This window comes from Myxine glutinosa, chromosome 5, assembly GCF_964187855.1.
Source record: "Myxine glutinosa chromosome 5, kmMyxGlut1.1, whole genome shotgun sequence".
In the NCBI taxonomy this organism is placed as follows: domain Eukaryota; kingdom Metazoa; phylum Chordata; class Myxini; order Myxiniformes; family Myxinidae; genus Myxine; species Myxine glutinosa.
In genome coordinates this window covers 137,323,896-137,395,749 of record NC_136265.1, presented here as the reverse complement: position 1 = coordinate 137,395,749, position 71,854 = coordinate 137,323,896, and the positions used below count along the sequence as shown (strand labels likewise).

General features: G+C 45.2%; 2 protein-coding genes across 2 annotated transcripts; both read left to right on the top strand.

The window, feature by feature from the left end:
• The first annotated feature begins 13,646 nt into the window (after positions 1-13,646).
• Positions 13,647-43,027, top strand: MGAT1 (alpha-1,3-mannosyl-glycoprotein 2-beta-N-acetylglucosaminyltransferase). Its single transcript, XM_068116094.2, has 6 exons — positions 13,647-13,795; positions 14,166-14,991; positions 15,107-15,190; positions 41,386-41,571; positions 42,098-42,343; positions 42,437-43,027. The coding sequence occupies exons 2-6, from the start codon at positions 14,419-14,421 to the stop codon at positions 42,659-42,661; spliced, it is 1,314 nt and encodes a 437-aa protein (XP_067972195.1). The 5' UTR covers positions 13,647-13,795; positions 14,166-14,418; the 3' UTR covers positions 42,662-43,027.
• A 2,856-nt stretch (positions 43,028-45,883) lies between these two features.
• On the top strand, positions 45,884-57,894 carry LOC137427003 (microtubule nucleation factor SSNA1). Its single transcript, XM_078778775.1, has 4 exons — positions 45,884-46,130; positions 52,514-52,713; positions 55,186-55,806; positions 57,212-57,894. Exons 1-3 carry the CDS (start codon positions 46,079-46,081, stop codon positions 55,297-55,299), a joined length of 366 nt encoding a protein of 121 aa, XP_078634901.1. The 5' UTR covers positions 45,884-46,078; the 3' UTR covers positions 55,300-55,806; positions 57,212-57,894.
• The last annotated feature ends 13,960 nt before the right edge of the window (positions 57,895-71,854 follow it).

Sequence of the window (71,854 nt, the reverse complement as noted above, 5' to 3'; positions counted from 1 at the left end):
TGCAGCATACACCTTTCCCTTCAGCTTCAACGACACTCCCCTCCTCATCAGCACGCCACTCAGTTCCTGAAACTTCTTCCATGCATATCTCACTCCAGCAACCGTTGCCGAGTCTGATCCACCTTCTCCATTCAGCATGTCTCCGAGGTAGCAAAATGTTTTCACACCTTCCAGCTTCACTCTGTCTCCAAGATCCAACTCAACATTTCCTCCATCTGCAGCTCCCTCTGTGCACACCTTACATTTGAATGTAGCTGCCACACTGGTTAATGACCCTCTCAGACCACTACATTTTTGATGAACCCACTCAGCGCACATTGAACATTGAATGGAGTTCACGCCGACACCCTTCCTGCACACAGCACATGGCCACTTCCCAGTTCTTTCCACCTCACCACATGCTTTACCACTTGCCATCACCTTCATCTTTCCGATATTCACCTTCAGACCTTTTGTCTCCATACATTCCTTCCACTTGTTCATCTTTTCCTTCAGTCCATCCATACTTTCCGCATTCAACACCAGATCATCTGCATACAACATCTCCCACGGTGAACCCTCCTTTACATTCTGAGCCAGCACCTCCATCACAGCTACAAATAGTAGTGGACTTAGTACCGACCCCTGATGCACTCCCACCTTCACCTCAAACTGACCACTGTTCCCGTCCTTCGTCCTTACAACTGTGCGCGCTCTTTCGTACATTATCATCACTACTCTGATCAACCATTCCTCCACTCCTAACTTCCTCATTGCCCATGTCAATACTTCGCGTGGAACCCTTTCGAATGCTTTCTCCAGATCAACAAACCCAAGAAACAACTTCTTCCTCTTCTCCATGTACTTCTCCTGCAACTGCCTCACAATAAAGAGCGAAGATGTTTTGACAAGAATGTCATGAAGAAATCAAAGAAAGATGTCATCAATGAAGAACTATGCATATTCCACACTCTCAAAACTACCTAACTACTCATTTGGATAATAATGAGCAAGGGATGTTCATCACCACCAAATTATGTGATGGCTGATTGCCTAAAGACGCATGAGCAAAGTATGTCCAAATAGCTTCTGGCTATAGAAATTGCCTTTAAAATGTCACATAGTTTGATGGTGAAACTAAAGAAGTACCGGTAAGAAGACTGGAATTCTTCTTTTTAAAATTTGCAGAACACGACTTGAAAATCTGGCTGAAGATTTGGTAAGAGTTGATAAAAAAAACAAGATACAAGGCATAGGAGTCCCTTGGGCGTAGGGTTCAGCCTCTTGGACCTCTCGGCCTATCAGCCACGATCTCCATTGGGCTGAATACATCGCACAGCTGGCATGTGAAGCCAGCCGCAGATGAGGCATCCTCGGTCATTATAAGTCTTTCCTTGAAAAAAATCACAACTACTCACCGCCTAAAGTGATTTGTCCATAGCTCAATGGAGTACTGCTCTCACCTATGGGCTGGCATCACACCTGTCTTTCATGGATGGTGAGGAATCTAAAGCTCTCAACATTATTACCAGAACCGAAAGCATCGCGCAAATTAATAATGGAAATAATAATAATAATAATAAAAACTAGAACCACGAGAAGTGCTGTCGGCATCCAAGCAATCCTAATCGTTATCTCAAAATTAAGTCTCAAAACTCTCAAACTCGCAATCTCAAACCCATATCCCAGATCGTTATGACCACTCTTCCAATACTTTGGATTTGTTCTTCACCTCCAATCCGTTGCGTTACAGCGACACAATTGCACCTCCAATTGGTTCTTCGGACCACAATCTTGTGAACATCACTTTACTTGCCACCACTCCTTCTCCTCCGACTAAAAGCCAGCATTGGCATTTCAATAGTGCTGACTGGACTGCTTTACGAAACTTCTTTTCTGATTTTCCCTGGAAAGACTCCTGCCTCTCCTCTGGTGATGCCTCTATCTCTGCTGAACGTGAAACAGAAATTATTGTTGCAGGAATGGAGGTTTATATCCCCTTCCCTTTCAAGTCAATCTTTCCTACCAACTCTTGGTTCAATAATTCCTGCTCTGCGGCCATTCTTGCAAGAGATGTGTCATACCGGACATGGAAAAACTCTTCTTCCTCCGACTCACATCCAGCTTTCATATCTGCCAGAAATCAGTGCAAACATGTGATTCGTGAGGCAAAGCATTCCTTTATCCAAAATAAATGTGACAACCTCTCATCTTCTTCCACTAATAGATCTTTCTGGTCTTTAGCTAAAGTATCTCCAACAACTTCTGTCGCTCTATCTTTCCTTCACATTTCCGTTCCGATGATACTATTGATGTCTGATAAAGCAACTCTTTTTGGTTCTATTTTCTCCTCTACTTTCACACTGGATGACGCTAACATTCCATCTCCCTCTGATGCACCCCTTACCAATCCTATGCCCCTCCCTATAATATATTGTCATGCAGTCAAAAAGTACTCCTCTCTCTGGACACAAGCAAGGCATACGGACATGATGACATTCCTCCTCATGTCTTGAAGGAGTGTGCTTCAGAAATTGCTCCCGTGCTTGCTTGTTTGTTTCGTTTTTGTTTAAAAACCCAAATTCTTCCTGTTTCCTGGAAACATACCTTATATTACTACAGCCTATTTTAAAGAAGGGTGATCATTCAATCCCTTCTAACTACTATCCTATTGCTCTGACTTCTACTATTTTCCAAAGTCTTTGAAAGTCTTCTCAAATCCCATTTCCTCAAACATCTTGAATGTCACAGTCTTCTAATTGACCATCAATATGGCTTTCGCAAGGCAAGATCTACCGGTGATATCTTTTCTTACATTACAAATGTCTGTGCTTCTTCTCTGAGAGACCTTGGTGAATCCTTTGTTGTAGGCCTTGATATCTCAAAAGCCTTTGACAGAGTTTGGCATTGGGGTCTGATATCCAAGCTTCCCTCTTTCATTTTTCCTCATTCACTCTGCTCTCTCATATTGAGCTTTCTCTCCGACCGCTCTATCTCTGTAATTGTTGATGGTTCAACATCTCCCTCCTTCCCTATCAACAGCGGTGTCCCTCAAGGTTCTGTCCTGTCTCCAACACTATTCCTTCTTTTTATCAATGACCTTCTTTCTTCAACAAATAACCAACTGCACTCGTATGCTGATGACTCGACATTACATTCCTCCATGTTTTTCCCATCTACTCCATCTTCTCGCACTCGATCTACATCTCGTTTGATCACAGCCACCTCTTTAAATTTGGATGTGGACAAGATTTCCCAGTGGGGCAAATGTAATCAGGTTAAGTTTTGTGCTCCTAAAACTCAATTTCTTCCCATCTTTCTCTCTAAAACTCCTCTCAACTTTCCAATCTCCTTTGAAAGCCCCACAATTACACCATGTGATACAATAAACCTACTAGGTATTACCCTAACATCAATTTTATCCTGGAATCCCAATTCTGCTCCCAAGAACTTGCTGCTTGTGTACCTCCGCCATTAGCGAGACCACAGAATACTCGACAAGCCACTACATCGCATGATTATTGTGTGGCCATTGGCAACTCAAGGGTAGGCTGGTATGATGTTTGTTTCTTCCCCACCATTGTCAAATTCTGGAACTCTTCACCTTCCCATGTATTTCCAAACACTTATGACATGCCCCTTTCCAAAAAGCAGATTTTTTACTTCCTCAAAAACTCTTAGACTTTCCTCTCTTTCTTCACTTTTCTATCAATGCAGCTCTTTTATTTAAGGCCTGGCATCAATGAGGACATCTGTGACTGGAGCCTTCAACATAAAAAAAAAACTCTGCCACCCACATGGAGTCCCTGTTATGTTATAGAGTTTCACATGTTTAGAAAACAGCAGAGGTCATTGGGAGCTGCCAGAAATGAGGGTGTGGTTGTCTCGGTTGACACGGGATGATAGAGAGACAAGTCAGAGCAGTGCTATGAGCACTTGTTAAAGCAATTAATAAACAGTAGATGTTTATATTGTTACGGTTTTTAGAACCTTCACTTTGTAAAATAATAAGCCTTGTAAATAATTCCCTGTAAATATCCCCATCTTCCAATGATCAAAGGTCGCACCCTAGTTAGTCCATTTTGCAACACGTAGGACACCATAGGACCTTCTTCAGTTATTTCATTAGTATGTGTTTCAGGTAAGGCTCTGTTTCCAATAGTTTGACTCTGCGTTGCATTAATCAAATAACCTAGGCCCCTTTTCAAATCCCCTTCATTTTGCGGCGTAGCCTCCCTCCAAATTGTATTGCGCGCATTTGCCAGCAGCGTTCGCTGCATTGAGCCTTCGCTGCCGCAGCGCTCGCTCCAAACGCCATTAACCATGCGGTCAGAGTGGAGAAAAAGGGGGAGGAGTTGTCGGAGCGAGGCGTGGCCCCATAAACATGTCACGAAGGGAGGAGCCGGTGAACCCTCACGACAAATGAGGGCCGAGGCATGTTCACCGGTAGGCGGACCTAAAAGGCATGCGGCTTGATACGCGAGCGCGTGATAAAAGCGTTCGCGTGGGACTACTTCAAGAGACGCAGAGAAGAGAGCAGAGAGGGAGATGAGACGGAGCAGAGACGAGAGCAGAGAGAGAGGGAGAGACGGTGAGAGAGTCGGTCCGCTACCACGACAATACTAACCGCACTGCCTGCCGGGTTTCGCCGCGAACCAAAGCGTGGACCGGAGTGGAGCGTGAACCTGGAGCCGGACCTCAACGCCTGAACCATCTGCCCGGACCTTCCTCCCCTGCCATCTGCCTGGACCTTCTCCTCCTTCCTGCTATTCCCCTTTCGTGTAAGTCCCTTCTTCCCCCTTCAAACTCTCACCTCCATCTCCCCCAACCTTCTGCCTCGCTCTTCCCCCTCCTCAAATAACACCTCATTGTGGCTCACCCAATCACCATCAAATCTTTTGTCCGCCCCATCCTTCCCTTTCTCCGAGCTATTCTGAAATCTCTGACACACCTTCAACAGCTCTCCCTATCTCTTCCACCTCTTCCACATCTTACCCTACCCCTCCTCCCCCCTGTTCTGTATCTGATGCTCCCCCTTCCTCTTCATTAACGGTATGGACCTCAAACATCCGGGGCCTTCGTTCAAACTTAACTGATCTCTCCATACAGGTTGCTTCTGTCAAACCAGACGTGATCTGCTTAACAGAAACTTTCCTCCTTTATGATGTCTCTGATTCCATAGTATCTCTCCCGGGCTACTCCCTCCTCCGGTATGATAGACCTGAGCCTCGTCCTGGAGGCGGGGTTGCTATCTTTATCAAAAACTCTCTTCCTCACTCGCCCTGCACTGCACTCTCTCCACCTCACCCCCAGGAATACCTCTGGCTACGGCTTCCCCTTCGCTCCCACCTCTTGTTCATATGTGTGTTGTACCGTCCACCAAACAGTGATGACTCCATCTACATCTCGCTGTCTGATGATATGGACCAACTTCTATCTACTCATCCCAACTCTCTCTTCCTCATATGTGGTGATTTCAATTGTCACCATGCCAGTTGGCTGGGTGTGGGTACCTCTCTCACCAGCCATGGCTCTTCAGCAAAGGACTTCTGCGACTCACTGGGACTGACACAATCTGTCAATTTCCCGACCCGGATCTCAGTCAACGGAACATCTTCTCTTCTGGACTTGGTTATGACTAACTTCCCTGAAAATGTCTGCTGCTCTTCTTCTGCTCCGATCGGATCATCTGATCATGTCCTTGTTAAAGTGGACATCTCTCTGACCATCCTCAGGGAGCCTGCTCAGCGTCGTCGAGTCTGGCATTTCACTCAGGCCAACTGGCACGGTCTTCAAGCAGCCATCAATCATCTGGACTGGTCTCCCATCTCTACCACCTCTGACATCAACTCATCCTGGGAATTCTTCCAAAGTAAATTGCTCTCTCTCATGCACAGATTTATCCCATCTCGTCTTCAGTTGTCATACCCTTCCTCCCGTCCATGGTACACGGAATCTTGTGGTGAGGCTGTTGCGCAGAAACAACTTGCCTTCGTCTCCTGGAAAGCAAATCCAACGGAAGGAAATCTCATTTCCTTTCACAAAGCCCGAAACAAGTGTGTGTCCACCCTCAGGAGAGCCAGGAAACAATATCTCTCCGTTCTCAAGACCGAACTCTCTTATCTGTCTCCCTCTTCCAAATCCTGGTGGCGTCTGGTCAAATCCGTTTCTGGTGTTTGTTCCCCCTCCATCCCCTCCCTTACCTCAAACGGCTACACAGCTGACTCCGCACGCGAAAAAGCTGAATGCCTCAACTCTGTGTTTGCCTCTAAATCTTGTGTCCCAAACCCATCCCTCTCTGTACCCACCATACCCAGTCGTACCCTGCTGCTCCTGGACTCCGTGTCCTTTCGTCCTGACAAGGTGGAAAAGTTTCTGTCAACCCTCGACTCTGATTCTGCAACTGGACCCGACGGCATCAGCCCACGGGTCCTAAAATCCTGCTCTGCTGCTCTATCTCACCCTCTCTCTGTTCTCTTCACCCTCTCTTTTGCTCAAGGTCAACTGCCATCTGCTTGGAAATCAGCCAACATCACCGCTTTGCACAAAAAAGGTGCAAAAACAGATCCTAGCAACTACAGACCAATCAGCCTTCTCCCAATTATCAGCAAAGTCATGGAATCCATCATTGCTTCCGATATGAAATCTTTCCTCTTCTCCAATGGCTTGATCTCTGATCATCAATTTGGTTTCAGACCAGGTCACTCTACTCTGGACATGCTGCTTCTGCTGTCTCAACAATGGATGGAGGTCCTCAATGCCAAACAGGACATTAGAGCTGTCTCCCTCGACATATCACGTGCCTTCGACACGGTCTGGCACCCCGCTCTGCTCACCAAACTCTCCTCCTTTGGTATCCATGGAAATCTCCACGCATGGCTGGCGGACTTCCTCTCTAGTCGTCGTCAACGTGTGGCCCTGAATGGGTTTCTCTCATCTCCTCTTCCTGTTCAGGCTGGAGTTCCCCAAGGCAGTGTTCTGGGCCCCGTGCTTTTTCTGGTCTTCATCAATGATCTCTCTGACTCTCTCGAAAATCCTCTCTATCTCTTTGCTGATGACTCCACTCTCTGCCGCTCCATTCCTCTTCCCTCAGATCGGCAGTCTGCTGCCTCCTCACTCTCTGAAGACCTGGACAAAATCACAGACTGGTCAAACAAGTGGAACATGTCTGTCAATCCTGACAAATCTCACACTCTTACTATGTCTCTCCGAAAAGATCGACTGGACAACCCTCCCATCTACTTTCTCAACAATCCTCTCCAAGAAGTTCTGTCGCTCAAGATTTTGGGTCTCACTATCTGCCATGATCTTTCTTGGGAAAACCACATTTCCAAGCTGGCCTCCAAAGCCAGTCGCCGACTGGGCATCCTCCGTCGTGCGAAGTCCTTCCTCGGCACACCTGAGCTCCTCACCACATACAAGGCTTTCATCCGCAGCTCAATGGAATACTGTTCTCCCCTATGGGCCGGTGCTCCTGCCTCACACCTAGCTCGGCTTCACGCTGTTGAAACCAAAGCTTTCAGAATTATTGGAATCTCCCGCGATGAAGCTATCTCTGAGGGCCTTTCACTCACTCACCGCAGGCAGGTAGGTGGTCTTTCTGTCTTCTACCGACTCCTCTCCGGCCTTGCACCCCCAGCTCTCTCTGTGCTCTGTCCCCCAAATATTCCTACAGGTCGCACAAGATCTGCCAGCAACCCTCTGATGGTTAAACTGCCGAAATCTCGGCTCTCTGCTCACCTTCACTCTTTCATTCCTCTTTTCTCCCGCCTCTGGAACAAACTCCCTCACTCCCTTCAATCCCACTCCTCCCTCCAGGTCTTTAAAACAGCTGTTCACCACCATCTCTTATCTTCCCCCATCCAAAACCTTGATCTTTTCTACCCCCGCTAATTCACCCCAGATCCACCTTGTTTGAAATTCCAACTTCTTTCCTGGAAGTCCTGGCAGTGTCCATATGTTTTATACCTCTCCCACCGCCCCCTTCCCATGCCCCCCCCCCCCAAAGCCCTCGCCCTCTCTCAGATCTCTCGATGTCTCCATGTCTCTCGGTCCCTGCTCTCAAATGTTGTGTTTGTGTCCTTCCCCCTCTCTCCCCATCTTGTCTACCGCTCCCGATGTTATATGTTTTATGTGTCGGTTTGTCTTTCTGTGTGATTAATGTTCGCTCTTTCACGAGCCTCGATCTTGTATACAAAAAAAAAAAAAAAAAAAAAAAAGTCTGTGTTGGGCTGGGCGTGATATTTAAGACTGTATAAGGTTGCCCTGTGTCCTTTTGCTTCTTCTTATTGTATATGCCCTTCTTTCGTTTCCTCTTCAGTATTGTTAATAAATTCTGTGTTCTTCCTTACTTTGGTTTCTGTTCTTCCATTCGATCGTCTTAGTCTTTTCTCCATTGAGTACCTGTGGCACGATTTGGCCAATCGCTTTAATCCGGTTTAGTCCTTTTGTTAATGGCTCGGGCTGCGGATTGCTAAACCGCTCGACAATTTCCATCTTGTCCGCGGTCCGAGCAGAAGTTATCTCCCTGTTTCACGGCCAGGGGTAGCACTCAGGTATTTGGGACTTCATTGACCAATCACCATGGCTGCTCCCGACCGGAAGGAGCGTTATAACGTCTAGGGTTGGGGGAACGGCCAGCTTAAAGGACAAGGGGATTAACCCCCCCCCTGGTAACGGGAGTGCCGACCCCGAATCCGCAACAATATTTACCAGTAAGTCTTGCATCCTTGCTGCATGTAATAATATAGGACTTTTGAAATGATGTATGAACGCAGAGAAGGCCTTTCTCGCATGTGCTGTGTGCGAGCTTTCAATGGCTCACTTCTGCAAGCCAGGGCACGTTTAACTTCTGCTAGCCAGTCATTGCCTGGGGGAAATCTGTAAGTCAAATAGTCTTTTAACATAATATTCAGCAGTTAAATGAAAGAATGGCAATTTCCGAATGGTTGACTGTAATTGTTGTGTTCCTGGATGTAAATCGGACTCACGGAAATACAGTATTACAAATAGCTAATTTGGAACACCCAACTCGCGGATTGTAGCCCTCTCATGACAATCTCTCAAACATTTTCAACTAGAGAGTTCAAAGAACACCTTACCAAATGCAGTCTTGAGTAAATGAGCATCTTACTATAATTCACCAAATGTCCGTCTGTCTGTTCGAAGGTACCGTAAAAACTGCTGAACCGATCGCAAAGATATTTTGGGTGGGTAATCCTGGGACCCCTGGGAGTAAAATAGGCTATTTAGTTTTCCCAATTTCAGCTTTGGTCTCCAGCATTCTCAGGTTTGGACTCCCGCATAACATTCGCGTTCGCATAACGTTCATTGTGACGATGTTCTCATTGTGACGATCTAACTATAATTCACCAAATGTCTGTCTGTCTGTCGGTTCGAAGGTACCGTAAAAACTGCTGAACCGATCGCAAATATATTTTGGGTGGGTAATCCTGGGATCTCCAGGACTAAAATAGGCTATTTAGTTTTCCCAATTTCAGCTTTGGTCTCCAGCATTCTCAGGTGTGGACTCCCAACGTTCATTGTGACGATGTTCTCATTGTGATGATGTTGTGACGATGTATGTGTTCACGGTAGTGTTTGACGTGACGGTGTGAACGTAATTTCGTAATGTTTTTGGTTTCGTAATCCTTTAATGAACATTTAATGTTTAATGAACGTTTAATGTTTAATGAACGTTTAATGCCCTTCGATGTCTGGGGCCGCACGTGCGCTACACTTGACGGGCCAGCGTGTACCTTGCCCTTCGCCGTCAGGCTCGGGTAAACCGCTGAGCCCCATCCGTGATGGGGACTGGGGCTTGAGACAGTGTCCCACGAACGAGGAATTCCCAGTAAGCGCGAGTCATCAGCTCGCGTTGATTAAGTCCATGCCCTTTGTACACACTGCCCGTCGCTACTACTGATCGGACGGTTTGGTGAGATCCTCGGATCAGCCCCTGCATGGGCCGTTCTCGGCTCGTGCCGGTGCACCGAAAAGATGAGCGAACTTGACTGTCTAGAGGAAGTAAAAGTCGTAACAAGGTTTCCGTAGGTGAACCTGCGGGAGGATCATTATCGGGACAACATGAGAGCGAGCGAGACGCGAGACGTACGTGGTACGTGATCGTCCATGTACTGTTTAGCCATGTACTGTTTAGATTTTGTTGATTTGCGTGTGATATGATTCAATGGATGTTTATATGAATCGTTTAAAATTAAAAAGCCTTCAATTTCTGATATTTTACCTTTTCATTTGGGCTTCCCAATTGAAGCCTCGCCCGTAGGGCGGGTACTGTTGCTAGTTCAACAAATGCAGTCTTGAGAAAATGAGCATTCAACAAACGCAGTCTTGAGAAAATGAACATTCAACAAACACAGTCTTGAGAAAAATGACATGCGAAGGGGTTTTCTTCTCTGAATTTTGCTTTTATTTCGCCTTCAGAGCATGCAGCAAATTTGATTGGTCGAGACGGTTTAAAGTTTTGCCCAAGTACTGCTAAACTGAAGCTTTTTGGAAGTGCAAGTAACGTGATTTGTGTTCTACAGTGTTCAAATACCGTATGCAATTAAATTTAAATTAAAATGAAAGTTTTAAAGGCTGTATAAAAAAAACATTCAATTGGAAGTTTTCCACCGCTGATACGCCATCTTTTACACCAACTTATTTAATGCATTAAATTAGTTATTCATGCCTGTTGTTTGTATCCTTTATGACGTCCCCCAAAAATAGCAAGTTTCCTGTTTGGAATGGTTTTCAATTTGGTGGTTTGTACCCCCTGTTTTCGATAACTTTGTGTCCCCTTCAAATACATTATCAAACACTGAATAGTAGGCTAATGTAAAAAAAAAAAAAAAAATCATCTGCTTTTCCAAACAACACATTTGAAATCGGTATCTTAATGTCATAATCACAAGTTTATTCTGGTAATTTGTAACTTTGAATTTCCTAGAGCGTTTCTCTCATTATTTACCTCAAGAGCATTGAATTCCGCACGTATTTCCATAAAACCTGAAACAATTAGAAAACATTACACTTATCGCATAAAATTAATTTTAAAATTCGAACTGAAAAAGTTCACATAATGATGAGTAAATTGCTTTGCACAGGATTTCACCACATTAACCGTTAAGTGGATGTCAAAAATAGAAGAACAGGAAAAAGAAGAAGAAAATAAGAAAAAAGAAGGAAAAAGAAGAGGAAAAATAAGAATAAGAATAGAACGGCACTCAGTAGAGAGCATACCTCCGCCTGGTTGGCCATATCTTCCAATGGTGAAGAATCACTTAAAAAATAAAATAATTATCATATCCGAATACATATTCAGATCTTCACCAAAATCGAATCTATTTGTTCTTGTCAAACACCCAACCGGTCCACCAAGTTTCCCTCCTAATCCTTCATGGTGCCACAATATGGACACTACTTGTGTTTGAGATATCCTCTCAAACTTTTTGAGATATCCTCTATGTATCGTTCATGGCCCAACCTCCCAATGGTGAAGAATCACTTTAAAATTCTAGTAGCCGGATCCGAATCTGGATCTTCACCAAAACCTAATCATTTCGTCCTTGTGACATACGCTACATTATGTGACTTGTGACATATTGTACACCGCACCTTTCCTATGCCATCTCCAGGCGCTGCATAACGTCATTGCCGGGCACCGAAGGGGGCTCGGCAGTGACGCACTCTGAAAGGGAGTACTGTACTCAGTTTTCACTCTGGTTGTTTTCTTGTTTTCTTTCTTGTTTGTCCGGGCGATATCTCAGCCGTCCTTTGAGCTAGGAAGCTGAAATTTCGGCACAATCGTGAGCCGCACGTGCGCGTGTAACTTTGTCGTAACTTTGTCGTGTGTAACTTTGTCCAAAACGATATTTTTGGTTTTTTGATTAATCAATTAATTGAAGAGTTATTTAATTATTAGTGATTAATTAAGTACTTGTACATTTACTTTCTCTTCTGACCATTATCTAATCTGACCATTATCTTCTAATAAATTAATCGATTAATTATTTTAATTATTATTTGATTAATGACTTCTTTTTTTTTGAGTTACAGATTCGGATGAAATGGTGGTGGTTTGTGTGTTCTATCAGCGAATTGATTAATTATTTTATTTTTTTGTTACTAATATTTATTTATTTTCATTATTAATTATTTATTTATTTTCTTTCTCATCTGGCCAATATCTCAGGCACCTTTTGAGCTAGGAAGCTGATATTTGGACATGACAATGACCAAGTGATTTGGCTGTAAAAGGTATTTTTTATTTATGGATTTATTAATTAATTGATTAATTATATTAATTTAATTATTCGATGAATAACTTAATTAATTAATTTTTTAAGTTACCGATTCGGATGAAATGGTGGTGGTTTATGTATTATATGAGCCAATTGATTAACTATTTAATTTTTTTATGATTATTATTTATTTATTTTCATTATTAATCATTTATTTATTTTCTTTCTCATCTGGGCAATATCTCAGGCACCTTTTGAGCTTGGAAGCTAATATTTGGACATGACAGTGACCAAGCGATGTGGCTATCAAGGATATTTTTGATTTATTGATTAATCATTTAATAGATTAATTATTTATTGATTAATCAATTAATTATTTAATTTTTTATTAATGACTTATTTAATTAAATTTCTAAAAGATACATCTTCGGATGAAGCACCAGTGGTTTAGTTATGCTATTAGCCAATTGATTAAGAAAATATTTTATGATAATCTTTTATTGATTTTAATTATGCAATTAATCAATCAATTATTGTACACCTCTCCCTCCCAACGCAGCCTCTATGAGCTGCACTGCGGTATTGCCAGGCGCCGCCGCGCTTTAGGATATTTAATTATTTGGCATGGGGGCGGTGTACTTTGAATGTATCTGTACTTGTCCACAATTTTTTTGAGATATTTTGTTCACAAACAGACAGACAAACAGACAAGGGTGAAAACATAACCTCCATCCACCTTTGGTGGCAGACGTAAAAAGAAAAAATAAGAAGAGGAAGAATGACGGGAAAAGAGGAAGAAAAGGGAAAGGAGGGGAGGAAGAAGAAACTGAAAAATTAGAAACCATGGAAAAATAAGAAGAAATGGAAAAAGAAGGAAAGGAAAAAAAGAGGTGGAATAGAGGAAGAAAAAAGCAGAAGAAAAGGAAGAAGAAGAAAAAGGAAAATAAGCGGAAAAGGAAGAAGAAGAGGCAGAAAGGTGTCAAAGAAGAAGAAGGAGAAGTAGAGAGGAAGAGGGAAGCAGAAGAAATAGTAAAGAAGAAGAGTAATTAGATTTAAAAAGAAGAGGAAGAGAAGCAAGCAAGAAGAAGTAAACTTAACAGTATTTACAACAATACTGTAACAATATACTTGTAGAGAGAACTTTGGCGCAGGGTGCCGTTCGGCCCATCATGGGTGCGTTGCACCAATCCCAGATACCATCACCAATCCTCACGCAATCTGTATTTGCAGATTAATAATAATCACCGATCCACACAACACGAAAGCACGATCTGTATTTCCCGCCTTTCTCGTTCTCTCACTCACCAAGAAATTAATATGACTATGAAGATCTTGTTAGAGCAAAATCGATCTGCCTTGACGGTGAAGAGAAGTAAACATTTAATCATGGCAATTTGTAATAAGTAAGTAAAAAAGGATCATGAAGGGTGAAACGTGTACTTCCGGTCACGTGACGCGCGCCGGGGATCTCGTCGGCGTTGCGCGTCCAGCTCGTCTCCCTGGCCGGATTCGGGTGACGCCACAGAGGATTCGAACACCCGAACGTCGAAGAGACAATTCATCGACATCGAGTAAGTTTGTAGACGAGTGTCTGACGTGTTCTTTTTTGAGGGAATAATCATTTATAGTCGCCCAGCGTCTCTGGTTGAATTCGGACTCGGCTGTTTACGTCACATTATTATTTTCTGACGTCAGCTCATAATTCTGTTGAGTTTCATCAATGGAGAATGAACGTTAATACAAATTAATTCACAATTGTGCTCCGTGAACGTCACCAGTTTATCACATCAGGAAGTACTGTACTGGTGTTTACTTTTGATGTCTGCCAAAGCATGTACAGTATTTATAGAATGTACCAGAAATTCCTGATTGGTGTTGTACCGTGTGTGGAATGTAAGCTTAATGGCTGTCTCCCTTTTTTAACCCTATTTACCTTCCCAGGAGCGACGTGGCAACTTGCATGGCTGTGAGCTCCTCCCCCCTCGTCAACTGAGCCAAAGGGCGGGGGGGAGGGGTTTGGGGGCAGGGGAGGGGTCTGGGGGCAGGTTTGCTGACCTTTCGTTTCACGAAACAGACCTTTTCATTAAACCTATGTAGATCCTGTTTGTAACTCCACCTCCTCTGGATTCTAGATTTTCTCTGTTAGGCTCTTTGTCCTCGTCTATGTCTTCTCCCATTCCCCCCTCTCCCAGCCATGCGTCGCTCATGCCGCATCTTCATTTTTGCCGTGTTCGCCTCTCACCTTGCACTTTTGTTGTTCCTGCTTTCGAGGGCCAGCTCTCCCTCCACGGCCACCTTCTCTGAACAGAATTTGCTTTCCAACTCGTTTTCCCATCTCACCTCGCACCTCGAGCTCGAGCTGCAGCAACAGAAGCGCATCTTGGATATACTAAGGCCCATTACAAACAGAACTTCCAAGCCGAGGCAAAAGTTTCCACGAGCCGACACCAGCGTAGCCATCCTGGTGGTTGCGTGTGATCGCCCGTCGATTTCGCGCTGCTTGGATTCGCTCCTTCATTCCCGCCAGGAGCTGGTGACGAGGGGCAGAGGCTCCGAGTCACGGATCTTATCCAGCTTCCCAATCTTTGTCAGCTTGGGATGCAACAACAAACCCACCGCGCAGATGATCACCCATTACAAGAATAAAGTGACGTTACTTCAGGCACCCGAAGAAGTAACGCAGTTTGAACCCAAACTGCCCCCAACGCAGAAGAAGCTTACGGGGTATTACCGCATCGCAACTCACTACAAGTGGGCCCTCCAGCAGGTCTGTATGCTCATTTGGAGAATCCCCATAATTCCCCGCAAAGTGCGCCTCTCACCTCAGCTGTTCAACCGGTTCCAGCCCCATTACACAAGTGCATTCTTTTCCTCTGCCTCAGATTTTTAACGTGATGGAGTACGAGGCGGCAGTTGTGGTTGAAGATGACCTGGAGGTGTCGCCAGATTTCCTGGAGTACTTCCTGGTAAGACCGGTGGAAAACTGTTTTGCTCGTATGTTCTCTCTCCTTCCTTGCTTCCTCTGAGGTTGTGAATTGATATATCGAAGAAAAATAAAAATTGACATCTACAAAAGGTACCTTTTCATCAAACTCGGAGCAAGCTTGTAAAATACGTGTGATTGGCGTACACGCTCCGTGTTGAGAAAAAAACACGGGAGAAATGAAACCGCAGTGGTTCATATTGATCTTGAGACTGACTTTCCATCTACTTTGAATCTCCATCATTTGCTGGTGTTTAAAATTAGGTTGACCATTGTGTTTGTGTTTTTCTGTGTCTTGTAGCTTCCGTGTGATCAACTTTTGCTTAAATACAAGGTGTTCCTTGTTTAACACAAGTTATTCTGTTTGTTTTTGGGGGTTTTTTTGTTTTATATTTTTACGAGTTATATTTCTGAGCGTCAAAGTGAAAGTGTAACCTCAAATTCATCATAAAACTGTGAATATCCAATCGTGTTGAAGGTGTGAGTAACGTCACAGCCAATCGTAGGTCAGATATTACTGCACATTCAACTTGAATATAAATAAACCTGGAAAGGTAAGTGGTGAATATTTGTGATTAAATGGTGTTTCTTCTTCTTCTTCTTCATCATCATCTATATAATAATAGCGTAAGGACTCGACTTTGTTATCCCTTTTACGCCACACCCAGTGACCCGATGCCCACGGCACTAATGGATTTACGATCTACGAACCGCGCTCTTTGTTTATCACGTACAGCCATACTTGAAAAATCTGAATTAGCCGACGTTGGGGCCCAAAAGCATCCGATTAACTGCCGATACGACGCCATCGTATTGGCGTCTGCTGGGCGAAGGCGAAGCAAGCCGTCCGCTGATTGGACAGGCGAAGGCGAAAGCAAGCCGTCCACTGAGTGGACAATCCAGGGCATGCATTTGTGCCGGTGTCGGCGATCGTTGTTCATATATGCACTCTTCATTCTCATCTTTCTTCCTAACTCTTACTCGGACAAGGAAATCCCCTATGCCATCCATAATGGTACACTCTATCCATACACCACATCCTCCCTTCCGTGTATGTTCCACGGGTTTCGGCTAGTTATCATGAAAGTACCACACTCTTTGGAAAGCTGCCGAATGCTCAATTGGCAGGGTTGTGCTGGGCGGTCTGCCACTGCCTTCCCAGCAGTCAAGCAGGACAGGAATTGGTCATTTGTTTAGAGTGCCGGTGATAACTCTTCTACTCTTTACAAAAGACACAGTGGGGTTTTTAGCGTCGACCAACTGGCAGACGGGTAAAAAATGTAATTGCTAATTCCAGCAAACGACTAGTGGTCTGCATTGGTGGCACACGAATAAACACATGACAATACTAGAAGAGTTCATAGAACACGATACTCCGTGCACATGTTAAAGTTTAGAATGTCGGACCCCAAAATGTGCGGGGCATACGTTCCTGAAAAATGTCGTCAATGTCAAATCCGCAAATGTCGAGGTAATGGTTCAATGGAAAAAGTTTCCTGGCGGCTCTTAATAAGGGAAATTAAAAATATATATATACGAAAACGAATGCACATCACTACAGTTTTATTTAAATGCTAAAAAAATAATAATACTGTAAACCTTTCCAAAACGTTGCTCACTCTTTTGCCACACGTGTCATGTTGAATGAATGAATGAATGATCGTTTTAAGGCCATTTTCCCCGCTGGAGCCCCCCGCCCGACCATCCACCGCCACGCCACCTACCACCCCCACCCAAATCGCCAGGGGTCGTTTCGGCCGGGTCTTCAAGACCCCCCTCAAACTGACTCTCCCGGTGCATGTTAATTCTGGGGGGGGGGCGCATGTAGCGGTTACCGGAAGCATGACACAATTACCTTGCACCGGCCGATGACGCAACCGGCGAGCGGTCACTTGTCCGGACTCGCCCGGGCGTGTCCAGACTTGCCTTTCCTGGGCAAACACTTGGCTTACCTATTTGCATACCACTAAAAGCCTTGCAGGCCCCATGACAATCATGGTTCCCTGTTTGAGGCAATGTTTTTATGGCCGGATGCCCTTCCTGACGCCAACCCTTGGTCGCCTCTTACGATGCGCAGAGATAGTGTGCCTATTCTGAATCGGGGTACACACCGTGATCATTCATCCCAGCAAGCTGGTACTCAATTTGCCGACCTCGGAAGGATGACAGGCTGAGTCAACCCCCCTGGCTTTAATTCAGCGATCGATCGGGATTCGAACCCAGGATCCAAGGATCCCAAGCCAGCACCCTAACCGCTAAGTCAACACACACGTGTCATGTTACTTTATCGAAAACTAAATGCTCGTTTTGATTTGATCGTGCATGATCCCCAAAGCGCGCCTGATCCTGGAAATAGATGCCGTTTCAACAGCTCGGAGTTTAATCTTGAAGGATGATACGGTATTTCTGTATTTGTAAATTACATAATTACATCTATCTATAATTCCATTAATCTCTGTGTGTATGTGTGTATGTGTGTATGTGTGTATGTGTGTATGTTTGTCTGTGACCACTGTTTCTCGACAACCACGGGTCCGATATACTTTAAACTTGCCAGGTATATTGCTGGGGACCCGAGGATGTGCCTTTTCAAGGTTTCATATTAATCGGACAAGTACTTACCGAGCTATGGCGATTTCTTTACCAAACACTGCAAGCCGTTCGCTTTGGACCAAACCATTGCATGTAAATAGAGGGGGGGGGGTTCTGTGGTCGTTGCGAATGGACCAAACCATTCATGTAAATAGAGGGGGGGGGGGGGTTCTGTGGTCGTTACTGCCACGTGGTTTCAAAGTTTTTTTTTGTTGTTGTTGTTTGCACGCATGTTTTTTTGCACCCACGTACGGGCACGCCCTAGGATGTTTACACACACACACCCCTACACAAATTTTTTTTTTTTTTTTTTTTGGCAAGGAACGGGCACCCACGTACGGGCACGTCCTAGCTTATATATAGTACGGGCATGCCCTAGTAATTTAAAACGTACGAGCATCACAGTCCTTGTGTTAGAATTTCATTTTATTTTTGGGTTCAAAATTAGATTTCATTTTTACTTACCATGAGCCAGCCTCGCTGATCGGTGCAATATTTACACCATGGATATATTGTGCCGATCAGCGAGGCTGGTTGATGGTACGCAAGTAAAAATGAACTTTTATTTTGGATCTAAAAGAAATCGAATTCTAACACAAGGGCTGTGATGCTAGAGCATTTAAAATTACAGTGTGCAATTTAAACTCAACGTCTCTCTTTGTAAGATACCGTAATACAGAATACCGTATCTTTCTTCAAGCTTAAACTCTGAGTAGTTAAAACAGCAGATATTTTGGGGTCAACACGCTCTTTGAGGAGCACACTTTAATCGCCTGCAGGCTGTAATGTACTGCTATGTCCCTGGTCCATGTTTGTTGTTTGGTTCCGTGTTTGTGAATGGTCATAAGCCCGTCGCACTCGGACGGGATCGACTGTGATCTCGCAAGAGCACTCCTTGCGGCCTTCGCCTTGCCAATAAAGCAGTATAACTCACAGACTAAAGGTATTTTAAACAGTATCACGGTATTTTAAACAGTATCGCGGTATTTTAAACAGTATCACGGTATTTTAAACAGTATCACGGTATTTTAAACAGTATCACGGTATTTTAAACAGTATCACGGTATTTTAAACAGTATCACGGTATTTTAAACAGTATCACGGTATTTTTAACAGTATCACGGTATTTTAAACAGTATCACGGTATTTTAAACAGTATCACGGTATTTTAAACAGTATCACGGTATTTTAAACAGTATCACGGTATTTTAAACAGTATCACGGTATTTTAAACAGTATCACGGTATTTTAAACCATTTTCAATGGTTGCTAGGATACAGGGCAATATGTAGAATCGTACTAAAGGAATCATAAGACTTAAAACTAAACAACAGATATATAATTAAATAATCGCTCGCGGTTCGCAATAAATTAATTAATTCCTGCGAAAAACCGCACAGGATTGTGAATGTAGAAGCAGGTCGCATTGTATCAATCGCGAATACATGGGGTCCATGAATGCCGAGGTCCGACAGTACTTCAATTTCAATAAAACGATAGTTTAAAGATCGCTAAAAAAAATTCAGAAGTTTAGCACTTCTGAAGCAATCTCGTACACCACCTTTACACACTGTAATAGGATGACGTTGAGTCGCAGTTTAGGAGATGAAGGATTTATTAATCACCATAGAACACAACGTCAATCGGCATCGTACATAGCCATATCAGTGGCCTCTTCTTCACCCTGATGCTGCACCCCCTTACATGCCACGCCCAATCATGTTATATATCAATAATATATATCATGGTTCTTGGAAGTATTATGAAGGTGATTTGTGTTCTAAAGTATTTAAGTATCTATCTATAATTCCAGTAATCTCTGTACGTTTGTACGTTTGTACGTCTGTACGTCTGTACGTCTGTACGTCTGTTTGTCTGTGACCGCTGTTTCTCGACAACCACGGGTCCGATATACTTTTAACTTGCCAGGTATATTGCTGGGGACCCGAGGATGTGCCTTTTCAAGGTTTCATATTAATCGGACAATTACTTACCGAGCTATGTCCAAAAAACGATTCAACCAATCAGAGAGCAGCGAACTAGCGCGTGTGCCGAACGTGGCGGACACACTCTGCCTCGGATGGCACATTTGAGAGCGTATTCATTTATTTCACGTTTGCAAACTATGTTGGCGTTAAACTATGTTTTAAAACTAATAAAAACGAATTTGCGATTCATTCGCTTTCCTGCGCGTTTGTGCACGCGATGGCGATTTCTTTACCAAACTCCGGAAGCCGTTCGCTTTGGACCAAACCATTTCATGTAAATAGAGGGGGGGGATTGTCACCGTACTCGCAAGCCGTTCGCTTTGGACCAAACCATTTCATGTAAATAGAGGGGGGGGATATAATTTTAGATATAGATATAGTACGGGCAATGCCCTAGTATAATTCAATTTGAATGAAGGTACAAAGAGGATTAAAGGCATGTAAATAAATTAATGCCGGGTTTTCCCCAGAGTCTAATACATCACCCTATCTGACCCGTTATATTAATTGTTCATGGCTGGTGTTTGTGTCCTTTATAACGTCCTTTATAACGTCGTATAAATGTGTCCTTTATAACGTCGTATAAAACAGTAAGTGTGTTCTTTGGAATGATTTTCAATGTCTAGCTAGCTGTCTATCTGAATGTCTAACTTTGAAGATCACTTCATTTTTTTGAAAATTTACCAACATCTGATTTGCTGAAATATAATATAATTTTATTTTTGTCTAGCAATGATGTAGCACTGCATAGGAATCTTTGTTCTCTTCAAAAGATAGCAAATATATATTTATATGTATGTATATATTGTTGTGGAAATGAGAATTGTGTTTTTTTATTGTTGTAAAAATATCACCCTCCTTCCTCCAGTTGTGTATAAAGGTCAAAGGGCGTCCCTTAGTTAGGTCATATACAATCACGTTAGCCAATCATAGATTTCCTCCTTGTTGGTAGTTATTTCCTTATTCTATGTAGGTTAAGGCCTTGTCTTCCATTAATTTAACACTCCATTGCACCGAATTCAAATAGAGTAGATTCCCTTTCATTCCCATTCCTAAAGCCTTTATTACCAACTGCATTTGCTTCCATTGAGCACGCGGTCGGCTCGGAGAAGAAAGGCGTGTCTCTACCTCGTCATAGAGGGGAGGAGTGAGCCAGCCCCGGACAACCAACCAAGCACGAGGGGTTTGGCTTGAATAGGGCGGAGGAAGAGCGATCGGGGAGGTTCGAAAAGGTTCAAGGGTGGGGCTATATATAACCCGCGGGAGATGCCCCCACCTCAGAGGAGTCCAGATGAGCTACGGAGATGAGCACAGAGGATGAGCGCTTAAAAAGCACGCGACGCACCTGAGACGAGCTGCGTGATCCAGGAGAGGAGAGAGGGATGTCCCATGAGCTTTAAACCACCACAGCTTTGAGCTTCGACGGCAGTTTTCGACCGTAGCCGCGAAGGAACGGCGGCTGCTGAACCTGCCGATCGAGAAGGGGGCGGCGGCTGCTCACTCCCGGCCTGACCGTGCTCCGGTTCCAGTGGGACCTTCCTCTCCTTCCAGCCAATCGCTCCTGCCTTCATTCCCCATTCGTGTGAGTCTGTCTTTTGTTTGTTTTGTCCTGGGTACTAAGTAAGACTGAATAGGTAAGCTAAGGTGCACTGTGTCCGCTTCTTCTTCTTCTGTTTTTATTTTATTATCCTTCCTCCTCCTTGGTTTCTTTCAATTGTGTAAATAGTAAATAAATCATATTTGTATTTCTTACCCTTTGCCTTTCTTTCCTCTACATCCGTCGTTGTTGTCTTTTCCCTCATTGGACACCTGTGGCACGATTTTGGCCAACGTTTCAGGATCGGGTTAGTCTTGGTAACAGTTCATGCCGCGGCTGCCATCCGCTCGGCAAATTAACATCTTATCCGCGGTCGCGAACGAGGCTGTGCACCGACCTTTCCGGAGGTCGCGGTGCAGCTTCAGGGACCGCGTCGGTCAGTCACAAACGAGGGGACTAATCCCCCCTCAAAGGGGAACCATAGGCCGACGTTGGGTTCCGCAACAATATATATACATATATATATATATATATGAATGAATGAATGAATGATCGTTTTGAGGCCATTTTTCCCCGCTAGAGCGGGGGTTAGCCTTGCGGGCCCCATGACAATCATGGTTCCCTGTTTGAGGCAATGTTTTTATGGCCGGATGCCCTTCCTGACGCCAACCCTTGGTCGCCTCTTACGATGCGCAGGGATACGGTGTACCTATTGTTACGGACTCGGCCTAAATGATTGTTGTTATGAGTATTGTTGCTGGTTCGAAGTATTCTAGATATTATGCTTATTGTGACTTAAGGGAAAGGGTTGTTGTGAGTAAAAGATTTAAAAGCGCTCCTGGTAAAATGTGGCCGGAAATCCGGATCGAGACCGGAAGAGGTGGAGCGAAGAAAAAGAGAGACGTGGTGGTTGAAGCTCTGGGCTGAGCGTTCGACGTACTGGGCGAGGGAACTTTGCGTCCTTGAAGGGAAGTTCGGTCGATAAGAAGTATCGCCGGAGTGCGTGGAGCCTGTGTCGTCGGGTATTCTCATTGAGATTCCGGAGGATCCAGGCCTTGAGAATCCGGGTTGGAGCGAAAGCCATCCGCCATCTTGGCCATGCGAGCACCCGGCCATGAACAGGCTTTCATCGTATCGGCTGGGCATTATTCCCTGGTGGATTGCCGGGAACGGCTGTGCCAGAAAGGGACACGTGAGAATTATACGGAGGCTCGCGGATTGAAACCGCAACGTGTATGTCGGAGCGCATCTTTGTGAGGTTCCTCGCCACCGCTGTGTTGCTAGGGGTGGAGCACGTGACCTCGGGGTCGTCTCGCTCGTCTACGCCTCACTTGACCACCGGACCTTGACTTCCCCATCGCGGGAGGGAGCGCAGCTTTGTGAGGTTCCTCTCCACCGCTGTGCTGCTGGGGGCTGAGCCCGTGACCTCGGGGTCGTTTCGCTCGCCCACGCCTCAATTGACCACCGGGCCTCGACTCCCCGATCGCAGGAGCGCACAGAGACATTGGGACTTTGCCTTGGAGGGGAGCAGAGACATTGGGGGAGGTGCCGTGAGTGGGGTTAAGGGGCTTGACAAGGATATTATCGTAAGATTTGAAAGTAGGGGTGATTGCCCCATTGCTGTATGGCTCTTTGTGTGTGATTTATAATATAGTATGGTTTGTTTATAACTTGGTGTGGTTGCATCATTGGTTCGGCTGTTTCATTTGCTGGTTCCATGGAGGGACGTTATTTGCTGGGTTTCAACCAGGGATAACACATCTTTCTGCCGGGGACCCTCTCGGGGTTCGGAGGTCCACCGAGACCAGAGGTAAGGGGGGGGGGGGGGCCCGTAACTGAAATTGGGGGCTCGTCCAATTGATATTCATGGGCTCGCAATTGGGTCTGCATCCGGGATCTAAAAAATTCCTAAATTTAGTCCGGAAGGAATTCCCAAGTTTGGAACTTTTCCAACATTCCCAATTTTTTTCCAAAAACAAACAACAACAAAAAATAATAATAATAATGTTATGGATTTATGTGAATTGATGTGAATTACTATTCAGGTCTTTGCTTATTAATGTGTAGTCGATTAAAGGTTGTTGTGATTAAAGGGTCAGGAGCCCTTCTGGGGAAAAGGAGACCGGAAACGGAAGAAGAAAAGACACGAGGTCCGGGAGAGGCGGCGATCTTCTTCCTCTTCCTCGCCGAGCTCCGACGTGAGCGGTATCGATATTGAGCAGCGTGGGGACAGCTGCGTTTAAAAGCCCGTCTGGCGAGAGGAGTTACCGGGACGTGTAACTACCCCTTTACACGTCAAGTCACCGTGGGTTCGTGCACGGAACCAAGCGTCCGGCACAGTTCGCCTCACCGTCTACAAGGACGCGCACGGCAGGCGCCTTGGGCCTCGCACGCTTTGCGAGCCCCAAAGCCGCGATCACGAGCACCGACCTCGGTGGGCTGCCGAGGAGGTCTCGCCGCAGCTGTTCCCGGTACGGGACGTGCACGGTGGAAGCACGTCCGGAAGGGTCCGTTCAACCGCCCACGTGCGGAGATCGAACTACAGGAGTACGGAGACATTGTGAGAGACATTGACCATGGAGGGATTCGGGAGTGGGGCTCACGTGAGGAATGTATAAGATGGCCATCTTAGAGCTATTGTAGATGAGTTTACATCTTTGTAATATTGAATGTTGATTGTTGATGGTTGTGGATTGCTCGGGGAATATATCATTGATTATTCCGGATCCTTGGTGTGGGGTTTCTTATTGACTGGAATTCATATTGATTGCGTTACGAAAGCGCATAAATAATAGATCTTTCTGGCGGAGTTCCTCTCACGGTCCGGGGGTCACCGAGACCAGGTAGTCACCGGGAGGACCACGTAACAGAATTGGGGGCTCGTCCAAATTACGATTTGCGGATTCGCAATTGGGTCTACGTCCGGGATCTAAAATTGTATAAAATAATAAAATAATATTTTTATTAATTAAAATTTATTAATTAAGTATTAATTGGTAAATTTTTGGGGAAATTGGGGGTAAAGTCTTGGGTGAAGGTTAACAGGTGTTAACGATAGGCACCATGGCGTTTGTGGCACAGAACTTTGCGGTAACCCCGAGTGAGGCACAGTTCCGAGCGTTACTAAAGTCGGACCTCTTGAAATTGGCCAAACATTTTAACTTGGAGGTCCGAACTAATTTGAGGAAGGCAGAGTTGCAGACCACGGTGATACAATCTATGGTGGGATTAGGAACATGGGACGAGTTAGCCTGGGAGTGGCTACCCGAAGAACCAGAAGACGTTGAGCTCCGGAAACTGGAGTTGCAATTACGGAGCCAGGAACGGATCAAAGAAGAAGAAAGGAAAGCAGAAAAGGAAAGAGCAGAAGAAGAAAGGAAAGCAGAAAAGGAAAGAGCAGAAGAAGAAAGGAAAGCAGAAAAGGAAAGAGCAGAAGAAGAAAGGAAAGCAGAAAAGGAAAGAGCAGAAGAAGAAAGGAGAGTGGAACGAGAACTCCAGGAAAGGTTAGAAAGGATGAAAACAGAGGAAAGGAAAGTAGAAGCAGAGGAGAGGAGAGCTGCAAGGGAACTCGAAGCAGAGGAGAGAAAAGCGGAAAGGGAATTAAAGGAACGTGACATGGCGCTTCAGCAAGAAATTAAATTGAAGGAGCTGGAGTTAATGAGGGAACGGGGAGAGGTACCACCCTTGCTGATGGGGTCGACACCTAGCCAGAACACCTGGGATGTGGGCAGACATGTGAGGCTGGTTCCACCCTTCAGTGAAAAGGAAGTCGCTAAATTTTTTCCACACTTTGAGAAAGTGGCTCGACAGTTAAACTGGCCGGAGGAGGCCTGGACCATACTAGTATGGTCCAGGCAAAGTGTGCTGGTGGGAAAAGCTTTATTCGGTGCTACCAATGGACCAATGTGCAGATTATGAGGTATTGAAGAAGCACATCCTCAAAGCCTATGAGTTGGTTCCGGAAGCTTACCGGCAAAAATTCAGGAATGCCAGGAAGAGGGAGAGTGAGACCCATGTGGAGTTTGCTAGAGTGAAAGAAAACATGTTTGATCGGTGGTGTGAGTCAAAAGGAGTCGGGAATGACTTTTAAGCATTGCGTGACTTAATGCTGGTGGAGGAATTTCAACAGTGTGTCCACGAGGACATCAAAGTGTACCTGCAGGAAAAGAAAGTACCGAAGTTGTGGGACGCAGCCACCATGGCAGATGATTATGCCTTAACGCACCGGATAGGGGTCCACGAACCTAACTCCTCGCCTAGATCTCCGCAGGGGAGGTGTGGAACAGCAGGTGCGGAGAACGACAATACATGTCGGCGGCCTCGAGATGATTATGGGGACAACGCTGATACCCGAACGGTTCGAAATCAGGGGGCTACGGGCCCAAGACAAACTTATTTTTCGGGGGGCCCGAGGCAGACCACGAGTTTTTCCTCCGGGCCTACTTGCGCTTTTTGCAAGAAACCTGGACACTTGATGTCCAGTTGTTACCTCATGAAAAGGGAAAACCCAGAGCGGAGTCCGACTATTACCACTCCGAATGCGATGGCAAGCGTAAGAAATCGCCCACAGAAGAGTTACCAACCATTTATTTATGAGGGGTTGGTCTCACTCAAGGGAGACTTGACTAACCCAAGACCGGTTAGGGTTTTGAGGGACACAGGAGCCCATCAATCCTTAATGCTTGAAGGCATTTTGCCATTGTCAAAGAGTACCGCAACTGGTGATGGTGTTCGGTTACAAGGGATCGGTGGCTGTGTTAGTGCCCCACTTCATGTCATCCATTTGGAATCCGATTTGGTGTCAGGACCGGTCACCGTCGGTTTACAAGCCACGCTTCCTGTAGAGGGAGTATCTGTGATTATCGGGAATGATTTGGCCGGGGGGCAAATTTATGGTAACCCGAGGGTGGGTAAAGAGCCCCGCAGGGGAAATAACACCACCCCCGCTCGGGATGGCGACAAAAGTTCCAAGTTATTTGTAGGGGGACTGAACTTCAACACAGGAAGAAGTTCTGACCTCTGTCTTCAACAGATATGGGCCGCTGGTGGAAGTGCGGGTGGTAAAAGACAGGGAAACGCAACGGTCAAGAGGGTTCGGCTTTGTCACGTTTGCAAGCACAAGAGACGCCAGAGAGGCAGAGAAGAATTGGAATGCTAAGGATTTGGAGGGTCGGACCATAACAGTAGGGTAGGCATTTCGTAGGCGTCGAGAGGTCTACAGAAGAGGACAACTTGGCAGTAGTTTTGGGGTTGGCAGCAGCCGATATTACTATGGAGGCTCCCAGAGTGACGGCACCTCCCGAAAGAATGAACGTCAGAGCACTGGCTGAGAAGGAGACCGCCAGTCAGGTAACGGCTGGGACGAGGGGTCCCACCGTAACTGTTAGGAGTCTGGAGAAGTTGAAGCACTATATACGGGGGAGCCGCCGAGCCGTGGCTCCTACACGGACTAACCGTGAACGCCACGTTCTTAAAGGCGTCCAGGTAGTGAACTTTCCTGCACGGACTAACCGTGAACTCCACGTTCTTAAAGGCGTCCATGTAATGAACTTTCCTCCCCGGACTAACCGTGAACTCCACATTCCTTAAGGCATCCATGGAGGGAATACTCAGCTGGGCCTCCCGAAAAAGTGCTATCGAGAGGTTTAAATTTGGGGGCTTTGGTCACCACCTCTTAACCGTCGTGTTGTGAAAATCAAGATTCAACAGCAACCCAAAGTAGGTTTAATCGTAATTCGTTCTCAACATCATCTAGAGAGAAACCAATAAACATGGTATTAATAATACATACAGGTGAATACAGGTGCGGACAGGCTGTATGACTATAAAAGCTGTGATACATATTGCAGACACGTTACCTTTCTAAGGGAAGCCCAGAGAGCTCTAGAGGTACATCGCTAGGGTTACATCGTGGTGACGGATCTACATCGCCTGTCCGCGCTGATATATATATAGGAACCGAGAAAGGGTCGCGTAGCGGCCATGAGGCGAATAACATCAGTGTCGTAATTTGGATGACGATTTCATTACATTCTCCCCGCGCTTAGATCCAAACTCGGCGGTGAAGAACAGCAGACACATACAGAGGAATACATAGGAATGCAATGAACGAAATACATTGGAAAGATGTCACTGCCGGTCGAACGTCCAAGGGGCCATCAATCCCGATGGCAGGGTTACTGCATTTCAGCCAGTTAGCCCGGTTAGCAATCAATCTCCAGCTATAGATATAGCCCTCATGATAATGAGAGATGATGGATGAATTGTAGGTATACATCAACCTCTGCAATCGAATAGAAAACTATTATTATGTATGGTACTTTAATGTTAATGGCGTAGCCCATTGGGCAATGCCGTCAAGAACAGTGCTGGTCCATCTGTATGTATGTATGTATGTAAGTATGTCCCCTCAAACGTATACCAATCAGAACTGAGGATCTGGTCACATGACATGGCGACGTGTTACATCTGGAGGAAGTCCCAGTCAAGAAGATATCGGACCGAGCAAGCAGTGGTCATCCCAGGGAGAAGACGTTGAGCCCGTGGGTAGTAGTAGTCTTCCTGTGGGGTAGTCTGAGTAGATAAGTGTACCTCGTTGAACAGTGAGAAACGGCTCAGTAGCTAGATGGAGAAGGTGTACCTTTGAGATTCGCAACTCATTACATAAGGTGTGCCATGACGAAGAGCGACTGGCCATACGACGCAAAGCAACGCATTACAGGCAGATGTCGGTGTGGCAGATGTGTAAGTCAGTAAACCATAACAGTAAGTAAGAAGACCATTACAGTAGGTCTGCACCCGCCCTGGCTCCCAAGGGTACATACGCAGTACAAGCGCATGTAGCGGCACGCGAATCTTCCGTTGGCAGCGATCGCACGAGTCACGAGCGGCCTCTGACACAGAGAAGGCCCGGATGGATTGGCCATCCCGGATGTCCGACCGATCCATCCAGGTAACGCCAACGTGGCATGGCACGGATCCAGCCGGACCGCGGTTGGATCGTCCATCCACGGACGCAATACCGCAGAGCAGCTCATTGAGGCTGCATGGGGAGGGAGAGGTGTACTCTATGTGATTGATTAATTGTATATTTAAGATCAATAAAGATTATCACAAAATACTTTCATAATCAATTGGCGCATCGCATAACTAACCCACAAGGGGCGAGGAGGGAGTCGGGCGAGCAACAAGAACCTCCCGGGTCCCCACAAGAGTCGAGGTGGCCCGATCACAGGGATGGGCCATGTCGAGAAAACAAAAGGTCGCAGGGGCCATGGGTCACGGTGTACCCAGTGAGACCAGCGCGACCTCACGGAAGCGCGGCAGATTAGCAACATGGTCATCCCTGGGACATACTATCCAAACCGCAAGAATAACGAGGTAGACAAAACAGCTGTTAAAGAGGTGGCTGCAGTGCGCTGCATACCGAAGACAGACGACCTTCACAGTCTGGGTCAGGCTGAGTCACAATCAGACTGGGCCATAGGGAAACGGAATCAGACGAGGCGTCTCGCAGTCTCGAACTGTACGAGGCAAGAGCTCTGTCCGATAACAACGAGCCCAGAGTCAAGGACGAGCACGCAGTACGGTGTCCTCGTTACATGCGCAGGCGACGAGGGAGTCGGGCGCGACGCTCAATGTCACGAGGTCACCGTGTACTCCCACCGCGGTGACCCTGAGGGAGCGCCGCGGTACGTTGTACACGTCGTTACGTAAAGGACAGTTAGTACATAGAAAGGTAACGAATCCCCGATGAGACCGCGGGAAGCACGCCATTACGCAAATGACGCCGCGAAGCTAACGCGTCTAAGATGCTGTAAAGCGTACGCGTGATACAGTCGATGACGTCATCAAGTAGGTCGGGCGTCATGACGAAATGCGGGCGAAATGACGCCGCGAAGCGAACGCGTCTAAGATGCTGTAAAGCGTACGCGTGATACAGTCGATGACGTCATCAAGTAGGTCGGGCGGGTTTGACGGCGAGCTCCAGCCGAGCGGCATCCCCAGACGGAGCAAAGCAGCACACCGAAATCCAACGTCTCGCGCGCAGCAGCACCCGAGCGAGCCCGAGATCGGCACACAGCACACGAACCCGGCCGACGGCGAAAGCATCATCTAGGGCGCACCGCGTACGAGGGAAACCGAAAGCCGCGTCTCGGCCCGGTGATCCAGAGCGGGCGAGCCCGCCGAGCCGAGGGGCGAGCACGCCGAGTCGAGATGGCGAGCACGCCCGGCAGCGACAGACCGCACGACCCGAAGCAGCGCCCCGCCTGCCTGGCTGTCGGGTCTAAGGAGCGATCACATACGACGCCCTGAAGTAGCATCGCATATGAGGTGCATCGAGCATGAAGGATGAAGAGGAGGCCTTTCAGTCCGTCAAGCCTGCTCTACACCAACACTACATAAACGCAATATAACGCAATCCAACAGCTTATCGAAGTAAATAATTGGGTGAAACGCGGGGTGTATATAAAAAAAAGAATGAAAGCATTCGGTCCACATACATTCCATGCACAGCATTCTTACAATGGTCGCAGGTGGTTAACGCATACGCCGTTTGATCAAGTAAAACAAAGGACGAAGAAGAACGATCACTTATAGAATACACATGGTAGTCAGGTATACGATCAACCATTAGAAGCATATGCCCGTGTGTCGTGAAAGGCTATGAAGGTCCCGCTCGACGTCCATAGAAACTCGTCCGTGCTGCGACGAGTCCTCGCCAGGGCCCAAGCGAGCCTCCATTGAGGCGTTTCCGGGCGATCCCCTACTCAGTGGGGCCGGCGAGAGGAATCCAGCGAAGATGCGGCGCGCGCAACGGGCGCGTCGTGCATAGTAGGGATTCCATCCAGCGACGGTGCGGCGCGTGATGCGTGTGTAAGAGGGGATCCGACGAGCAGCGAGGAATCGCCGGCAACGCAGAGAGGGCCGCGATCAGAATCGCCGGCCTCACAGAGTGCCCGCGAGAGGAACCGCATGCAAAGGGGTCCATCCAGTGAAGAGGCGGCGCGCGCAACTGGCGCGTCGTGCATTTGTAGTGATTCCTTCCAGCGACGGTGCGGTGCCACGCGAAGGGTGCCACGTGTAGGAGGTGATCGGAATCAGGATGGGATCGCGGGCCTCCCAGAGTAGTAGCACGCGATGGGAGCAGTGCACGTCGATTCGCGTGGAGGAGGTGGTTCCACCGAGTATCGAGTGGTCGGGGTGAGCCGGTCGTGAGAGGCACGGCGTGCTTCCGACGAGCAGCGCGCGTTCGCGCGGAGGAGATGGGCCACAGAGTAGCGAGTGGTCGGAGTGGAGCCGGTCGTGAGAGGCACGGCGTGATTCCGACGAGCAGCGCGCGTTCGCGCGGAGGAGATGGGCCACAGAGTAGCGAGTGGTCGGAGTGGAGCCGGTCGTGAGAGGCACGGCGTGATTCCGACGAGCAGCGCGCGTTCGCGCGGAGGAGATGGGCCACAGAGTAGCGAGTGGTCGGAGTGGAGCCGGTCGTGAGAGAGAGATGTGACTCGGAGTAGATGGGCCACTGAGTAGCGAGTGGTCGGAGTGTGCCGTCCGGGTGGAGGCATAGCCGACATGGGAGACGTCATCACTCGCGTAGGAATCTCAACTCGGGCCGAGGCACGCATATCTAGGATGAATCCCTCGGACGGAGCCGTTAGTGCTGCCGAGCTGCGATCGGACGGGTAGGCCGGCGGCTCCAAGCGGGTCCGTCGTTCCGACGGGGTTTCAACCGCAGGACGTTGCCCAGTAGCATCGTGCTCCAGGCATCGAGCCGGAGTCCGTCACGCCTGCTCTGGCGTTCGGGTCTCATGAGAGCAGGTCGCTTTTTGTCGACGCGGTCCCGCGAAAAGGCTTGCGACGTCCCGTCTTTCGAGGCAGGCCGGCAGCGAGAGTAGTCGGAGCTCCGTTGCTGGAGCTAGCTCGACGGGTCCTCCGCTGGGCATTCTTCTCCGAGGCGAGCAGTGCAGGAGCGATGCGATGTCAGGAGAAGAATTACGATTAAGTGTTGTGAAAATCAAGATTCAACAGCAACCCAAAGTAGGTTTAATCGTAATTCGTTCTCAACATCATCTAGAGAGAAACCAATAAACATGGTATTAATAATACATACAGGTGAATACAGGTGCGGACAGGCTGTATGACTATAAAAGCTGTGATACATATTGCAGACACGTTACCTTTCTAAGGGAAGCCCAGAGAGCTCTAGAGGTACATCGCTAGGGTTACATCGTGGTGACGGATCTACATCGCCTGTCCGCGCTGATATATATATAGGAACCGAGAAAGGGTCGCGTAGCGGCCATGAGGCGAATAACATCAGTGTCGTAATTTGGATGACGATTTCATTACACGTCATTCAAGAGAAACTAGAAGTGGTTGACGCTTGGTCCAGAGGGAATTAATCTAGGGGATTGTGTGAAATTTTGTTGCTTTATTTTTAAGTGATAACTGTGCCCGGGGGGAACTGATGATTTGGGGGGGGGGGGGGGGTGAGTTATCTGGTTTGTTTATCCAAGTTGGCCGGCAAAGAAAGTTTTCGCTGGGTTCAAACTTTCTTTCTTGAAGGGGGGGAGTGTTACGGATTTATGTGAATTGATGTGAATTACTATTCAGGTCTTTGCTTATTAATGTGTAGTCGATTAAAGGTTGTTGTGATTAAAGGGTCAGGAGCCCTTCTGGGGAAAAGGAGACCGGAAACGGAAGAAGAAAAGACACGAGGTCCGGGAGAGGCGGCGATCTTCTTCCTCTTCCTCGCCGAGCTCCGACGTGAGTGGTATCGATATTGAGCAGCGTGGGGACAGCTGCCTTTAAAAGCCCATCTGGCGAGAGGAGTTACCGGGACGTGTAACTACCCCTTTACACGTCAAGTCGCCGTGGGTTCGTGCACGGAACCAAGCGTCCGGCACAGTTCGCCTCACCGTCTACAAGGACGCGCACGGCAGACGCCTTGGGCCTCGCACGCTTTGCGAGCCCCGAAGCCGCGATCACGAGCACCGACCTCGGTGGGCTGCCGAGGAGGTCTCGCCGCAGCTGTTCCCGGTACGGGACGTGCACGGTGGAAGCACGTCCGGAAGGGTCCGTTCAACCGCCCACGTGCGGAGATCGAACTACAGGAGTACGGAGACATTGTGAGAGACATTGACCATGGAGGGAGTCGGGAGTGGGGCTCACGTGAGGAATGTATAAGATGGCCATCTTAGAGCTATTGTAGATGAGTTTACATCTTTGTAATATTGATTGTTGATTGTTGATGGTTGTGGATTGCTCGGGGAATATATCATTGATTATTCCGGATCCTTGGTGTGCGGTTTCTTATTGACTGGAATTCATATTGATTGCGTTACGAAAGCGCATAAATAATAGATCTTTCTGGCGGAGTTCCTCTCACGGTCCGGGGGTCACCGAGACCAGGTAGTCACCGGGAGGACCACGTAACAATAATAATAATAATACTTTTGTTTTTGTTTGTTAAAAATTTCTTGTGTGAAGGTTAACAGGTGTTACCAGTAGTCACTATGGCGTTTGACGCAGAGAGGTTTACGGTGACCCCGAGTGAAGCACAGTTCAGAGCGTTAGTAAAATCGGACCTCTGGAAATTGGCCAAACATTTTAGCTTGGAGGTCCGAACTAATATGAAGAAGGCAGAGTTGCAGACAGTGGTGATACAATCTATGGTGGGATCAAAAGCATGGGAAGAGGTAGCCTGGGATTGGTTACCAGAAGAACAAGAAAATGTGGAGCTCCGGAAACTGGAGATGCAATTACGGAGCCAGGAAAGGGAAAAAGCACTGGAAAGAGAACTCCAGGAAAGGTTAGAAGACAAAAAAAACAGAGGAAAGTAGAGCTGCAAGAGAACTCGAAGCCGAGGAGAGAAGAGCCGAAAGGGAGTTAAAGGACCGTGAATTGGCACGTCAGCAGGAAATTAAAGTCAAGGAGCTGGAGTTAATGAGAGAACGGGGAGAGGTACCATCCCTGCTGACTGGTTCGACACCTAGTAAGAACACCTGGGATGTTGGCAGACATGTGAGGCTGGTCCCACCCTTCAATGAAAAGGAGGTAGCCAAGTTTTTTCCACACTTTGAGAAAGTGGCTCGACAGTTAAACTGGCCTGAGGAGTACTGGTCCATACTAGTGCAAAGTGTTCTGGTGGGTAAAGCTCAAGAGATTTATTCGGCTTTACCAATTGACCACCAATGTGCAGATTACGAGGTATTGAAGAAACACATTCTCAAAGCCTATGAATTGGTCCCGGAAGCTTACCGGCAAAAATTCCGGAATGCCAGGAGGAGGGAGAGTGAGACCCACGTGGAGTTTGCCAGATTGAAAGAAACCATGTTTGATAGGTGGTGCGATTCAAAAGGAGTTGGGAAAGACTTCGAACTATTGCGACAATTGATCCTGGTGGAGGAATTCCAACAGTGTGTCCACGAGGACATTAAAATACACCTGGGGGAAAGGAAAGTACCAAAGTTGTATGAGGCAGCGACCATGGCAGATGACTATGCCTTAACCCACAGGATGGGGTTCCACAACCCTAACTTCTCGCCTAGACTTAGCCAGGGGACCTATGGTACGGCAGGGGCGGCGAACGAAAATTCATGGGGACGGCCTCGAGAGGAGGACCACTCTGATATCACGACTTCTAGAGGTCAGAAGTCAACGGTTTCAAGGCAGACGTATCCTCCGTGGGCCTCGAGGCAGACCACGAGGTTCTCCTCCGGGCCTACTTGCGCTTTTTGCCATAAACCAGGACACTTGATGTCCCACTGTCATGCTTTGGGAAAGGAAAATCAGGAGCGGAGTCCGACTAGTACAACTCCGAATGCGATGGCAAACGTGAGAAATCGCCCGCAGAAGAGTTACCAACCATTTATTTATGAGGGGTTTGTCTCACTGGAGGGAGACTCGACTAACCCAAGACCTGTTAGGGTATTGAGGGACACAGGAGCACATCAATCCTTAATGCTCGAAGGCATTTTGCCATTGTCGGAGAGTACAGCAACTGGTGATAGTGTTCGGTTACAGGGGATCGGTGGCTGGGTTAGCGCTCCCCTTCATGTCATCAATCTAGAGTCTGATTTGGTGTCAGGACCGGTCACCGTGGGGTTGCAAGCCACTCTTCCTGTAGAGGGAGTATCAGTTGTGGTTGGGAATGATTTGGCCGGGGGTCAAGTTTCTGGTAACCTGATGGTTGTGAAAAAGTCCGATATGGGAAATGACACCACACCAGTCAGGGATGGAGGCAAAGTTGGCAAGCTTTTTGTCGGTGGACTGAACTTCAAAACAAAGGAAGAGGTTCTGGAGTCTACCTTCAACAATATGGACCGCTTTTGGAAGTGCAGCTGATAAAAGACAGGGAGAGCCAAAAGTCAAGTGGGTTTGGCTTTGTCACATTTGAAAACTCAAAGGACGCCAGAAATGCAGAAAAGGATCTGAATAACCAGGAGTTGGAGGGTCGGACCATAACAGTAGGGAAGGCATTTCGTCGGCGTCGAGGGGGCTACAGAAGAGGACAACTTGGCGATAGTGTTGGTGGTGGCCGCAGCCGATATTGCTATGGAGGCTCCCAGAGTTATGGCAGCTCCCGAAAGGACGACTATCAGGGTAGCGGCCGAGAAGGAGACCGTTATTCACGGGACTACAGTGACAGGTGGTCCAACCGTGAATCTTAGGGAAGTTAGAAAGAGTTGAAGCACTGAATGCTGCGAGCAGCCGAGCCAAAATTCCTACATGGATTAACCGTGAACGCCACGTTCCTAAAGGCGTCCAGGTAGTGAACTTTCCTACACGGATTAACCGCGAACGCCACGTTCCTGAAGGCATCCATGTCGTAAACGTTCCTGCACGGACTAACCGTGAACTGCACGTTCCTAAAGGCGTCCATGTAGGGAATACTCAGCTCGGCCTCCCGGAAAAAAGTGCTATCAGGAGGCAATAGGTGGTTTGTTGACAAGTTGGCCTGCAAAGAAAGTTTTCGCTGTGGTCAAACTTTCTTTCCTGAAGGGGGGAAGTGTTACGCACTCGGCCTTAATGATTGTTGTTATGCGTATTGTTGCTGGTTTGAAGTATTCTAGATATTATGCTTATTGTGACTTAAGGGAAAGGGTTGTTGTGAGTAAAAGATTTAAAAGCGCTCCTGGTAAAATGTGGCCGGAAATCCGGATCGAGACCGGAAGAGGTGGAGCGAAGAAAAAGAGAGACGTGGTGGTTGAAGCTCCGGGCCGAGCGTTCGACGAACTGGGCGAGGGAACTTTGCGTCCTTGAAGGGAAGTTCGGTCGATAAGAAGTATTGCCGGAGTGCGTGGAGCCTGTGTCGTCGGGTATTCTCATTGAGATTCCGGAGGATCCAGGCCTTGAGAATCCGGGTTGGAGCGAAAGCCGTCCGCCATCTTGGCCACGCGAGCACCCGGCCGTGAACAGGCTTTCGTCATGTCTGCTGGGCATTATTCCCTGGTGGATTGCCGGGAACGGCTGTGCCACAAAGGGAAACGTGAGAATTATACGGAGGCTCGCGGGTTGAACTGCAACGTGTATGTCGGAGCGCATCTTTGTGAGGTTCCTCGCCACCGCTGTGTTGCTAGGGGCGGAGCACGTGACCTTGGGGTCGTCTCGCTCGTCTACGCCTCACTTGACCACCGGGCCTTGACTTGACTTGACTTGATCGCGGGAGGCAGCGCAGCTTTGTGAGGTTCCTCGCCACCGCTGTGCTGCTGGGGGCTGAGCCCGTGACCTCGGGGTCGTCTCGCTCGTCCACGCCTCAATTGACCACCGGGCCTCGACTCCCCGATCGCGGGAGCGCACAGAGACATTGGGACTTCGCCTTGGAGGGGAGCAGAGACATTGGGGGAGGTGCCATGAGTGGGGTTAAGGGGCTTGACAAGGATATTATCGTAAGATTTGAAAGTAGGGGTGATTGCCCCATTGCTGTATGGCTCTTTGTGTGTGATTTATAATATAGTATGGTTTGTTTATAACTTGGTGTGGTTGCATCATTGGTTCGGCTGTTTCATTTGCTGGTTCCATGGGGGGACGTTATTTGCTGGGTTTCAACCAGGGATAATACATCTTTCTGCCGGGGACCCTCTCGGGGTTCGGAGGTCCACCGAGACCGGAGGTAAGGGCGGGGGGGGGGCCCGGTAACACTATTCTAAGCCGGGGTACACACCGGGAACTGGTACTCATCCCAGCAAGCTGGTACTCAATTTGCCGACCTCGGAAGGATGACAGGCTGAGTCAACCCCCCTGGCGTTAATTCAGCGATCGACCGGGATTCGAACCCAGGATCCTCGGATCCCAAGCCGGCACCCTAACCGCTAAGCCAGCACCAGGCTATATATTATATTCTCGCTAATATTCTAATAATATATATATTCTAATAATATATTCTAATATATTATATTCTAATATACAGACTTGGCATTTAATATGGAATAATTTTTTTGTGGGGGTGAACTTACTTTTCAAGATGTCTTAGAACCAAAAGTTCATTGGAATTATGTTGAAATTATTCCAGATTTTGTTAATGTGACCTTTAAAAGAAACAAAAACCACATTTGACATTTTGAAACAAATAAACTGATCCTTGAAAGTGATGTAAACTGATATCAAACTCAATTCATGGACATGACTGTGTTAAACTTCTGTACGTTTTCCAGAAGTATCTCTTTATTTTGCACATTAGCCAAATTTTTTTTTAACAAAACAAAAGTTAAATTACGACTGGGATTACGGACAGTAAAATTACAGCTCAGTACGTCGAGCAACCCCCACGAGCATTCAGGAGAGCACGTACACGTCGAGGCATGCTGTTCACGAGATTTGCCAAGGTTTGGACAGGAATCGCTTGCCATGCAGTGACAATAGCCTGCTGCAATTCACGCACAGAGGTCGGCTGCTGGGCCAAGTTGTCGATTTGACGCGTTAATTCTGCCCACAAGTTCTCTATCGGATTCATATCCGGGGACATGGTAGGCCACTCCATATGCTCTTCACCACGGTCAACAAGAAAGTGTTGGATCATGCGAGCTCGATGAGGCCGTGCATTGTCATCTTGGAAGACAAAGTTTCCTCGAAAGGCTGCCCGAGCAAATGCAAGCAATGTTTCTTCCAGAATGGCCCTGTACTTGAACTGGTTCAGGTTTCCATTCAGAACAACCAGGTCAGTTTTGCCCCCTGCATGAAAAGCAGCCCAAACGGTCACCCCACCACCTCCAGCTTGGACTCTTGGCACTATACAATCTTTGTTGTGGGCTTCATGCACTTGTCTGTGCACTCGGACGCGGCCATCCTGACGATAGACCAGAAATCTAGACTCGTCACTGAAGATTACGTGATTCCAGTATCCATTGACGGTGGTTGCCATTGACGGTGCTCTCTGGCCCACTGCAATCGGCGCTGGCGGTGTTGTCTGGTCAGGCGTGGCTTTCTCAGGGGACGCCTGGCAGTTGGCACGATAGCTTGCTTGAACCAGTCGTTGTTTGACTCGCCTTCTGGATACAGGCACATTTGTCATTTGCTGCCACTCAGCCCTAAGCCGAAGAGCTGACTTGGTACGGCCATTGCGGACTAACCGGTGCAGCTGGCGATCATCCCTCCTTGTGGTTCTGCGGGGACGTCCTGGCCTCGGTATTGGAGTAGGGACACCCCTCTGAACATTTCGTTTCAGGATCTTTGACACCTGACCTTGAGTGATGCCATACTGCCTAGCAATAGCACGCTGTTTCATGCCGTAATTTCGTAAAGCCACCACTCCATGACAAACAGCATTGTCGAGTTGACGGACCATCTCCAGAGGAAGCGGAAATAACTTTTTGAGACGTGCAGCAATTGTTTTCCACTAATAGAGAACGCAACAACCCTTGTATACCCGACTGTGAAGCCAATCGTCAAATGCACCTGTCCATACATTTTGCCACGCCACCTGTGATATAATCCTGTTGTTGACTTCTTGCTGCGACAGACAATCAGTGGCATGGTTCTTTTAACAAATAAATCACCAAAGTGTAAAAGAAACTCACCAGATTGATATAGCGAGTTAAGAAAGTAAACTCAATTCAAGAAAAAAATATATATTCCATATTAAATGCCAAGTCTGTATATATATTCTCGTGATACCATTGGCATTGTAAACTAGAGTGATGTTGAAGGTGTACCATCGCAAATCCTCTCGTTTCCCACCCAAAGCAAACTTGAAAGATGGTAAAAAGTTCACTTTTGGTTCCACAATTCAAATTTTGAGTTTAATTTCTCTGTTTTAACCCCTGTGACATCTGGGGCATGAACCGGGGGTCAAGTCCAAAAAATCGTTTCATATTTCATGCGTCCCCCAATGTTGATTGCAAATACAAAGTTTCTTCTAAGTTTTTTTTTTTTTTTGTTTGTTTTTTTTAATGTGCCTGTAATTGCATTTTTGGGGGATCTGACATTTTTAACCCATCCCTCGGGGCGGCGTCAAAAGTGATACTGCTCTTGCGCCTTCTTGCAATGTGGTGATAACAACTACCAAGTTTGGTGAATTTCTTTTCTGCCCAACCATTTAGCGGGAGATAGCGTGGCAAATAGACAGACGGCCGAGGCCGATTGCAATATTCCCCCATTTTTTATTTATTTATTTATTTTCAAAAGGTGTGGGGATAATAAAAACGAGCCACCACATTCTTACAAATCTAGAAACTCCAGCTACAAACAGCCAAGGATACAAGAATAAATTCCCATTTTAGTTGGTGTACGAGTATAGCCAATTTAATTTGGGCAACTGATTGCCAAGAAATGTTTTATTTCAATTCAAAAATACAAATCTCCATCTTCATTAATGCAATAGTCACTGCAAAAATGAACTTTTAAAATCACACTTTCAGAATCCCAAGTTACAATCCGATGTACGAAATTCTTGAACTGTGCAATCCACCATGGAGGCTGTGTATACCTCCAAGACAATTTGAGGATAAAACTAGAACGGCACTAAGTGGATCACATACCTCCGCCTGGCTGAATACTTTATGTTTTGGATCCCATTGATAGGCCAATCTGGATCTGGAATAAACCAAAATCTAATTGCTTTTTCCTGATCGCCAAACCAACTCATCCACCTAATTTTGTCATAATCCATCCACAACTTTTTAAAATATAGTGCTATATATCGATTTTGGCCCTATCTCTTAATGGTGAAGAATCACTTTAAAATTATCGTTTCTGGATCTTCACCAAAATTGAATCATTTCATCCTTGTCACATATCCTTCACTGCTCTGCTCACCTTCACTCCTTCATTCCTCTTTTCTCCCGCCTCTGGAACAAACTCCCTCACTCTCTTCAATCCCACTCCACCCTCCAGGTCTTTAAAACAGCTGTTCACCACCATCTCTTATCTTCCCCCATCCAAAACCTTGAACTTTTCTATCCCCGATAATTTCACCCCAATTCCACTTTTTGAAATACCAACTTCTGACCTGGAAGTCCTTGGTGTCCTTGTGTTTTATACTTCTCCCACCCCCCCACCCCACGCCTCCTCCCCCCGAGCCCTCTCCCTCCCACACATCTCCCTGCTCTCAAATGTTGTGTGCTCTCAAGTGTTTGTGTGCTTCCCATTCTCTTGTCTTACGCTCCCTCTTTTTATATATTTTGTTTGTCTGGTTGATTTGTTTGTGAAGTAAATGTCATGGGGGGTTCTGGAATGTCAGCTCTTTCACGAGCCTCGATTCAGTATACAAAAAAAAAAAAAAAAAAAAAAAATCCAACCTCTTCCCCCAAATTTCAATCCTGACAAATCTCACACTCTCACTTTGTCTCTCCGAAAAGACTATCTGGAAAACCCTCCCATATACTTTCTGAACAATCCTTTCGAAGAAGTTCTGTCACTGAAGCTTTTGGGTCTCACTATCTGCCATGATCTATCCTGGGAAAACCACATTTCCAAGCTGGCCTCCAAAGCCAGTCGCCGACTGTGCATCCTCTGTTGTGCGAAGTCCACCCCTCCCCCCTTCTTATCTCGCGCTCCCTTTATTATATGTTCTATGTGTCAGCTATTATACGAGCCTCTACTAAGTATACAAAAATATTCTTCTGAATCTGTTTACTATATATCGTCGTATTTGTTTACTATTTTGAGACATCCTGTAGACAGATAGACAAAGGGTGAAAACATAACCTCCGCCCACCTTCGGAGGTGGAGGAAACAACCAAATCAGATCAATCGTAGCATTTGGAAGATTTGTCCAATCGGACTTGTTGGCAAAACCAGACAGCCACTGGATTTCCCCAAAAAAAAAAAAACTTTTAATTCAAACCCCAAACAGATGATGTAAAACAAGTTACAGAAAAGGAATACAATCAAGAGTCTGATGGTTTCTGCAATACAACTTTCTGGCATACAGTTGCCAACAGGTATAAAGTGGCCGAGCAAACATAAGCACATTCATCTCTCGTTAGGCAATTGGTTCACTCTGTCTGTCTGTCTGCAGATGTCAGTTTATGATTGAGGAACAACTTCATTTGAGTTGAATATTATATTTTGAACATGAATTGGAAAACGAACTTGTAGTTTACCAGTACTTTGGCTCTGAATTTGTCCCGATCATGCATGCGCAGAGAGGAGTGGGATCATCGTTTTACTGTTTTCTGTCTGGCAGTAAAACAAAACAGAAAGGACGTCATACACAAACAATAGGCATAAATAACTAATGTAACATGTTAGATAAGGTGGTCTACATTTTGTCAACAAAAACGGTGGTAAACTTCATTTTAAAAAAAATTTCTATGACCTTTAAACCTATTTTATTTCAATTGAATTTTATACTTGAACACTGTAGGACCCAAATCGCCTTTTGGGCCTTTCAAAACCCTTTCGTTTAGCAGTACATCGATAAAATGTTGTGGTATTTTACGTCACCTCGACCAATCAAATTTTCCGCTCGTAGACCCCGCCCTATGTGCTTGTTTGCACGGGGCAAGGTGTTGTTTGAACTCTTCAGTTAAAATTTGTTTTTAGTTGTGTGTTCATGCAAATGTGTGGCAGATGAATGCGTTTTCCCCACTCACATTCTCTTCACCCGGTGTTCTTTAGGCAACGTTGCCCCTGCTTTCCACGGACAGCAGCTTGCTGTGTGCATCTGCCTGGAGCGACAATGGGCGCCCGGAGTTGGTTGAGGTCTCACGGCCTGATCTTTTACACCGCACAGACTTTTTTCCTGGCCTCGGTTGGCTTTTGCGTCAGGAGTTATGGCAAGAATTGGAACCGGTTTGGCCAAAGGTCCGAGTCGTTTACTTGCCTTTCTTTTTTCCCCCGCGTTTGTATTTCTCGGTTTTGATTGTTTCTTCATCGTTATCATTGTACTTAAGCATTTACTTCAGTATGTTCTATTTCCGCAGTGCGATTTCATTTAACTGGGTTGCTCATCTCATGCCTCATTTGACTCCCTCGTGGCTTCCATGTTACTGTTGACGCAACATTTTGCACACTATGGAATGAACTGTGCTGTGCCAAACCGAGTCCTGCTATACACAGCAGGAGATAAAAACACTGACAATTATTAAGGGGAGGATGGCAAGTGGGGACAGCTAAAACTACAAACAATCTCCTGCCATACACAGTAGGATTTGGCACACCACAGCACAGTTCACTTTGCAATGCCAAATGTGTTGAGGTTGTTCCTTCTTTCTCCTCCATATCTTCCCTGTATTTCAACTTTGTCCTTTAATTCGAGTCAACAAATTATTACTTGAACAAAGAGGAGGATTGCATTTACTGAGAAAATTTCCACCCACCTCTCCTTCAGGCATTCTGGGATGATTGGCTAAGAGAGCCAGCCCAAAGGAAGGGCCGGCAGTGCTTGCGCCCTGAGGTGCCACGTTCCGAAACCTTTGGGAGGTCTGGAGTCAGCCAAGGCCAGTTCTTTGACCGACACCTGCGCTACGTGAGACGCTGGCGGGGTTTTGTGGCCTTCTCAACATTAGCACTGGATTATTTGGAGCCGAAACGCTACGCGCAAGACATGGAGCAGAGGCTGATTGCAGCTAAAGAGGTGAGAAGAGGGTATATTTGGGAAGTGAGAGGCAAGTAAGGAAACAGGCCACCTTCAATGGGAATGAAGACTAATTGGGTTACGATATCACAGGTTTCCTCCCTTTCCGAGCTGGAAACAGTGGCACAACAAGAGGGTAAGGAGGAATTGGTGCTTCGCCTCTCCGGACAGAACAACTTGGCAGGCGCGGTGCGGGCGCTCGGCATTATGGGAGATCTGAAGGCTAACGTAGCCAGGAACAGCTACCATGGGTTGATCCCATTGATGTATCGTGGAAGGAGACTGTATCTGATCTATCAGAAACCCTCAGACTCTTGACAGTGTCTTCTTTTAATGTATCTTATTTTGCATCATCTGTTTGGATTTGGAAATTAAAAGATTTTTTATTGGAAATCCAGTGTCTGGCTTTTCTTGCCGACGAGTCCAATTGGACAAATTTTCCAAATGCAATGTTTGATCTGTATCAGTTATTTTATCCTTAAATTGTCTTGCAGGTATACACAGCCTCCATGTTTATTGCACATTTAAAGAATGTCACATATCGGATTGTAATTTGGGATTCTGAAAGTGTGAATTTAAAAATTCATTCATTTTTGCTGTGAATATTGCGTTTATGAATACAGAGATTTGGTATTTTTGAAATTGAAATAAAAAAAATTATTGGCGATGAGTTGCCCAAATGAAGATTGACTATACTCATACACCAACTAAACTGGAATTTTCTTATATCCTTGGCTGTTTGTGCTTAGTTTCTTGGTTTGTAAGACAGTGGTGGCTCCTGTTTTTATTTCTGTTGCTGACGTCATCACACTATCACTTGATGCATATTGTCATGTCTTGGCCTCCATTAACACAGTATGCCTCAGCGCTGTAACTTTTCGGCCTGGGAATTTGCCACACGGTGTCTTACCGCACAGCATTCAATTGTCATTCTTTAACACCTTCGCCCAAATGAGCCGAAATTGACGGCACACGCACTGGAAGCAGATTGCTCGAATACGTTTTCTTACCTTTTAAAGGTTCTATTTGTGAAGGAAAGTACAGGGGAGAGGGTGGACAAGATGCTATTTATTGTAAATGGTACGAACCAAACAATCAGCGGACACAGATAGGAATGAAGGTGCACGCGAAGCTATGTACAAAGAATAATAAATATACTGTGCTAAAACACCTACAATACCGATTTACACGAAGAAAAATGCGGCAAGCGAGGTCTTAGATGGCACAAAGAGACTGGTATATGCAGCTCGTTGGCGCAAAGGCAAAGTTATGCTCAGGATGGGCAGTGTGTCGCAGGAATGATCCAGTCAACAGAAGATGATGTGGTGGAAGACGGCAGAAGAAGGTGATTAGGTGGAAGATGGCAGAAGAAGGTGGTGAGGTGGAAGATGACAGAAGAAGGCGATGAGTGGGAAGACCAGGAGAGAAAATATAGCAGCCAAATAGAGGTTAGGCAAGAGATGATAAATTAGCCAAACAGAATGCGACGGTCCTACCGAACTGTTTCTAGGTGCCTTGAAACTTTCAATTCCTCGCTTTACAGAAGGTTAGACATTTTGCAACCTTACTCTGTCTTCCCTGTCTATATATGACATGCACTGCCTCCTCAGCGTCACATGTAACAAACGGCTTACTCTGACAGGTACCTGTTACATGGAAATCGAACCTCCAGTGAAAACACATGGACCATACTACACTTACAATAGTCTGGCAATGGATCACCCCTATCCCCTCCCCTCCCCTCACTTCCACATTGCAAGCAGTCAAGGGAGGTGCTTGGCGAGCGATTATGCAAGCCACTTGCTGACGGAACGCGCACTTATGTTAGCAAAATGGCCGCTGTAGTCTGGTCCAAATCAATTGGTTATTTCTTCAATTTTACTGTCACAGAGGATGATATTGAAACTTGCATTTTATTTTTTTATTGTTACTTGTATTTTTCATCCTAATTCTTTAAAATCTACGAACATGCGAAAGCCCTGTGGCCCTGCTTAAAATGCACAGTGGAAGGTGCATAGATAATCTTGGTGGGGAGCTCCCCCTTCTAACTCCATAATTATTTATTTTACTCTTCCTATAGCCGTGCGAACACTATAAATTCGTTTGGAGAAGGTTGTTGTCATAAGATGATCGAGTAAAACTGAAAACGACAGTTCGGACAGAATTTGTTCCAGGTCCAGTTCTCAAGTGATTAAGACAAGCGATTGTTTGCACTGGCGTGACTCGGCATGCTCACGTCATTTCAGAGGGATAGGCATCTTTGACCATTTCAGTGTCTTTTGGGTCTTCATGGTGTTTTGGGTCTTCAGGGCCATTTGGGTATTCAGGGTCTTTTGGATCCTCTGGGTCTTTAAGAGTAATTTGGGTCTTTGGGGTGTTTTGTGTCTTTGGGTGTTTTGGGTCTTTGGGGTGTTTTGGGTCTTTGGGGTGTTTTGGGTCTTTGGGGTGTTTTGGGTCTTTGGGGTGTTTTGGTTCTTTGCAGTGTATTGGGTCTTCTTTGGGGTGTATTGGGTCTTTGGGGTGTTTTGGGTCTTCGGGCCATTTGGGGTCTTTTGGATCCTCTGGGCCTTTAAGGGTGTTTGGGGTCTTCAGGGTCTTTTGGATCTTCAGCGTCTTTTAGGTATTTTGGGTCCTCTGAGTGCTTAAGAATCGTTTGGGTCTTTGGGGTGTTTTGTTTTGGGTCTTCAGGGTGTTTTAGGTCTTTGTGGTGTTTTGGGTATTTTGAATCTTTGGGGCCATTTGGGTCTTCAGGGTAGTTTAAGGGTCTTTGTGGTCTTGAGGGGTGTTTTGGGTCTTTGGTGTGTTTTGGGTCTGCCGGGTATTTTGGGTCTTTGGTGGGTGTTTTGGGTCTTCAGGGTCTTTTGGATCCTCAGGGCCTTTAAGGGTATTTTCGGTATTTGTTTTTTTTTTGGTGTTTGGGGTCTTCGGGGTATTTTGGATCCTCAGGGCCTTTAAGGATATTTTGTGGCTTTTGGGTCTTCAGGGTGTTTTCGGCCTTTAAGGGTGTTTTGGGTCTTTGGCGTTTTTTTTTTTTAGGTCTTCCGGGTATTTTTGGTCTTTGAGGCCATTTGGGTCTTCGGCGTTTTTTGGTCTTCAGTGTGTTTTGGGTATTTAAAGGTCTTTTGGGTCCATTTGAGTCTTCAGGGTATTTTGGATCCTCAGGGCCTTTTGGGGTGTTTTGGGTCTTCGGGATATTTTGGGTCTTGAGGGGTCTTGGTGGTGTTAAGGGTGTTGGGGACTTAAAGGGTCGTCAAAGGTCTGAGGGGTCTCAGCAGTCTAAACGTAATTAAGAGTTCAGGGACTGTATTTTGGGTGTTCATTATATTTGAAGAAGAAGAAGCCTTTTTGGTCGCAGATAAACATACATAACCATATGCGTCTGCTCTATATTATAATAAAATTGGAGGCGGCCATGTTGTTAAGCGGTCCCAAGCGATCCGTTCTGTTGGAGGCAAGTGGTAAGCAAGCGTCTGCTCTATATTATAATAAAATTGGAGGCGGCCATGTTGTTAAGCGGCCCCAAGCGATCCGTTCTGTTGGAGGCAAGTGGTAAGCAAGCCGCTTGCTAACGGAATACACCCCAAGTTTAGTTGGCCTAAATTACCTCCCGCTCTCTTCATCAAACTTCTCAATTGTTTGTGCTGCCCCGAGGGCACCATATAGCTCAAGATCTGGTCGATTTGAACGCCAAGTGCTGCCTGTAAGGTATCAGACCTTTTATGAAAGTCTTTGGCAATGGCGCGTCAGGGTGCAGAGCTTCAGCGGTTCAACAACGAGCTCGCGTTGGGTGAGAGAATGGCGGCATTTGCTCAGCTCCATTTCTTTATCATCTCCTCGGTTTCTCTCTTTCTCACTCATTTCGTCTCTCGGAAACTTCTCTCACTCCATTGAATCATTCATTGTCTTGGAACACTCAACTGGAGCGATGTTGAAAATCATTCGCTCGTTGTAAATCATGATTCATTCGTTCGTTGTAAATCATTCGCTCGTCATCGTTATTAATGTTATGCTTTCTTCTTCACACGTTCTTTTAATTATATCCAGGGTTGTTAGGGTTAGGGAACTCGTCGTTCGTTGTACGTTGTTTTAATTATTTACAAGTAAATTTTTTTTATACATACAGGACGCACTTTAATTGGGTCGTTATACTGTAACTCAACTACGTTAAAAGACTGCTACACAGATTGCAGAAACGGGATTGACACCAGCTGTGATAATTGTGCATGGCATATACACCGCTCATATGGTACCAACAGTGTTGAGGAGGTGTTGGCAACACCTCCTTTTGATATCTTCCTCCCCTTCGGGTACCCAATCCTCGTCTAAGTTCGGAGATAATATGTTGAAGCTGCTTCGTAGATAGTCATAGTGCGGGATAGTATGTGGTAGTATTGTGTGGATAGTGTGGTATGTGGTAGGTGTTGTATAATTCTTCACCTAGGGTTACCAATAGTCAATACCATACATCCGGGTTTCCCCGGACATGTCCTCCTTTTTGGTCCTTCAATGTCTGTCCGGCCCGATTTTTTTCAATATCTACAAACGTCAGGGTTTTGTAATTATTATTATTATTATTTTTTTCAAAGATAAATTTTAAGACTGGGGATACTTTTTTTTACCTTATTTAAACGGTTAAACCATTTTTTTGAATTTTTTTTCTTATGGTAATAAAATGCGGTTATGTGATGTTTGGACCAGGGCAGCTTGGTACAAAGCTGCACTACTCCGTCATGGCGTAATAGACGTGGTCGAACATTGACACACTTCCTGTCCAACCTCGCAGTGAGAGGGAGAGTCCAGTGGTGTGCTCGTTCAGTGTTTTTTCTAAGTGCGTACTGTATACAATTGTTTGATTTTTCTTCTTCACAATGGCAAAACGAAAGTGTAAATTCGTTACAGAAATAAAGACCAAATTCCCATGTTTTCGAAGTGGTTGAGAAAAATGGGAAGCCGAGTGCTCAGTATGTAGACCTGGTACGCACATCTCTGTGACAAATGTGCGATTCATTTACAATCTCATGTGGACTCGGACAAGGACAAGAAAGCAGTTTGAGGAGAGACCTCATCATCCTCATTCTCAAAATTGAAGAACTGGTGAAAGGAAAAGACTCACTTTGTGTTTTTTTTTGTTTGTTTTGTTTTGTTTTGTATACTGAATCGAGGCTCGTGAAAGAGCTAACATTTACTTCACAAACAAATCAACCAGACAAACAAAACACACAAAAAGAGGGAGCGGAAAACAAGATGGGGAGAGAAGGGGAAGCACACAAACACAACATTTGAGAGCAGGGAGATGTGTGGAAGGGAGAGGGCTTGGGGGAAGGAGGCGTGGGAAGGGGGGGGGGGGTGGAGGGAGAAGTATAAAACACAAGGACACCAAGGACTTCCAGGACAGAAGTTGGTATTTCAAAAAAGTGGAATTGGGGTGAAATTAGCGGGGGTAGAAAAGATCAAGGTTTTGGATGGGGGAAGATAAGAGATGGTGGTGAACAGCAGTTTTAAAGACCTGGAGGGTGGAGTGGGATTGAAGAGAGTGAGGGAGTTTGTTCCAGAGGTGGGAGAAGAGAGGAATGAAGGAGTGAAGGTGAGCAGAGAGTCTTGATTTTGGCAGTTTGACCATAAGAGGGTTGCAGGCAGATCTTGTGCGACCTGTAGGAATATTTGCGGGACAGAGCCCAGAGAGAGCTGGGGGGGCAAGGCCAGAGAGGAGTCGGTAGAAGATGGAAAGACCACCAACCTGCCTGCGGTGAGTGAGTGAGAGGCCCTTGGAGTTAGCTTCATCGCGGGAGATTCCAATGATTCTGAATGCTTTGGTTTCAACAGCGTGAAGACGAGCTAGGTGTGAGGCAGGAGCACCAGCCCAGAGGGGAGAGCAGTATTCCATTGAGCTGCGGATGAAAGCCTTGTATGTGGTGAGGAGCTCAGGTGTGCCAAGGAAGGACTTTGCACGACGGAGGATGCCCAGTCGGCGACTGGCTTTGGAGGCCAGATTTGAAATGTGGTTTTCCCAGGAAAGATCATGGCAGATAGTGAGACCCAAAAGCTTGAGTGACAGAACTTCTTGGAGAGGATTATTCAGAAAGTGGATGGGAGGGTTGTCCAGTCGGTCTTTTCGGAGAGACATCGTAAGAGTGTGAGATTTGTCAGGATTGAAAGACATGTTCCACTTGTTTGCCCAGTCTGTGATTTTGTCCAGGTCTGCAGAGAGTGAGGAGGCAGCAGACTGCCGACCTGAGGGATGAAGAATGGAGCGACAGAGAGTAGTCATCAGCAAAGAGATACAGAGGATTTTCAAGAGAGTCAGAGAGATCATTGATGAAGACCAGAAAAAGCACAGGGCCCAGAACACTGCCTTGTGGAGCTCCAGCCTGAACAGGAAGAGGAGATTAGAGAAACCCATTCAGGGCCACACGTTGACTACGACTAGAGAGGAAGTCCGCCAGCCATGCGTGGAGATTTCCATTGATACCAAAAGAGGAGAGTTTGGTGAGCAGAGCGGGGTGCCAGACCGTATCGAAGGCACGTGATATGTCAAGGGAGACTGCTCTAATTTCCTGTTTGGCATTGAGGACCTCCATCCATTGTTGAGAAAGCAGAAGCAGCATGTCCAGAGTAGAGTGTCCAGGTCTGAAACCAAATTGATGATCAGAGATCAAGCCATTGGAGAAGAGGAAAGATTTCACATCTGAAGCAATGATGGATTCCATGACTTTGCTGATAATTGGGAGAAGGCTGATTGGTCTGTAGTTGCTGGGATCTGTTTTTGCACCTTTTTTGTGCAAAGCGGTGATGTTGGCAGATTTCCAAGCAGATGGAAGATGACCTTGAGCAAAAGAGAGGGTGAAGAGAACAGAGAGAGGGAGTGAAAGAGCGGAAGAACAGGATTTTAGGACCCGTGGGCTGATGCCGTCAGGTCCAGTTGCAGAATCCGAGTCGAGGGTTGACAGAAACTTTTCCACCTTGTCAGGAGGAAAGGACACAGAGTCCAGGAGCAGCTGGGTACGACTGGGTACGGTGGGTACAGAGGGGGATGGGTTTGGGACAGAAGATTTAGAGGCAAACACAGAGTTGAGGCATTCAGCTTTTTCACACGCGGAGTCAGTCGTGTGGCCATTTGAGGTGAGGGAGGGGATGGAGGGGGAACAAACACCAGAAACAGATTTGACCAGATGCCACCAGGATTTGGAAGAGGGAGACAGATAAGAGAGTTCGGTCCTGAGAACGGAGAGATATTGTTTCCTGGCTCTCCTGAGGGTGGACACACACTTGTTTTGGGCTTTGTGAAAGGAAATGAGATTTCCTTCCGTTGGATTTGCTTTCCAGGAGACGAAAGCAAGTTGCTTCTGGGCAATAGCCTCACCACAAGATTCCGTGTACCATGGACGGGAGGAAGGGTAAGACAACAGAAGACGAGATGGGATAAATCTGTGCATGAGAGAGAGCAGTTTGCTTTAGAAGAATTCCCAGGAATAATTTATGTCAGAGGCAGTAGAGATGGGAGACCAGTCCAGATGATTGATGGCTGCTTGAAGACCGTGCCAGTTGGCCTGAGTGAAATGCCAGACTCGTCGACGCTGAGGAGGCTCTCTGAGAATGGTCAGAGAGATGTCCACTTTAACAAGCACATGATCAGAAGAGCCGATTGGAGCAGAAGAAGAGCAGCAGACATTTTCAGGGAAGTTAGTCATAACCAAGTCCAGAAGAGAAGATGCTCCGTTGACTGAAATCCGGGTCGGGAAATTGACAGATTGTGTCAGTCCCAGTGAGTCACAGAAGTCCTTTGCTGAAGAGCCATGGCTGGTGAGAGCGGTGAGAGCGGTTAAGAGATAACAATGAAATTTGAATAATTATAACATTTATTTTGAGGCATAACACTTGTTATTATTTATTTATGTAATCTGAATGTAGACGACATGTATATGTAACACATAGTATATGTAACACATTAATACAACAAGAGTTGGTAGATATTGTAATAGATACGCTCGCCCCCTCCCCTCACCCCTTTTATTTATTTTTATTTTTTTGTCCTCTCTTTCTGAAAATCAAATGTGGTAACCCAACTTTACCTTAAAACTACCTTCGTCCAGACCCAGATATAAACTGTCATCCCGGTGTTTCACAGGTAAGGTGATTCATCAATGTTTGTGTCATACCTTGGATAGACATTAAACGAGTGTTCTGTCTGCCGGCATTAGTTGGTGGACGCTAAAGACCCCACGGTGTTCTTCATGAAGAGTAGGCGAGCTATCGCTGACACCCTGGTCAAATTTCAAATTCCTGCTCTCACCTTAGTCGAACGTCAAGCCTGGCCAACCGGTTCGTGAAAGACTTGGGCTAAGCTTCCCCCAGCCAACCCCATGAGAACGTGGGAATAATTGTGGCATTTAGAGAAGAAGGTAAGGGTATTTTCAAATTTGATGTCATCAGGAAAATGTTTGGTGTTGTCTTGAGTGTCTCTTGGTGATTAAACGAATTGGTGAATATTCCATCACACTCCTGAATTACGTCCTGTAATCTAATGAAGAATGATTGAATGTGAAGGAGATGAGCCACTCTAGCTCCGTTATAACCACAATCATATTTCGGGTCTATGTGAGCTCCTGGACCCTGGTCAGTGAACATATTGATCCTGGAGGCCTCAGGGTTTGTACTGTTGTAGGTGAGAGGCATTTATTTAACATCCCTTCTTCTTGAATATCTGCTTATTACGTGAAACTTGAGGCACGACTTTAAATGTGCCAATTGTCAGCCCAAGGTGTTGCCATTCTTGTGTGAAAAGGGCATGTGGATGCACCCATCACTGCAGTGGGTCATTTCTCCTTTTCACCTCCGCCACCCGAGGTGGACGCTGGACGGAGGTTGTGTTTTCACCCCTGTTTGCTTTGATGTGCAAGATATCTCAAAAAGTTATGGACGGATTCAGACAAAACTTGGTGGACATGTTTGAGTGTGCGACAAGGACTAATTGGTGAGATTCTGGTGAAGATCCGAACACGGATACGAGAGATTTAAAATAAAAAAATTTTATGCCTTCGCCGTTGAAGTCACCGGAGGCATTATGCTTTTGGGTTGCCCGTCTGTCTGAGATAGGTTTTCTGAATAACGGATGAATTTTTATTTTACTTTTATTCTTATTAAAACTAATTTAAAAAATCATTTCTGAATAATTAACGAATAACTGACTTTAGGGAGCTCTACATGCCATGGATGTTCATTCCCTGGGGGCTTCATAACCATCACAATATATTTGATTGTTTATTTGTTTGTTTATATATGCTTCAAAAACTAATGGACCAAATCCAACCGAACTTTGCATGTTGTCTAAGTGTTCCCAAAGTATGGTTCCTGTCTGGGTAGCATATCTGGGGGAGGGAGGTCAAGGTGGGCGGAGGATTCAAATTGTCTCCATGTAAATGTGTATCGTATAGTGCCCCTGGTGTATCCGGTCTAACAAATCATCTTCTATAAAGAAAGTTTCAACAACTTGATAATATGGTGATGTTGAAATCTGAGTGAGAATAATTGGCCATTTTCAAAATGTTTCATTTCACTCATTTTGAGCAGAGGATCAAACCCAAGCATCCAACATGGAGCTTTGCAGTGAAGCGGAAGTGATTTTTTACTCACGCCATATATAAGCCTCAACGATGGTTGACGAAGGTGATGTAATCCGACTTCCAAGCAGATGAAAGTTGGTGGTGGTTCATATGGATTCTGCGGCTGCTGGTTGCATAATTTTCTCGTGGCGCAGCTGTGCCGCTGATGCAATGGCCTCTATTACCAGTCAGCTGTTACACTTTTTGTCAGCCCACCTGGTGTTAATTCAATGGATGACAAGGGCTCAAACCAAATTGTAGAGTAGAATGTTTGTGATGTTCATGTTGTCTTTTGATTAAATCAGTCAGCGAAGCAATGGGTAAAAATGACTAGTTTTATCCCACGAGAGTAGGTTTTGTCAACGAAAGAATGACAAAGGTGTGCAAACTTCCATGGAAAGAAAAGTAAAGCTGGCGTTTTGTGCGTTATCCCTTCATGTGAACATGAGGGGCACGGGCCTTGACAAAGTTTAGTATCCATCTTTGAGTGCAACTTGTTTCCTTTTCTATATTTCCCCCATTTGTGGAACACCTCCCTTTTTGTCTCTTTCTGTTTTGCCATCACTTTTAGGGCTGGAGGAGCTGAAGACTCGACGCAGTCGCATTGCCCAGCTGCTTTCTCGTGACCAGACTGAGAGGACACGACTTGCCTCTGAACTGGCCAGCCTTACAAACCGCGTATCTCGTCTCGACGCTCAGATAGCACATAAGCTTTCTGCTCAGCGTGAACTCGATTCTGCCATCTCACAAGCCCAGGCTGCTTACAGCAAGGTCTGGATCTTTGTATTTTATATGAAAATGCTTTGACTTCAGTAGTTACACTTGCGTGTGTCAATCGTATTATTTATTATTATTATTGTTACCTGGTTCGAGTACCTCTTGGTCCCAGCGTGCAATGGAGAGTGGGAAAGTGGGAAACTCCCAGCGACTTTATTTTAGCAGTGTATAGCCAACAGACCGCTGCCTCAATCTCTTCCGAAAATAATTAACTAACCCAGGTTACGTACATGAAACAAAAACGTGTACTGCGTATGTGCATATATAATACGTCATGGTTATATAGCTCGGATAATTCCAATTGCACTTGGCCATGGTCAGACACCTGAAGCCTAGGGCCTGAAGCCTGAGGCCAATACGTACTATCACCTTCTCAAGGCCCATGACGCCTATGAATAGGGAGGGCATTGCGATTTTGATATTTACACTTGCGTATAAAATAATAAAAACAATTACCAAAGATATTTAAATAAAAATAAACCTTCTGGAACCAGTCGATGGTGGCAGTATGTCTTCTTCTTTTTTTTTTCTTCTTTTTTTTTTGGGATACACGGTTGAGGCTCGTGTAAGAGCTAACATTGATCACAAAAACCTCAAACTGACAAACAAAACACAATAAAGGGAGCGGGAGACAAGATGGGGAGAGAGAGAGAAGCACACAAGTACAACAGCAGAGAACACGGACAACAGAAGATCCATGGGAGGGAGAGGGCTTGGGAGGAGGAGGCGGGTGGGGTGGGAGTGGGGGGTTGGAAAAAATATAAAACACATGGACACTGCCAGAACTTCCAGGAAAGAAAGGTGTCGGGATTTCAAAAAAAAGTGGATCTGGGGTGAATTAATGGGGGGTAGAAGAGATCAAGGTTTTGGATGGGGTTTTGGAACATAAAACATATTGTTGCGGATCTCAGCGCCGGCCTTTTCCCCTTGCCAAGGGGGGTTTAGTCCCCATGTCTTTGACTGACCAACGGGACCCGGGACCTATGACGTCCTTCCCGGACAGCGCGAAATAGGGTTTTAGGACTAAAAATTCGCTATTATCTAATTACTCGCGCTGTCCAGAAACGAGGAAATAAGCCCCGCACGAATCACGGGTGTTGGTGGATACGCCGAGCGGTAGCGAACCCGTGATCCGAGCCGTTAGCAATTACTAGACCCCGATCCAAGCGGTTCTTATTCGTGCCACGCTTACCCAATGATGGAAATCACAGAAGCGGTCAAATTGGAAGAAGAGGAATAACAAGATTTATTCACACTATGTACAATGATGAGAAGAAGAAGACACAGTGCAGTCCTTAAGCAGTCTTATACTTAATACCCCAGACAAACGGGCCCGTCTCACACACAGACACTCACACAGGGATTGCAGATGAGGGTCAGCACGTCCAGGGATGGCGTCCGGGCAGCTCTCTCCGGTCCCCAGCTCGCACCGCGAAGTAGATGAATACAGACGGCAGGAGCTCTCCGCGTGTCGTTGGCGCGCACGGGATAATTATGGGGCGAACGGTAGGGTCTGGGCTCTGGCGGTTACACTGGCGGCTATTGCCGCGTTCACTTGCGTGGCTGCGTACGTAATAGTTCAATACAGCGCTAAGCCCCGAAGTGTTCACACAATGAAGTGCTCTCAATGCGCTTCTGCTGGTAAGTCTCTTGCATAAGCCCTCCGCTTCAGTCCTCTTGGTAAGTTCTCTCGATACAGCGCAATTCCTTCCAGACCTGTTTAAGGGCTTTGTGCGAAGGCTTTTATATCCACGCCCACGAACATTCTAGCATTTGCTAGACGCGCCCTTACCACGCCCTATCACGCCATGCCTTCAGAGCCCTGGTTGGCTGGTGGCCCTTACCGTCATCGCCTCTGACGTGCTCCCTTGCGCCGCCACACCCCGACCCCGCGCTCCTCCATCTTAGGCCTACCTCGTGTTACTTGACTAGTTCGAGCGAACAAAGGGCAGCGAATGCTGCTGGCAGCCAAAGCGTAACAACTGCTGCGGGTAGCCCAAAGCATAACAGAATTGAGGGATCAGGTCAAATGGGGCGCGGGATCGATTATGCCCATAGATGGAATTGGGAGGGTGGTGCAAAAATGAAAGGACCTATACTCATGGCTTTACACAACGCAGATATTACTAGGGAAATGGCCTACTCTTACACATACTATGACATAACTAATACTCTAAGTGGGCCTACGTGTTGCTCGTGGACTAACTATGGGGGGCAAACCTTTAGCCTTTAATGATGTCATATGTACAAATCTCAAAACCGTATCAATATGATAAAGGGAGCAGGAGAACAAGATGGAGAGCAGGGACATCGGGAGATCTGTGGGAGGGAGAGGGCTTAGGGGGAGTTTAAAATTACACATGGATGTAAGTTTAAAATGCCGACTCGTACACTTCCCTTTCAGTGTTGTGTTTTTTGATAATCTCGAAGGGTTCTTTACCGGCCACCCAAATGTCTCTCTTCCAGATCCTGGAGAGTTCTCAAGCTTTACTTTCAGTGGTTCAGGAGACGGGGAGGGCAGCAATGGCCGTGGAAAATGAACAAGACCTTCATCCTCAACATTTTGTCTCTGACACGTAGATTTATTTCACTTATCCCACAATTTGTGACTTAAAACCTGTCCGAGTCGAGTCTCACATGTGTTGTCTCTGTTTCCTGTCCTTTTTTGCAAATGAAATAAAATTTCTTGTTTTATATAATTCCATGGAGTACTGAAGTGCATCTTTAATTCACTGATCAGCTGCTTACCAAGACCAATGTTGTTAAAAAAAGAGACTACAAAACTTCTCTAAAATTTATGAGCAGTAAATTTGTCTTCCATTCTGAGTGGATGTTCCTTTAAATGCTTTATCAACCTGGTGTTGGCTTAGCGGTTCGGGTGCCAGCTCGGGATCCTAGGATGTTGGGTTTGAATACCGGTCGATTTCTGAATTAACGCCAGGGTGGTTGACTCAGCCTGTCATCCTTCCGAGGTCGGCAAATTGAGTACCAGTTCACTGGTAATTCCTTGTGTGTCGCAAGAGGTAAGTAACAGGGTTGGCGGCAGGAAGGCCATTTTGCCGTAAAACATTGCTTCAAAAAGGGGACGTCCTCAATGCCAAACAGGAAATCAAAGCTGTCTCCCTTGACATATCACGTGCCTTCGATACGGTCTGGCACCCAGCTCGGCTCACCAAACTCTCCTCCTATGTCATCCATGGAAATCTCCACTCATGGCTTGCGGACTTCCTCTCTGGTCGTCGGTAACGTGTGGCCCTAAAAGGATTTCTCTCATCTCCCCTTCCTGTTCTGCCTGGAGTTCCCCAAGGTAGTGTTCTGGGCCCTGTGCTGTTTCTGGTCTTCATCAATGATCTCTCCGACTCTCTGCAAAATCCTCTCCATCTCTTTGCTGATGACTCCACCATCTGCCGCTCCATTCCTCATCCATCAGATCGGTAGTCTGCAGCCTCCTCACTCTCTGCAGACCTGGACAAAATCACAGACTGGTCAAACAAGTGGAACATGTCTTTCAATCCTGACAAATCTCACACTCTTACTATGTCTCTCCGAAAAGATCGACTGGAAAAACCTCCCATCTACTTTCTCAACAGCCTCTCCAAGAAGTTCTGTCACTCAAGCTTTTGGGTCTCACTATCTGCCATGCCCTTTCTTGGGAAAACCACATTTCCAAGCTGGCCTCCAAAGCCAGTCGCCGACTGGGCATCCTCCATCGTGCGAAGTCCTTCCTTGGCACACCTCAGCTCCTCACCACATACAAGGCTTTCATCCGCAGCTCAATGGAATACTGTTCCCCCCTCTGGGCCGGTGCCCCTGCCTCACACCTGGCTCGGTTTCACGCTGTTGAAACCAAAGCTTTCAGAATCATTGGAATCTCCTGCGATGAAGCTAACTCCAAGGGCCTTTCACTCACTCACCGCAGGCAGGTTGGTGGTCTTTCTGTCTTCTACCGACTCCTCTCTGGCCTTGCTCCCCCAGCTCTCTCTGTGCTCTGTCCCCCTAATATTCCTACAGGTCGCACAAGATCCGCCATCAAACCTCTTATGGTTAAACTGCCAAAATCTAGGCTCTCTGCTCACCTTCACTCTTTCATTCCCCTTTTCTCCCGCCTCTGGAACAAACTCCCCCACTCCCTTCAATCCCACTCCTCCCTCCAGGTCTTTAAAACAGTTGTTCACCACCATCTCTTATCTTCCCCCATCCAAAACCTTGATCTTTTCTACACTCGCTAATTCACTCCAGATACACTTTTTTGAAATTCCAACTTCTTTCCTGGAAGTCCTTGCAGTGTTCAAATGTCTTATACCTCTCCCACCTTCCCCCAAGCCCTCTCCCTCCCACATTTCTCTCGATGTCCCTGCTCTCAAAGTTTGTGTCCTTCCCCCTCTCTCCCCATCTTGTCTACCGCTCCTTTTTTTGTGTTTTATGGGTTGGTTTGACTTTTTGTGTGATTAATGTTAGCTCTTTCACGAGCCTCGATCTTGTATACAAAAAGGTGCCCAAAAAAGGCCAATCCCTGCCCTGCAGGGAAAAATGGCCTCGAAGGGTGGTTCTTCTTTTCTTCTTCTGAGTGGATGTCTGTACTGCTTTCGTCATCAAAAAACTAAAGATGATATTTGAATTCAATGGGCCATCTATTTTCCAAGCATAACCACTGTACAAATATGTTGAAATCTCCCGGGAAGGAGTGGAAAGCTACTGTAGTAGTTGGTTTTTGCCTCTTGCCTCTGCCGAGTTCTGGGAGTTGTGTTGAGTGTGGAGAGAGAGAGATAGTACAGCTCCGGAAATAACAGTTGGTGAGTGTTCCTTCTGTTATTTCAATTGTTAATTTTTAGCATGGGATTGCCATCTTGTCATTCAGGTAGTGAAGACCCATAAGATTAGCAGGGATCATTCGCACGTGATTCTAATTGGGCCAATCACCGTTGGGCTATTGAGGGTGTCAGGCCGTAGTGTGCACATGATCACACAACGGTCGCATATACGTTGTAATAATGGTGAACCGGTGAGAAAGTGATGCTTCAACACATTAAATGTACAGTATCTGTTTTACCAAGTCATTCCATTTCTCACCTTTTGAAAATATGTTTAAAATTTTTTGAATTTCCATAGGAGATGTCTTCCTTCTGTTACATGTCAATCCTTCCTCCTAAATATAATTCTTTTTTTCTCAATTGATTTGAGATGTCTTGCTTTATCTTTCCAGAACATGAAGATTTAGAAATTATTTCGTGTGCATCTGTCTATCTTGTGAGGTCAATATGGAGATGGCACGGGCTTGACGGGCCGCGTGGCCTCTTCCTCGTGTTTGCAATCACTTGTGTATTATGCAGTGCATGCTTTTTAAATTATTTTTGGTCTCGCTGACCCCACAAGACCACAAAAGGTAATTTTGTTTGAAGATTGTTTACTTAAAGTTCTGTTATGAAATGAAGTCGAGACCTCGTTTCCAGATATGAGGCTTTATTGAATTATATCTCCAAATACGCTATAACACAAAATAAATGAATAACATTCGATCGACAAAGAAGACGAAATAGCATTCCCAACTCATCTATAAGCAAGCAAGTGACCATCAACATTCCGCATCATACAATTACTCAAGTGTCCGCTCATAGAATACAGAAATGAAGCAAACTCCCCCTCCTTCCTCAAGTATCAACCCACAACCGAATCTTCTTCTACATATTACATCACAAGTTCGAAACGTGTCGCCTGATTTAGCCCATTCAACGTTTTGTGGTCTGTTCACAGAACAGTCGAGCTTCATCATAAATTTTATAACCAGCTCTGGATTTGCCAAATCACCGTAGGTGATTTCTGATTACCTTTGGTAATGAGAATAATGCTGCACAACGCGATTACAAAAGCATAGCGGCAATACCCCTGGCGCTCACTGGTAAAATAAACAGCATACTGCACTGACTAAAGGTATTTTAACCCAATTTCCATGGTTGCGAGAAGACCGGGCAGGAAGTAGAAACATACTAACATAACCCTAAGACGAACAAACAAAAAAATACCTATTTTGGAGCTGAAGACATCGAAATTGAGTGTGTAGTTTCTGAGAAAAAAGCAAATACTTATTTTGGGGGGTAACCCCCCTCCTCCCACCCCCTGTAGACCGCCAAAGGGGCAGATTTTTTTAATGCCCTGAACAAACTTTGGTACTTCACGGGTGGTGAAGGTTGTGGTCAAGTTTCATCGAAATAGTTTGTGTAGTTTCAGAGGAAAAAGCAAATTGCTATTTTGGAGGGTCATACCTGGATCCACTTTGACCCCCGGTAAACCCCTTTAGACCCCGATCTTTTTTAATGCCGTGAACAAACTTTAGTCACAACACAACAAACATAATTTGTGCAAAATTTGGTTGCAATCCCATCAGCGGTTTCGGAGAAGAAGTTTAAGTGTTTACAGACAGACAGACGACACTCCATCGCATAAACTCTCCTGAACTTCGTTCCAGGTGAGCTAACTAGAGTAGAATCCCATATTTATTCTCCAACTGGGTCCTCCTATTTGTATATTTTTGAGGTTTTTTGGAGTCTCATTTGACTTTAAAATTCCTAATATTTCAAGACATACGAGGGTGTCCGATGGCAAAGCAATCTGTGACACAAAGGGCTTTAAAAGCCGATCTTCTAGACTGGTGGTCATTAATTAGCTCTTCATATTTCAGTCCAAATTTCGTTTCTGGGTTAGAACAACAACAAGAAACTTAAAAGTGTTGTGATGTTCATCATTGTGGTTCTGGTATTTCTTGGTAATGTAAAACTCATCTGATTTAGATCATTAATGCACAAAATGAAGTTGTAGGGGTTTTTTTTCCTTTCAAATCTACATTTCCTTGGCTGTGGGGTACCAACACAACCTCTCGAGCGACAATTTCCAGAATACGATTTGGGTGATAAAATAGTTTCCCACGTAAACGATATAAAGTAAAACTGCACAAGGGAGGGCGTATACTACATCCGCCAGGCTGGAAGGTGTAGGTTTGGCATCCACTGACAGGCCGGATCTGCATCCGGACCTGAACCAAAATCGAATGGGCTTGTTTTTGTAACCTACACAACTCTTCCACCAAATTTTGTCACAATCCGTCAATGTTTTGAAATACCGTGCTGCATATCGTTTTTGGCCCCATTTCTCAATGGTGAAAAATCACTGAAAACAATAAATAAATTCTAGTGTCTCGATCCAGATCTCCACAAAAATCGAATCGATTCATCCTTTTCACACACCCCACCGGTCCACCAGGTTTAGTGCCAATCAATCCACAACTTTTTGAGATATCCTGCTCACAGATTAACAGACAAACAAGAAAGATGTCCTCGCATTATACTTGTGAAATCCAAATCAACATGCTTCCAGGTTTTCATTGGTGAACCGATTCAGTGACCCAATATGCAAATTGTGTTCCACCTTTGTACAGCACCCAGTCTTCGGGTCATGGAGATAGTGCGTTAGTTCCTGAAAAATGTATTGTGTGTATATTGCAAGAAGACTCTACAGATGTTTGTGTGGTGTGTATCTAAAGTGCTGTAGAGGTTTTAAGGGGTATATAAGGGTCTTAAGGCATCTAAAGATCTAAAGTGTATTTTTCCAATAATAGTTAGGGTCTAATGTGTCGACATGTGTAAGGGCCAAGGTGTCTAAAGGATGTAAATGTCTTCAGTGGTCTAAAGGGTCTGAAAAAGTCCAAGGGGTTTAAAATGGTCTAAAGGGTATTTTCCAGCAGTAGTTACAGTTCTAGTGGGGTCGATAGGTTGTAAAACATCTTTGGGTTCTAAAGGGTATTATGGGTCTATAGGGTTATAAAGGGTCGTGGCAGTCTTAAAGGTATAAGTGGTCCATAAGGCCAATGGATCTAAGGGGTCCAAAGGGTATGTTTTAACATTAAACACATTGTTACAGGTCTAAGGGTCAAGAGGTCTAAGTTGTCTAAAAGGATGTAAAAGTCTTCAGTAGTTTAAGGGGGTCCAAGTGGGGTATAAAGGGTCTTAAAGGTGTAAGTTCTCTGAAGTTCTACATGTATAAAAGGTATGTTTAATAGACCACAATTAATAGACTAACAAGTAGAGTTGCATTCAAAGTATAAAGGGGGTTTATTTTAAAATTAAAACCGCCCCATACCAAATAAATAAATAACAAACATATCCTCCAGTGTGCGGGAAGCGGTGTACAAAAACTTGATTGATTAATTGCGTAATTAAAATAAATAAATAATACTCGTAAAATAATTAATTTCTTAATCAATTGGCTAATAGCATACCTAAACCACCACTGTTTCATTCGAATCTAACTTTTTGAAAATTAAGTAATTGAAAAATTAATTCATTGATCAATAAATTATAAATGCTCTTTACGGCCAAATCAATTGGTCATTTCATGTCCAAATATCAGCTTCCTAGCTCAAAAGGTGCCTGTGATATTGACGAGATGAGAGAAAATATATAAGGCATTGATAATAAATCCATAATAATTAAGTAAATGATCAATAAATTATAAATAAATTTAAAATACCGTTTTTGCAAAAGTACTTGTTCTCTATTGGGCCTAAATTGCAGCTTTGCAGCTCAAGGATTGCTGAGATATCGCCCAGACAAATCAACAAATAAGAAAGACAACAAGCAGAGTGAAAATTGTTGAGTAGGCCTATGCTCTTTGTTACGGATTCGTCACTTCCGCTGTTGTGGTTTTCCTCCACTTGAAAGATGTCTGATTCTAAAGTACTATTATTGTCTTCCAAAGGTTTATTGTTTATGAACAGTTATTAAAAGTTAAAAAGGTTAACTTAAAATGATACAGGAAACCGAACCGGAAGACAAGGAGAAGAGAGGAAGAGGCGGAGCGAAAGAGTCGGGGAAGAAGCTGGTTGCTTTGCGGTCTGAACGAACGTTGTCGAGCAAGAGTCACATACTTTGGGGTTCCTGGGAAAAAGCAATTCCTGCGATAAAGTTGGTATCGCGGTGACGGATCATCCTGCGTGTCAGGTTTGGCGTTAGATTCCGAAGAATCATCGCTAGGTCGTGACGACTCGAGAACCACGATCCGTTGGCCATTTTGACTCGTGCGCTTCGCGCGTCGAGCAAACTTTCCTTGCTTCGTCAACCGTTTCCACCGCTTTCAGACGTATCTGTGGTGTGTGTGGGCACCGAGGCTTTTGACGATTACTTTGCGGCTCGCCGACCGTGAACAGTGAAAGTTCATACCTGGAAGGTGCCTTTGGATTTCCCCATCGCTGCGAGTGCGCCTTTGTGCTGCTGTAACCACGTGACCTTCTTTTCTCCGCTTTGGGCCGCGTGCACCTTTGTGCCGTTTTGGGCGGCGTGTCTGGGCTTGCCCTCTGAACGAGATTCTGGTTTCGATTCGACATCGTTCCGTTTATCACTGGAGGGGATCCACTCTAAGCTCAGAGACGGAATATAGAGACATTGGGGAAGGTTCGTTGCCACTCACTTGGAGCAGTGAGTTACCTTATGCATGTTAGCTGATGGTACCATCATAGGAGATATTGCTTGTACTCTTGATTCCTATTATTGTTGTACTGTGATTTTTGTGTGATTTTTAATACAATATTTATTTGCAATTGGTGTGGTTTCACCATTGCTTTTTGGACACAGGATAACATATTTTTCTGCCGTGGCTCCTCTCGGGGTTCGGAGGTACACCGTGACCAGGGGGTCGGGGAGGAGCACGTAACACCTTTCAGCATGTGTCATCGCCGGGCCCCATTCGGCGCCCGGCGATGACGTCATGCAGTGCCTGGAGATGGACTAGCGAGAGGTGGAGTACAATAGTCAAGGTCCAATAATAAGTAATTGATAGATGTACTCACGGTTCGGTTCGACTCACATTCAAACAGTACGCAATTCATTGACGTACTCATATGGGTCGACGAAGACCTCACCTCGATGAGGGTTCACCATCCACCCATGTGTTTTGGTTCTATATCTATACTTTGAGAGCCATTAGTCTGTGTGTTGACATTTTTCTCAGAGATGGCTGAACGGATCTTCGTCAAACTTTCAGATGTTCATCAGTGAGTGCCGCGGAATGTTTTGGGCAAAAACAAAAAAAAATTTAAAAAGTTTGATTTTTTTTTAAATCGCTCTGTAGTCCTTTGTAGCCTTTGTTCCCTAAGCTATTCCTTAGTGAGTGACTGGAAGTGTTTTAGGCACCCACAAAAATAGGAAAAAAACAAAATTCCAACAGGATTATAAAAGCACTGGGCAACGCCGGGTACCCCCGCTATAACGGTATGTAGATACCAAGTGAATCGGATGAGCATTGATTAATGTGACCTTGACCTTTGATATTCTGACCTATTGACCTCAAAAAACAAGCTTTCATTCTGGTGAGCAGAGATTCAATCTCAACCATCACGGGATTGTTGTTGTTTGGTGGCAATCCCTATCAGATCCCGTCACACATCGGTGACAGGTGTATATCCTCGATATTGTCCAGGTGAGAAGGTTTTTACTGGACACGCCACTACATCTCATGATCATTGTGTGGCCATTGGCAACTCAAGGGTGGGCCGTTATGATGTTTGTTTCTTCCCCTCCACTGCCAAACTCTGGAACTCTTTACCTTCACATGTCTTTCCAAACACTTGTGATCTTCCCCTTTTCAAAAAGCAGATTCTCTGATTTCTCAAAAACTCTTAGACTATTCTCTCCTTCTATACTTTTCTATCAATGCAGCTCTTTTATTTGGCCTGGCCTCGATGAGGATGACATACTTGACAGTCTGTGCCTGGAGCCTTCGACATAAAAAAGAAAAGAAAAAAAAGGTTCCTTGAAATTAGTTTATTTTATATGGAATAACTGATTGTTGAAATACTTTTGAAAATCAAGTTGATCACAGATTAAGATGGATTGTTGTACAAATGGTTATAACTCTTACACTGTAGAAATCTGTTGAAAACGAAATGATTTACAGTTGTTTTTGGTTTGTTGTCAGTATGAATTCTCAATAAAACCCTTCAAAAACGAGAGTTGGCTTGCACCAATGTGACTGCGCAGGGTAAGTATTCCATGAATACCATATAGTTCTCTTTATTTATTTATTTATTTATTTATTTATTTTTATCTTTTTGTCTTTTTATCTTTATTTATTTATTTATTTATTTCTTCATTTATTTCTTTTTATCTCTTTATCTTTTTCTCTTTATTTCTTTTTATCTTTATTTATTTATTTATTTATTTATTTCATTTTCTTTATTTCATTATTTATTTATTTATTTTTTATCTTTTTATCTTTTTATCTTTATTTCTTTTTATCTTTTTTTCTTTTTATCGTTTTATCTTTATTTCTTTTTATCTTTTTATCTTTATTTCTTTTTATCTTTTTATCTTTATTTCTTTTTATCTTTATTTCTTTTTATCTTTATTTCTTTTTATCTTTTTATCTTTATTTCTTTTTATCTTTATTTCTTTTTATCTTTTTATCTTTATTTCTTTTTATCTTTATTTCTTTTTATCTTTATTTCTATTTATCTTTATCTTTATCTTACTTTCTCTTAGCCCCTTACCTGGAGTGGCTGGCTGTATGCCTTGTCTGTGGCGATATCCATGTTTAAAAAAAAAGTTTCACTGAAATATCTTTGTTGTCCCACAGATGGTGCTGTTTCTCATTTTTGTTTCTTAAACTGCTTGAAAAGATTTAGTTTCGATTTAGAATTTGGCCTTCGATTGCATCCAACGGAGACGAACTTTCTGTCCTATCGTTGAGCACCATTATTGTCTTGAAGATTGCCATATTTTGGAGAGACGTTTAGTGGATATACCGTAAAATTTATTACTTTCACATTAATTATTTTACTTTTTTTGGTATACAATGTCAAGGATTGTGGATGAGCTATAACATAGAATGGATCACGAGGTAACAATAGAAAGAGGAGGGGAAAAACCAATAACAGGAGTTGGAGACAAAATGGAGGGAGAGTTGTAGAAATAAATGGGTGTGGGGAAGAACGAGAGGCCGGGAAGGAAATGGGGTGAACAAGATGGATACAAAAGCAAACTCCCAGGAAGTAAAACTGGAAACTTGGAAAGAGGTGGGAGATTGGAAAACTGGAAACTTTCTGGAGGGCTCATGGTTATCAAAAAAGATCATGGTTTAGGATGGGGGCTGCGGGGGGATCTGAGATGGTGGTGAACAGCTGTCCCAAAGGACTGGAGGGAAGAAAGATTTTAGAGAATGCGGAAGTTGATTCCACAGGTGGGGGGGAAAAAAGAGGTACGAATGAGTGGAGGTGAGCAGTGATTCTGGATTTTGGGAATTTCACCAGAAAGAGGTTATGCGCAGACCGTGTTTGCCCTGCAGAAACCTGTGGGGGAGAAAGGGGGTCAGAGCACTGAAAAAGCAGAGGGGGCCAAACCAAGGCACGTGGCGGGCATTGGCCCAGCTTCGTCATGGGAGATTGCATTGCTGTTGAAGGATTTTGTTTCCGCTGCAACAAGCTTAGCAAGGTGTGAGGCATGGGAGCCAGACCAGGGCAGAGGGCAGTACTATGTTAACCTGTGAATGAAAGCCACACGATAAAAGTTGTAGGGGGATAAAAGTTCAGGTGTGCCAAAGAAAGAGTTTGCAAGGCGGAGGATGCCCAGTCGAAGACTGGTTGTGGACGCCAGCTTAGAACTGTAGTTTGCCCAAGGAAGATGATGTTTGATGGTGAGGCCTAAAAGCTTGAGTGGCTGATACTCTTCAAGGGGACCGTCTGATGGTCTTTTTGCAGAGAGGAGTGTGACGTTTTTCAGGATTGCAAGATGTATTCCAAGTGTTTCATAAGTTTGTGGTTCTGCAGAGAGAGAAGAGATGAGGATGCTGCTTGCCTGTCTGAAGAATGAGGATGATGATGTCATCCTCATGGTGATGATGATCACAGCAGAGGATGATGTCATCAGCAAAGAGATAAAGAGGATTTTCCAGTGACTCAGTCAGAGAGATTGTTAATTAATATTAGGAATAGGACTGGGCCCAAAACATTGACTTGGGGCACGCCAGCCTTGGCAGGGAGAGGATTCTGTTTGTAGGCTATGAGCCAGACCCTCAAATTTTCGACATTATGCTCAATCAGAGGGAGGATGGCTAACAGTTATTTTTGGCAAGGCCAGGGACCCTAGTGCTGAAAAAAATGTGATAGCAGTGTGAAACTCTTAGCCGTATCTGTGTTATCATCACATTTGTCAGACCACCCCAATAACGCTTTCGGTAATTTTTCCGCCAAAGATTTAGGGGGTAGGGTTCGTTTTGGGGCTTTCAAATAATATCTCCTATATGTATCAGTTAGTGTTGTATACCAGGTGAAAGGTAATTTAATTATCTTTCACATGATGTATAGAAAGTGCCTGTGTGATATATAGTAACCTCTTTATGATCATTAAAACAGAATTATTTCCGCCAACCCTCAAAAATTTATCACAAAATCCCCAATGAAAACAAAATTAGGCAAAAATTCAGTTTGGCGGATATTAAATGAATTTTTGAATTTGAGAAACACACAGTATGATTAAAGTCAAATTTGGGCCTTAAATCTCATACACCTTGATAAAGATGAGAAAATCCAATATACAGTAGTTGCTGTAACCATGACCTAAAATCCATAAATGTATATCTTTCCGCTCTTATGATATATTGATTTACATTTTACGATTTTTGACCGACAGCATGTATATAGTTTGTATACCATTATTGGTCTAAAAATAGTATATATAATATTGGGATGGCAGCCATATATAGGCCAAAAAGTACTGAAATTGGTGTCAGAAATGTCTAATTCTAAAAATATGAAGGCATTATGACCAAACTGTATGTGGTGTTCTTGAATATACCACAGACGTATGATGCATGTGATGATTAACCTACTCCATGTATATGTATGTATCCTGATGTACCCTAACTTGGCGAGATAATTTACATCATATTCATGCAAACGTTTTTAGTCTTGTAGTGTTGTATGGTTCTCTTATATTACCAGCTATACATAAAGTAAACCAAAGGAAAACAATGTACTTTCTATTTAAGCAACATATATTTATAGACATCATACCATAAAGTACACGAGTTATCAATTCAGCGTACACCATATTTGTTACACATATGTACATGATCTTTCTCCATACAGTTCTACAATTCAGAAGTTATCCTCGTCATCGTCGTCGTCTTCTTCATCGTCTTCTGCCGAACTGTCATCACTCTCACCATACACTCTCTGGTTGTCACATGTGGTGAGTTTGCACATGTCTGTGCACTTCAAACCACTGGCCATGCAGACACACATGGGTAGTGTGCATCTTTTCGAACAGGTGCATGCCAGTAAATCCAGAACCGCCTGTGGTGCGGGCTGTCCTTGCATCCAGTCGACTGCCAGCTGCACGCGACCATCCTGGGTATCCCAGTGCCATCCTTTCCCGATTGGACTCGGTACTGCTGGATCCATCTTGAGACTCCTCTTCCAAATAGCGGCTTGATAGTTGGCTCGCTGTGCATGTTTGGTTAAGCAGTCTTTGCACGGAGGTAGCTGGTGACTGTCGATCTCTCCCCTCTTGGCACAGAACAGGTGATATCTCAAGTCATTCACCTTCACTGTCCCCGACTTCGGTGCGTACATGAGACAAGTGAAGTTCTCCAATTTATCCATCAGTTCCTCACTGACGTCCCAGTCCTCTCCCAGCTGTGTACATGCATCCTGCACATCTTTGTTGGTTCTGATGAGTTTTAGTGCAGTCAGTTTTCCTCGTCCAGCGAACGTGCTGACTGTGTCGCATCCGGTATAGGCATGCATTCCAATTAGGGCCTGACATACATTTGTGCCGACTGACTTTCCTATTTTCCCTATGTCTAGGATTTTAGCCCTTGCTTTGGTGCCACATTTCTGAAACAACTTGGCATGAATCTTGGTATGAAATGCCAAGCCAATGACAAGTACGTCGGTGTCATCTGAGCTAATAAGCACAGACTGGTATCCATGTGCGGCAGCATGGGCAGCATGCAAGAACAGACGACCATCTGCTTCCTCGTGTGTGCTTTCCAAGGCCACTACTTCTTGGCTAGCATCAGATGTGATCTGATAACACTTGTCATCGCATGTTACAAAGAGAACCTTTCCCTGTAGGCATCTGATGTACTCTGGTTTCTTCCACTCTTCGACCAGGAACATGATAAGACTTGACTTGTTCCCAACATAGCTGAGAAACTTGCGCCATTGCCATCTTTTCCAACCAAGGGAGAAATTCAATCCACGCAAGCCTCATGAATGCTTCGTAGATGCTCTTATGTACACGGACTGCTCGGTTGTACATCTTCCCCTCCATAACCCGATTGAGTGAGCCTTCTGCGACGATTCCTGTTTCGATGCAAAAGTCTCTAAGACCAGCATCTTGGAAACGAGCACCAAGAATCGACATCACATTGCAGATTGTGTGGAACGTGCCGAGGCGAAGTACGATGTTAGCATATGTGTCTGTGTGTTTCCAGACGATCTCGGCAGCCTTAGCATACAGGGCCTGATCCATGACGACGACGATGTCCTGCAAGTGTAGGATCTGTCGGACGCTTTCAGACTGCTTCAAGATTTCTGCGACTGTGGACATCTCTGTAGCTGGTGCATTTATTGTAGGCATATATCTAACAATATCCTGAGAGACGCTGATAGATGCCCTGACGGTGATGTTGAATCCTGTCCAACTTGGTGTTTTTTGTGTTACTGGGTCCACCTGACGGGCAATGACCCAAAGAAGATTCTTGATTTGAGCAACTTCCATAGCCATCTTGTTTTCCGCTGCAGCTGTTGATAATGTTTGTAGTGGATGAGGCCCAACACGTTCACCTGCAATGTAGACAGGCAGTGTTTCTTCTGTTATGCAGACTGTTCTTTGCTTGAGCTTCTCGATCTTCGGAAGTGGCTCCTTTGGAAGGTGTGGTCCATACATTTTGGCCTGCACTGCAATGCCATTGACTCGATGTGTTGTTCCTTTCCCGGTCAGCGTCTCTTCCAGTCTATCAATGTTATCCCATGCCAAGTTTGTGAATATATACGGCTGGATGCTGCTTGGTAGGACTGTTTGCTCATTTAAGTTTGCTGCAAGTTTTTGAAGACATAGTGCAGTGTCATTTTCCTCCAGTTGAGTGTAGGATATTGCATGTCCAAGATGGTTCAATGTGCGAATTAGTTCTACGTTCCCTGTGAGAGTCTTAACTGCATATGGGAGCAACATGTGTTTCGGAGGCTTTTGTTGTCCACAGCTCACTGCATAGATAATGTCCTGGCTGAAAGATTGCATCAGCATGATGACCCTGTTTGATGGAAGCTCGTTTTCCGGATCTCCAGTCAAGAGGCCAAGCATAAAGCGCTGGAGATAGACGGGAACGACGAAAGAGTCATTGTCGACGTCGGCTGGATGATAGGGCCATGGAGTTGGTTTGTTATCCTTCCTTATCATCGATCTGATGTGTGTCGATGTCTGATCAATGACTTTGGACATGTTTGATGATTTCCCTTTCCAAATGCTCAGTTGTTGTTTAAGTGTTTGTATTTCTTTGACAGCATCTTGTAGTGTTACATTATCAGGTACGACAATCAGTTTTCCACTGTTGTCTTGAAAGATGTGAACGCTATTTCCAAGATCAGTTTCCAGTTTCCGTGCGAGGTTTTTTCTTGTAGCAGTTCTTATCCCATGCAACCCTCTTGATGTCATTATCGATTGTAGGTGCTCTACCAGCGTTGTCATCCTAACAATTTCCTTATTCGGGATTATATGGTTCCGGATGTATACTAGCAACTCATTGTATGCTTCTTCTTCAGTGTAGTCAGATTCGTTTGTGGCGGCCGTGTTTCTGTCATGTGCATCTTTAGTGCTTGGTCTCGTGTAACTTCTGTAGCAAGAGAAATGGTATCGTGCTTCAGCTGCCACAATGTCTCTACTTGTGGCAGCCATGATTTTCGTGTCACATTTACGCACGGCGCTGTTTCGCAGTGTTTCATCTGCTCTCAGATCAACAGCCTTGCTCAACTTTTCACGGGATGACGTTCCCTTGCACCACTTGGTCTTTCCACAGAATATACAATCCGGTTCATAGATGCGTGATTCCGAAGATGCCCTTCTGGCTTGTCTCTTGCTCGCTGAACATGTTGCAGCAGCATCGTCGGTTAAATTGGATTCAGCTTTTCGTTTCAGTGCTTCCAAATCTCGCTTCATGGTGAACACGCTCCTGCACTGCCTGTGGTAGAATACTCGGGGAATCTCCTTCTCTGGCAGCGACTGAGCAGGGTCGAGAATGGGTGCATGGTTCCGTATTTTGGCCGCATCCAGCAATGTAGTCCACGAATCGAATGTTTGAGGGCTTATGAGCGGATCTTCTGGTTTGACATCTAACGATAGCTTATGAATGATACAAACGTCCTTGGGAACTTTCTGAGTGATCGCAATCTCCATTGCAAGTATTTGTTCAATTGTCTATCTGCGGTACACTCTGTTTCACCACCACCAATATCACCACCACCGTCTCACCTGGAAAGACACATAATATAGAATGAGACCACCACCACCACCACTACTACAAATTAGCATCAGTTGCTATAGTTGCTTAAAAATGTATTCTGCACCAACAAATCTACAAAGAGAAATACATTAGATGTCGTGCACCGCTGTCATGGTTGCAAATCACCTAAAATATAATGAAAATATTGACATTGATGACAACATTCGTATTAGCATGTCTACACATATTGCATTGAATTTCAAAGCACATCATGATCATATGTGTGAGGATATTGACTCTAATTATACTGTATGTGTGTCTCAAATCGAAACATACCTTTTACATACCTTTTGATTTTTGCCTATTTTTGTTCCTAAAATTGGGGATTTTGTGATGAAGTTTTGAGAGTTGGTGGAAATAATTATGTTTTAATAATCATTATAAAGAGGTTACTGTAGATCACACAGGCACTTTCTATACATCATTTGAAAGGTAATTAAATAACCTTTTACCTGATATACCACACTAGCTGATATATACACGTGATATTATTTGAGAGCCAAAAAACTAACCCCACCCCCTAAATCTTAAGCGGGGAAAATGACCCGTAAAGCGATAAATGGGTGATCTGACAAATGTGATGATAACACAGATACGGCTAAGAGTTTCACACTGCTATCACATTTTTTTCAGCACTAGAGACCTTGGCCTTGCCAAAAATAACTGTTAGCCATCCTCCCTCTGATTGAGCATGGTCGACCCCTCGGCTCATAGCCTAATTGGGATGTAGGGCCAAAAACGACAAATAGCGAGAAATCTCAAAAAGTTATCGATGGATTTGGACAAAACTTGGTGGACAGATTGTGTGTGTGACAAGGAAGAATCGATTCAATTTTGGTGAAGACCCAGATCCGGATCCAGCTAGTATAATTTTTTAAGTGATTCTTCACCATTGAGGGATCGGGACAACCAGGTGGAGATAGGGCCAACTCTCTACTGAGTGGACGGTTTTGTACGAAACTTGGTGGACCGGTTGGGGGTGTGACAAGGACGATTCGATTCGATTTTGGTGAAGATCTGAATATGGATTCGGATATGGGAGTTATTAAATTTTTTTAAATAATTCTTCACCATTGGGAAATTGGGCCAAAAACGACAAATAGCGAGAAATATCAAAAAGTTATAGATGGATTTGGACAAAACTTGGTGGACAGATTGTGTGTGTGACTAGGAAGAATCGATTAAATGTTGGTGAAGATCCAGATCCGGACCCAGCTCGTAGAATCTTTTAATAATTCTTCAACATTGGGATATAGGGCCAAAAACGACAAATAGCGAGAAATCTCAAAAAGTTATAGATGGATTTGGACAACACTTGGTGGACAGATTGTGTGTGTGACAAGGAAGAATCGATTAAATTTTGGTGAAGATCCAGATCCTGATCCAGCTCGTAGAATTTTTTAATAATTCTTCACCATTGGGATATAGGGCTAAAAACGACAAATATCGAGAAATCTCAAAAAGTTATAGATGGATTTGGACAAAATTTGGTGGACAGATTGTGCGTGTGATAAGGAAGAATCGATTCAATTTTGGTGAAGATCCAGATCCGGATCCAGCTAGTATAATTTTTAAAAAATTCTTCACCATT

What these genes read in the sequence shown, in the direction of transcription:
- MGAT1 (XM_068116094.2), top strand. Translation starts at nt 14,419, where the DNA reads ATGCGTCGCTCATGCCGCATCTTCATTTTTGCCGTGTTCGCCTCTCAC. An exon ending in ACAAGTGGGCCCTCCAGCAG is followed by an intron (nt 14,992 to 15,106) that starts GTCTGTATGCTC and finishes CCTCTGCCTCAG; the next exon opens with ATTTTTAACGTGATGGAGTA. An exon ending in GGCTGATTGCAGCTAAAGAG is followed by an intron (nt 42,344 to 42,436) that starts GTGAGAAGAGGG and finishes ACGATATCACAG; the next exon opens with GTTTCCTCCCTTTCCGAGCT.
- LOC137427003 (XM_078778775.1), top strand. Translation starts at nt 46,079, where the DNA reads ATGGCGCGTCAGGGTGCAGAGCTTCAGCGGTTCAACAACGAGCTCGCG. An exon ending in CAACAACGAGCTCGCGTTGG is followed by an intron (nt 46,131 to 52,513) that starts GTGAGAGAATGG and finishes CATCACTTTTAG; the next exon opens with GGCTGGAGGAGCTGAAGACT. An exon ending in CCCAGGCTGCTTACAGCAAG is followed by an intron (nt 52,714 to 55,185) that starts GTCTGGATCTTT and finishes TCTCTCTTCCAG; the next exon opens with ATCCTGGAGAGTTCTCAAGC.